At 49.1% G+C, this 70336-nt stretch overlaps 3 protein-coding genes across 3 annotated transcripts; all 3 read right to left on the bottom strand.

Moving 5' to 3' along the window:
- Positions 1 to 1646: 1646 nt before the first annotated feature.
- On the bottom strand, positions 1647 to 9682 carry LOC101674813 (uteroferrin-associated basic protein 2-like). The gene is made up of 5 exons (XM_004754757.1): positions 9646 to 9682; positions 6818 to 7489; positions 5681 to 5948; positions 4037 to 4184; positions 1647 to 1911 (listed from the first exon to the last, which is right to left on the bottom strand). Exons 2-5 carry the CDS (start codon positions 7461 to 7463, stop codon positions 1714 to 1716), a joined length of 1260 nt encoding a protein of 419 aa, XP_004754814.1. The 5' UTR covers positions 7464 to 7489; positions 9646 to 9682; the 3' UTR covers positions 1647 to 1713.
- An 8368-nt stretch (positions 9683 to 18050) lies between these two features.
- LOC101673481 (serpin A9) lies at positions 18051 to 27974 on the bottom strand. The gene is made up of 4 exons (XM_004754752.2): positions 27208 to 27974; positions 21719 to 21992; positions 19690 to 19837; positions 18051 to 18318 (listed from the first exon to the last, which is right to left on the bottom strand). The coding sequence occupies exons 1-4, from the start codon at positions 27875 to 27877 to the stop codon at positions 18115 to 18117; spliced, it is 1296 nt and encodes a 431-aa protein (XP_004754809.2). The 5' UTR covers positions 27878 to 27974; the 3' UTR covers positions 18051 to 18114.
- A 12694-nt stretch (positions 27975 to 40668) lies between these two features.
- SERPINA12 (serpin family A member 12) lies at positions 40669 to 53906 on the bottom strand. The gene is made up of 5 exons (XM_004754750.3): positions 53699 to 53906; positions 47624 to 48274; positions 45706 to 45976; positions 42673 to 42820; positions 40669 to 41190 (listed from the first exon to the last, which is right to left on the bottom strand). The coding sequence occupies exons 2-5, from the start codon at positions 48255 to 48257 to the stop codon at positions 40999 to 41001; spliced, it is 1245 nt and encodes a 414-aa protein (XP_004754807.1). The 5' UTR covers positions 48258 to 48274; positions 53699 to 53906; the 3' UTR covers positions 40669 to 40998.
- Positions 53907 to 70336: the final 16430 nt, after the last annotated feature.

Genomic DNA, 70336 nt, shown 5'->3' on the forward strand with positions numbered 1-70336 from the left:
CAGGTTGGCACAGTGGCTCCAATCAGGAGGCACTTCTCAGACATGAAGGCCCCCCAAGGAGGCTGAGTCTGCTTCTCCAGGTGCCCTTGGCCTGTCCGGTATGTGAGGCAGGAGCTTCTCCACCAGCCCCAGGTGGAGAGCTCCAGGTGGGACTCAATCAATGTGGGCTGGAAAGGTGAAGGCCAAGGACGTTTGGACCAGGCACTGATGGGGTCTGCTACTCCCACCAACATTTGAGACCTTACCCCTGGATCTAAAACGTGTTGAGAACCTTCTGCGTGTTTTGTAAGGACACATTTGCGCTACAAATAAGCAAGACCATTGAAGTAGATGGTCAGAGTTTTTGTTTTTGTTTTCCCTCATCTAATAGGAACCCAGTTCTCTCTAGCTTGCACATAAATCACTTGGCTCTTTTTAGTCACTTATCACATGCTAGGGGAAGAAGAATCAACTCTAGGATCTCCCATTTTGGATTCTATGCTAGACCCTGGCACAAGACGCTCCCCTGAAAGAAGAGCAATAAGGTAGATTGTTCTAGAAAATGTGGAGGAAGTGGTGTCCACAGAATAATCAGATGGTGGAAGGCCTGGAGATCCCCACCTGTGTGGGTTTCAGGTCTTAGCAGATCTATGGCAAAAACAGAGAGGGTGCACTGAGGGCCTCATGTCCCATGGAGTAGATGGCATCCAACAGAGGACAGCGAGAGCGTAGTGTCCCTTGTGCTGAAGGGTGCTCATGGGTATTATTCAGTCCTAATATCCCATATGCCGAAGTGTGAGCATGGACAATGGTAGGGAGCTGGTGTCCCGTATGCTAAAGGAGAGTGGGCAGTGATCCACAGAAGTGCTGTAGACTGAGCAAAGTCGGCTGCTCAAGTGTCCTGGGGAGCTGAGCCACCTCACAGACCTCAGTGCCCCAGTGTGTGGTACCTGCGAGCGGGAGGCCAGGTTAGACTTTATCCTGATAGGTTCATCCTGGTGATGAGCTGGTGTAATTCCAAGGTGGAGTCCCAGTTTCTCCTACATGCACGTATGCACACGCGCACACACACTCACTCACACACGCTCACTCACGCCCCATTCTGTGTATGCCCATCCTCCTGGCTCTTCCTATCTTATCCATGTTCCTTCTTATCCCACAGGGCCAATAGAAACTTTCTCATAAGGGGTCTGCATAGAGCAGATGCATCCAAAATATTTGGGGGTCTCTGCCTTTCTAGGTAGCCTATCTCCCCTTGGAGCTGGGGAGACACACAGAGGCCCACTGAGGTGTTCGTGGGTGCCTCTCTCTGTAGTGGGACCCTGCCTCTGCCCACCCAGCTTCCTGACAGGGGCTGCCTGGTGGAGTTATATGGCTCCTGTTGCGTAGATAAGCGAACAGGCTCTGACTGCCACGTGGGCAGGAAGCGGGGCCAGTTAGACAGCTCCGCGCTAAAGAGACTCTCACATCCTGCTCGCGCCCCTCAGAATTGCTTCCCTGCATATATCTATCCTTTTTCAGGACAGAAGGTGCACCTGCCAAGTGTCCCCAGCAGGCCCCCCACCTCTTCTTATACTGTCCTGTTCCGAGGACAGACGACCAGCAAGAACCCGCCCCACCTCCATTCTCAGCCCACACGTCTCCGACTCAGCTTCTTTTGACTCAATCGTGTGTATTTTATTCCCTTTATTCAGGAGCAGCTGAATTCCAGCTCTGCAGAGCCCAGCCCCATCTCTACTCAGCTATGGGGTTGAAGACCTTGCCCATGAGGATTGCTCGTTGAGTCATCCAATCCTCCACAAACAGGAAGAAGGGTCTGTTGAACTTCACGACAAAGGGAGCTGCGGTATGTGTGTGATAGGGGATGGCGTTGCTGGAGACCATGTCCATCTTGCCTTCCTCGCTCACCTCCATTGTGGCTGCATGTATCGCCTGGGGGGAAACAGGTCGTGCCTCAGCTCCAGGCAAGGTGCGGGGAACGCTGGCTCCCACTGCTGCAGAACCACCCGAGGCTCTCAGCAGTTGGATCCAGATGCCTCGGGGGAGGGGTTCACACTAACTGCTGAGATCCGTCTCCCCCAGTGCATGCAGAAAGTTCAAGGAGTTTAGGAGTTCAAATGAGAGGAAGGAGGAATAGAGCTCAGAGGGAAGCTGGGTGGTCTGAAGGCTTAGGAAAAGGTCCCATAGCATCCCTGAGTGTGGGCCTCTCAAATGCTTTCAAGAAGGATGTGGTAGAGAGAAGACAAGGGAGGGAAGGGGCCGGTGTTTCCTGTCTCCATCCCAGCATGGACCATTTTCTGTCCGTGTGGAAGTGCTTGAGCCAGAACACCGGTGTCTGCTCCTCTGATCTGCAGGAGGCCCTGCCCGGCATTGGTGACCTTGCTCCTGCCCTCCTGGACCATCGTGAGGGGTGTGGCATCCCTGAGCCCCAGACCCCCTACCCCCAACCCCCCCACACCACACTCAGTGTGAGCTTGACCCAGGGATTCTGTGAGGAGGGAGAACTGTGACTCCAGAAGAGCTGTATCCCAGCGCGGACCTGGCCCTGGAAACTGCTTCAGGTGTCCTCTGTGGGACAGCTCGCTCCTCCCTCAGTTAGAGAGCAGACACTGCCCTCTCCCCAAGGTCATTGGGAGACTCAGATGAAAGAACTCTGAAAAACTGCTTTATAATCTATCAAGTGTTGTACCGTGATGAGGAATTCTGATCCCTAGGCATGTGTCACAGGGCAGCCGCCAAGCAGCTAGCCGGTCTGTGACCTTGGTGGAGTAATCAGAGGCAGCCCCCTGTGCCCACAAATACTCCATGGCATCTGGATGTCTTGCAGGCATCTCCAGTTGTCAGAGCCAGTCCTGGCTTGCTCATCCACACCCCCCACCCCTGCCCCGTCCCGCTGCTCCTCCATCTTTCCTACCTCGGGCAGTCTCCATTGTGGACGAGGCTCCAGCAACAGAGCTGGCCTCTCTCACGCTTCCTTCCCTGCTCTCCAGTTCTGTCCTCAAAAGTCACGTTGGTTCTCCTCACCACTGCTAACACTCCCACCAATGCCCCGTCAACCTGTGTTTACCTTTTACCTGGGTTATCGGCCACACTTCCTCCACACCACAGAGCACGGATTTATAAGACACATGTCAGTGTATGTCAGCCTTGGTGGTTTCCCGTGTCAGTTAGAATAGCCCCCGGGGCCAGTGAAGGTCAGAAAACAGGACATCACCGGCCCCCTCTCTCAGTCTCAAACACGATGCTAGCTGTGTGAGCCTCCTTGGGGTTCCTCAAAGATTTCAAGCCCATGTCCCCCTCAGGATGCCCTTGAACATGGGTCTCCTTGATGTGCTCCCTTGTTCTCTTCTTTTCTTCTTCAGGCCTCTGCATGAAGGCCAACCCAGTCTCTGCATGAAGGCCAACCCAGCCCGACAACTTTCCTGGCCAGCCCACCCCAAGCCAGCCCACTGTACCCCAGCATGCAGTTCAGTTTCTTCACTTTCCTGCCTTCACAGAATGTGTCCCTGGCTGACACGGGTCACACCCATTTATTGGCACATTCACTGTCTGACCCCGTCAGGAGAATGGAACATCCATGAGGCTAAGACTTTGGCTTGTTCATGACTACCCCGAGAGCCTCCAAAAGAGCTTGATGCCATTGTTTATGAATGTCTGAATGACCAAAGAACCTCAAAAGCCAAGGGACCCAAGATTTATAACTACTTTTTTTTTTTAGACTTTAATTTTTTTTTATAAACATATATTTTTATCCCCAGGGGTACAGGTCTGTGAATCACCAGGCTTACACACTTCACAGCACTCACCAAATCACATACCCTCCCCAATGTCCATAATCCCACCCCCTTCTCCCAAACCCCCTCCCCCCGGCAACCCTCAGTTTGTTTTGTGAGATTAAGAGTCACTTATGGTTTGTCTCCCTCCCAATCCCATCTTGTTTCATTTATTCTTCTTCTACCCACTTAAGCCTCCATGTTGTATAACTACTTTTTAAAATTGGTTTTTCATTCAGAGCTGTTGTGGATAAAACAGAAACTCTGTAAGTTGCTCTACTCACCTCAAATATAGCTGGGAAATTCTCTTCTGTGATGCCTGAGAAGTTTGCTGCTGTAGCAAACACATTGCTGATGCCCATCTTGGGAAGCATTTTTTTCAAGTTTATCTTGGAGGAGATCTTGAACTTGGGCATAATTATGTGCACCCATCTGTTAGGAGTGAAAACGCCAAGGAAGCTGAACACGTCTCTCTCTCCTATGTCCAGGGGGAGGGACTTTGCTTTTGCTTTCAGGCCTCTTCCAAGGGAGAGTTAAGTGAGGCACGGGTGCTTGTGTGGGGAGAGGTTAATGGTGCTGGGGCACAAGCCGCCGCCGTGCATTTCCAGACTAAGCACTTGGCTAAAATACACAATACTATTCAAGCTATGCCCTTCACAGTCTCCCTAACCAAGAGAAGATGAGGGTCCAGCCAGGGATCCAGCCCTGAGTCCTTCCAACCCTCCAGCTGTAAGCAGGGATTTAATTGGGCAGTGGCCCCAAATATGGTGCAGACCTAGTGCCTAGTGCCCACCCCTTCCCAGCACTTCATGTTGTTTATAAACCAATACATGTGATGCTGAGCTTCTGAATGGATCGTAACTCACTCAGCTGGGTTCCTCTATTGAGGTGCCCCCTGTCTCAAACATGACATTGTGTTAAGTACGGCTGTGGCAAATGATGGAAGACACACTCCGCTGTGGCCCTCAACCACATCAGAAGCTGCCCAGACAGTAGCTTGTGCTCCTACGTGGCACAGTGAGAACACTATTTGGAAATTTTTTTTTCCCGGTCTACACATTTACTGCCTGAAGACTGGAGTCCTTGCCAAGATCAGTGGGCTGTTGGGAATCATGCTTTCATTATATAATTTGTCCACAATTGATTGGACCATGATGGATACCATACCTAAGCTGGATCAATCCAATTCTCCCTTCCAGGAATCTGTCAGTGGAACAGAAATACGTTGGTTTCACTCTGGAGTGGAGCATTTGCTTGAGTAGAAGAGAGCCAAGTCTGTCCACCATGGACTCAGCTTGAAATTTACCTCTTAGGATCCTTCCCTGATCATCATATCTAATTAGGATCCTCAATTAATACTCTACTTCTGATCCTCTATTCTATCACCTACTTACTTTTTCCATAGTTTTACTGCAATTTGAATTTATTAGTTGACTTACTGCCTCTCCCACTAGACTGGAAATCCCGCAATGGCAGAGACTTGTGTGGTTAGCCACTGTATTCCCAGCCCTGAGCAGTGTCTGGCATGGAATCGACAGCTGGTTTGCTGAGCCAGAGAGGACAAATGACATCAGAGAGGTGGAGTTCCCAGAAATGTTGCTGTCCCCCGTCCAATCCCTAGTGACTCCTGGTTGTGTTTATCCCCTTAGGTACATCTTTCCAATACATTCTTTTCTTTACCCCCTTAAGTTTTTGTGGGGTGGGTTTTCAATACATGTAAGAAGAACCATAATTTAGACAGTTGAAGGGGCATGAGCTGATAATGGAAGCCAGGCCATAATTTTTCCTGCTTGGCTTATTTCATGTTCCACAAATATGCCAGGAAATAAACAAATACTTAATTCCCCTGAAATAAGACTTGCACAGAGGAAGCAAGATCTGAGCAAAATTTCAATGTGAATCTAGACTGTCCCTCCAGAGTAGCATACCTCATGCCACTGGATTTCAGAAGTGTAGCTCTTTGAACAACCATTTCTTCTACAGAAGAGTCGGGCTGTCCTACATCTGGGAGCATAAGGACTATGGACATGTTTCCAATGAAAGGCATTTTAACCATTGTAGTAAACAACTTCTCTGATCTGCTATAAATCATGCGTTCCTTCTTCCACATCATGTCCACCCGCACTGTGGTGCACTCATCCACAAAGAAGTCCTCCTTGTGCATGAAGTTGGTATGAAAAGCCATTTCCCAAATGCCTAGGAGAATCAGGAAGGAAAAAGTCAGAGTGACCTGTTGGAGAAGGCATCGGCACCTCCATGTCTGGGGATGCCAGGGGTAAGGGGCTTCAGAAGGGAGCAGCCTCCTCCCAGTGATACCTGGACTTCAGTGAACAGAATATTTAAAATTCTAGGTGGATGCAAGGGAAAGAAAGACAAACGCATGAATTTTGACCATATTCATCATAGGATTTCTTTAAATCTGTATTCCTCAAAAGGTATTTCCCAAAATACTGCTTGCTTCTGGAGCTATAACATCAAGAAAGGATTTCATTGTGAAATAATTTAGGAAACAATGACCACAACATCCCTTCTTTGAAAATTCCCACCACATTTTAATGGACTAAGAGTTCTGACAGGCAACCGATGAATAAACTGAACTCTGTAACAGCAATTAATGATCTGCTGTATGTCAGTTAATTAGATTTAAGTAAGATAATGGAAAAAAGGAGTTCTGAGAAGTCTGATGACAAAGAAATCTGCCTTAAATTGTTTAACTTATTCAAGGAGGGAGACTTTTCATCAGAAGAACATACACCTGCGTGCACACGGGTGCACACACACTCCTGCTCAGAATCCTCTTCAGCCATCAAGAGTTACTCCATTTTACTCCAAAATATCTTCAATTTGGCCAATGATATGACCAAAATGGTTGGGAACAGAAGCACTTAGAAATGCTAGATAGATAGCACAAGGAGATAAAAGCAAAAGAAAAGTTTTTAATCTATTGGTCTATGGGACATGGGATAGAATCACAGAAAATATTTCTTTTTTCTGACTGGAATCTTCCAGGAAACCCAAGGGCTAAGGTTACCCAAACAGGAATTCATGGACTTGAAATGCCTTACCTTTGAAGAAAACGTAGTTTATAAGAAACAGGAAGGTATGAGGGTTCAGAGAGGTGATGAATCCCTTGGTTCTCTTGTGCATTTTTGCAGCCACAAAGTGCTTGATTTGCTTCTTGGTCTTTCTTACGTCTCTAAAGTCAATCATCTGGGCCTTCACATCATATATCCGCTCTGTGTCCCACAGAAACGGGGTGTTGATCTTCCTGTTGCTATCGATAAAGAGCATGTTCCTGTACTTCAGGTGTCCCTCTCTGTTCAATTGCTTCAGCATCTGGACGATACTCTGGAAACCGTGGTGCATGTCCCACACCCTCATGACTTTGAGGTCAAATCCAAGGCCCTTGAGGAGGTTGGTGAGTGTTGTGGATCTGGTCCCCAGGGAAAGCATGGCCAAGGAGGTGGAGATACTCAGAGGGGAGAAGATGATATTCTTTCTGGGATGCTCCATTAGCAGAGTTTCAAACAGTTTGTGGGCAAAAGCCTTATTGCCTGCTTCTATGTTGTGGTGGACAGGTGACATTTTCCATGATGAGACTGGGTAAATATTCCATTTAGATTTCCTTTTAGTTTCACAGCAGGTGCTATTAAAGAGGCCACAGAGGATGAGGACCAGAGAGAGAGCCAGGGGCATTTTCCTGTGGGACATTGCTGCAGAAATCCAGGGAGCTCTAACTGGAAGGAAGAGGTGGGTGGATGAACATGCCATGGAATGTGTTCTTGATGTTAACAGGCTTGAGAAAGGGCCCGTTATTACCTGAGTGCTGGGGTTACTTTTAGTCCTCAACTGGGGGATGGTAACTAAGGCTAATGAGGAAAGGCTAAAGCATTCTGGAACTTTAGACAAATTAAAGATAAATGACCTGATGACAAGGGATCTAATTCTACTCTGACCTGTGCTGCAGGTGGATCCTAATGCAAGTAGCTTCCCAGCCTGGTCTTGGAAAGTCTTGTCACTATGATATTCTATGATTTTGAGCAGCACTCTACACTCTTTCTGTCTCTTTCTTTCTGTTCATTTTTTTTTCTTTCTTCATACAAAGCTCATGACAAAGTCCTGAAAAGTGTGGAAAGGGAAGGACCAGGGAGAAAGATAAAGCAGGGAGTGCAGATTCAGTTGCTACAGAGATCTGGCCAGAAATACACCCAGACAAGGCCAGCAAGTGTCATGTAGTAAGGAGTGCTGGGGACTGTGGCAAAGGGAGGGACAGGTCCAGGCCAGAGGCAGGCAGGTGCCACTCAGTTCCAGCAGTGTTCCCATGTGGAAGTGCTGGTGTTGGTGCCAGATTTTTTTTTTTAATGTTTCTGAAGAAGCTGGAAACCTAGATTTTTGCCTGAAAACTCAGTCCTGTCAAAAGCACTTGCTAACACCATGTAACCCAGATGGAGGCCAGATCTGGCTTCAGGGCTGACAGGTGTGAATTCTGAAAGAAAGCCTGGGTGGTGCTCAGGTGACTGGGTCATGAGCTGAACAGAGGGCCTGACAAGGTCATCTCAGGAGATCCTGGCCGTCTCCCGTGGGCCCTCTCAGTTCTTACAGCTACTGCTCCGTCCCACCGTTGGGGTAAAAACCTCTCTGTGTCCCCAGATGTGCCCCCCATGACTGACTGGGACCAGAAATCAGTCCTGGAATCTGACAGGTGCTCTAATGGTGGGATTTCTGGCACCCCAAAGGGAAGGGAAAAGATGTGAACCACGCTCTGAGTTTGTGTTCATTTCAACCTCTTTAGAGCAGGGCCCTGTCTTCCTCCCTGGTTTTCCTACAGTTCCTGACATAGTTCTGGGCACAGGGTCCATTCCTCTGCATGTTGTCTGGTGATCCAGCACCATGGCGTCTCTTGTCATGGCTACAGAAATAGCATTTGCTCAAAATTTGTGTTTCTCAAAATTCCTATGTTGATATCCTACTCCCAAATGTAATGGTATCTAGAGGGAGGGCCTGTGGGAAGGAATCAGAGTCAGACAAGGTCACGAGGGTCCCTTTTATATGGTCATAGGTTAGTGCCCATGTAATAAGAGGCACCAGAGTACTGGCTCTTCCCTGCCTATGACCCTGTGCATGTATCTGCAAAGATGAAGTCACATGAGGATATTGCCAGAAAACAGTCATCTGCAAACCAGAGAGAGCACTCTTACCAGAACCCAACCCTGCTGGCACCCCAGCCTCAGTCTTCCAGCTTCCAGAGCTGTGAGAAAATAAATATCTGTTGTCTAAGCCCCACAGTCTGTGGTATTTTGTTATGGCAGACCAAGCTGACTGAAATAGTATCTCTCAGTTCTCAGTCTTGCCCCCCACTGACCCTTCCAACTACTTTGCAGTCAAGGTGGGTTCCCCAAAGTATAATTCGTCGTTTCCTCTTCCTTGCTCCCCATGAGCTTTGAGGGGATCAAGTACAATTTCTTCAGGTGACAGAGAACCTCCATAAGCCCTGATTCCTTTCAACCAGACTCTTGGCCCTGAGAAGCCTTCCCATGCCCTTATTGTCTCCTCCAACCCCCCAACAATGGCTCCTGCCCCCAGCTGCCCCATCCCTATCATTCCCCCAGTAGCTACCCCCCTTCCCAGCCCCTTCCGTCCACTTGGTCCGCATGGGGGAAGGGGCAGTAAGGGATGGAAGGCACGGTGGTTGAGAGGGGCTATGGGGGAGAGGGGTTCATGGGGTGGGGAAAAGAGCATATGGAGGAGGTTCTAGGAAATACACACACACTTATCACACTGGATTTTTCATCATCTTCCCTAAGGCAAGTACTACCTGAAACATGGCAAAAAGGAGCAATGAAACACACACTCAGGTGGAACCATCTCTGTCTCTCAGAGAAAGGTCACTTACCTTCCAGAGGAGCTGCTGTTGTTGAGAGCTCTTTGTATCTGCCTGTGCCTTATTTATACTGCTGCAGGAGTAGTGATATGGATAAACCTGAGTTAATATTAACGACCAACAGATCATGTTCAAATACTGTCCAAAGCAAACAACAACTGAATCATTTATGTTATTGTTCTTTGTACATCAGTCCCCAATGAGACAATGAGCAAAGTAATGGTTATGGCACCATTTGTGTTACTGGTCATGAATTTGCTCAGGCAGAGTTTTGGCACACATCCACTTAACCCCTCCCAAGAACCATGCTTTGGCCTCGCTACTGAGCTAACAAAATGCTCAAAGCCTGCCTCCACCTTGAAGAGAAATCCTGACTCCAAGGAACTCTTGGTTTAGAGAGAGAAACATACATGTAAAAAGATGGTGGGGCCCATGTGATTGGTCAGGAAGAGTATACATTCCCAGGAAGGAGCTGTGCTAGGGAAGAGAAGGACCCAGTGAATGACCTGGGACCATCAGGAGAGGGTGGATACCTTTCATCTAGGTCTTAAAAAGATAGGCAGGAATCTACACATCTTCCTGAATGTCTGAAATCTGAAGAGGGAATTATAGATTGTGGGGTGGGATGGAGTTGCCTGGAAATTGCAGGGAGGGTCAAGGCTCTATGTATAGGGTTATTCCAAATTTAGAAGGAATTGACTTCTGGCATGATGGAGAGAAACCACCAACAAATTTCTCCTTAGCAGCAACTAAAATGCTAGACACAATTGTCAAAAACAACCATTTCTGTGCTCTAATACTCTAGTAATCTACCATAGGTCTATGACAAACATAGAAGCATTCATTCATGAAAAGTTCTAAACTTTGAGGAGGTGCAGAGTGAGCCTGTGACATTTTTGTCTGGGGCTTCCTCCTGATCCAGCTCTGCTGGTGGGTGGTCAAACCAGAGCAGAGCCAACTCCCCTGATTTGGAGTCTTGCCTATTAAAGTGATGATCTCAGTGGTAAGCAGTGTGTGTGTGTGCAGGGGGGGTGGGGTTTTTTGGGGAGGGGACAGTGGTTTCGATGGTTTATGGTTGGGTTTGGGGCAATAAATAGGCCAGTGAAGTAACAGGAGGTTAAACAGGGAGGCCCAAGAGGTGTGGTAGGCCTAGGTGTCTGATGAGTCCTCTGCACATCCCAGGTGGAGGGGAGACTCTGCATGTGTACAGCAGAGACTGGAGCGGGTACAAGCTACACATATCTCTGGTCCATGGAGAAGCAAGAAAGAAGAGTGGAGAGACAAATCTGGGTGGTACTTGAGAACTACCTGAGCTTTGAATGGGCTCATCAGCCCACATACAAATCCATTAGTGGCAAGTGGAAGCTTTATTGGCTCAAGGTGTTTGAACACAATTTCTGATCAATATGGGGTTGAACAATAAGAAATAGAGTCAATTATCACATGGTTTCACTTATTTGTGGAGCATAACAAATAACATGGAGGACATGGGGAGATGGAGAGGAGAAGGGAGTTGAGGCAAATTGGAAGGGGAGGTGAACCATGAGAGACCATGGACTCTGAAAAACAACCTGAGGGTCTTGAAGGGGTGGGGGTTGGGGGGTTGGGGGACCAAGGTGATAGGTATTAGGGAGGGCACATACTGCATGGAGCACTGGGTGTAGTACAAAAACAATGAATACTGTTATGCTGAAAAGAAATTAAAAAAATAATAAAATACTTCTGCCAAAAAAAAAAAAAAAAAAGAAAAGAAAAAAAAGAAATATAATCACAAGGGTGACCTCTAGGAGGCAGGCTTAGACATAAAATAGTAAAAACAAGAAACTCCAGTGGCCAGAAGTTGCAGGGGAAACATGTTTTATAGATTTAATCCGGGCAAATTACTACATAAACACAGAAAACCAAAAACGCCCAGGAGGGAAGATTCAGAATCCAGCGTTACTACAACTTGTTTTCTAAAATGTCCAGCACTCAAGAAAAAATCACAAGACATGCAAAGAAACCAGAAAGTGTGACCCCTACTCAGGAGAAAAGAAGTCAATAGAAATAGCCTTTGAGTATCCCCAGATACTGAATTTAGCTGCCAAAGACTCCACAGCAGATCAATAATAATAATGACAAAAAAAATCAATTTAAAAATGAGCAAAAGACTCTAACTGGCATTTCACTAAAGAGGACATATATGAATGGCCAGTAAACACAGGGAAATGCAAATTAAAACTACAGTGACATAACATTACACACCCGTTAGAAAGGTGGTAATAAACAAGACAGAAAATATTAAGTGTTGGCAAGGACATGGAGAAACCGGAATCCTCTTTCTTTGCAGGTTGGAGTGCAGAACACTGAAACCTTTAATGCATATATGGACTCTGATGGCTTTCTAGTGAGAGAGAGGAGCCACTCAGAAGACTGCACTGTTGGATTCTATTTCTAGGAAAGTTCCGGAAAGGTAAATTTTTAGAGAGAAGGCAGATCAGCAGTTGCCTAGGGTTGAAAGAAGTTGCTGGGACAGACTGAAAATGGGCTTGAGGACAGGTTTTGGTATTGGAAGTGTTCTAAAACTGAGTGGGAGTGAGGCTGAATTTACTAAAAAATGGAATTATACACTGACAATGGGTGGATTTTATGGCATGCAAATTATTCTCTTGATAAAGCTGTTAAAAAAAAAAAAGATGAGCAGAGGCAGCAAGATTTATTGGAAAGAGAGTGGGCCTGGGGTCATGTGGACCAGTAATGGTGCCATGTTTTGGGCTCTGTGTGGCACCCCTGATTGGCAGGGTCTCACTTAACCTTCTCACGACAATCCCACTGGGATGGTACTATTATTGCTGACTCCATTTTAGAGGTGTGGATCCAGGCTCAGAGAGGTTCAGTAACATAGCCACAGTCACACAGCTGGCAGGGAGCAGAGCTGGGACTCACACTCACATATATGACACCACAGCTGTGCTCCTAACCCAGAGCCCCCTGACCAGAGATCTCTTTTTGGTAATAGACTCTAAAATAGATGGGCAGTGGACAAACTTTTATAGGTAAGATGCTAAAACTTCTTTAAATGCTGCCTCTTGACTTTATAAGTGTGTTATGCTGTATGGTAATTTTATTAGTTATCAAGAGTCACAATGTCGGCATCCTATTTTAAGCGCCCTGGTGCAGGGAGAATTTACTTTTTGACAGTTAAGAATAAACAGACACTGTGGTGTGTCATTTTATTTTTTTAAGATTTTATTTATTTATTTGACAGAGAGAGAGATCACAAGTGGACAGAGAGGCAGGCAGAGAGAGAGAGCGGGGGAAGGAGACTCCCCTCTGAGCAGAAAATACGAGGCGGGGCTCGATCCCAGGACCCTGAGATCATGACCTGAGCTGAAGGCAGAGGCTTAACCCACTGAGCGACCCAGGTGCTCCGTGGTGTATCATTGTAAAGCTGGGCCTCTGAACATGTTTTGCGTGGGATTGGTGGGCTGATGGGCAGGGAGCATGTTGGTACCAGAGATCAGATACACCCCAGGGAACAAAATGGGGGCCTCCCTTTGCAGATGGTTCTGAGATGCGTGGGACAGAGGATGCTGGCCACACCATGTGAGAGATGCTTCAGGGGGCAGGGTGGGTGGCAGGGAGCATTCTGCCCCAAATGCCTGCATTTTCTTCCCAGCTAAGAGTGGGGAAATGGGCTAGAAAGGAACACCTCTTTTTGGAAAGGTTTCCAATCTGAATAACAAGAAACACAATGACATTAGGGTTAGCATTTCCTGGGCAAGAACAATGCACAGGGCATTGTCCTAAGCACCTTTCTGTGTTTACTCCCAGGACAACCCATGACACAGGAGCTGTGAGGTTTTTCTGAGGAGGAGAGAGCAGCACAAAGGGTTTCCCTGAGACCCTGAAGGTCACGTGGTTACGCGATGGCAGAGCTGGGCTTCTAGACCGGGAAGATTTGTGAAATCCTCTTTCCTGAGCTCTGTCCCTTGTGCCCTCTGTCTCCGAGCCCTGTGACTATCCTGCGAGTGGGGTCCCCAATGTCGCATCCCCCCCCCCCGAACATCTTCTGCCTGCCTTGGCATGGGAGTGGCCACCATTCCCCCCAGGGACAATGACACCAGCTGGGGTGACTTCCCTACACTCGGGGGACCAAGTGAGTACTTTTGACCACATCAAGAGCTTCATTTGCTAGTCCTGACATTTGGTGAAGGGCCCTACTGAAGGGTCACGCTGGCTATATCTTCCTCTTTTCTTCTCTGGACTGTAAACACCACGAAGCAGGTAGTCCCTGAAGCCTCAGACTCAGCTCAGTTCACCTGAAAGGCTGCACATGGGTTCACCGGCAGGAGACTGGGCAGGTGAAGAGATGCCTACTTGGAAAACTGAGATGCCTGGTGGGGGGTGGGGTGGGTGGAGTAGGTGGGGGCTGGGAGGTCTGCCAACATTCTGACTCTGAAGCACTTTCAAATTCTCCAGCACAGACGTGAAGGAAGGGGCGATTACTTCCTTTGACAAGGAAGGGACAGTGAGTTAAGAAGCTGACAGATCAGGAATTCATGTGGGGTCGGCGTGGGGGGTACTTAGTATTTGAAAGACTCTACTCAGAAACCCATACTGCAAAGGGGGCCACCACAAGCTCTGGCTAACTAGAGTCAACACGAGTTGATCTAGAATACAAGATTAGGAGTCAACACTCACAAGCCTAACAGAAGATTCTTTAAAAAGTGATTTTCCAGCAATGAAATGACCGGTGTGTTAGATGTATGGGTTGGCTGTGAACTCGTATGGGTGCCCCTGTCCTTGAGTGAATGGTCCCTAGACTCAGGATTTGTTTGTTTCATTAGATGCTTTCAGGGGGTTTTGTCACCTGGTTCTAAAGAAGTTCTTCGAATCTGGAGATAGAAGTTCTCTATCTGCCTGTAGAACACGGTCACTTCTGCCCTGAGGGAAACCTTGCTGCAATTCTGTAAACATCATTCCTGAGTATTCTGAAGCTCCTGATTTGGAGTCTTTAAATCACAGGTCAGATGAAAGCCTGAAGATTTTGGCATCTACAGAATGGCTGTGTTTCCCCCGTCATGCAAAAAAAATCCTATCACCAATCTCCCAACAGTGACCTCAACATCTGCGTCCCCCCTCCAGCTCAAGGGGGTGCTGTCCCCACCTAACCCACCCCCCACAGTAAGAAAGGCTCTCGTTCATGCTTTCCTTTTGCTCCTGCCTCCTGGTGCAGCCTCATGAGGCCCTGCACAGCGGGTGTGCCTTCTCTTCTTGGGAATCAGAAGTCACACCATTCTTTTAAAAGTGGTTGTCTCTGTGTGTCCACCTGACCATCTCCGATTTGCAAATGACAGTACAGGCAAAAGGTTGATATCCAGGATCTATAATGAACTCCTCAAACTCAACACACACGAAACAGGCAAACATATCAAAAAATGGGCAGAAGATATGAACAGACACTTCTCCAATCAAGACATACAAATGGCTATCAGACACATGAAAAAATGTTCATCATCATCAGCTCTCAGGGAGATTCAAATTAAAACCACATTGAGATATCACCTTACACCAGTTAGAATGGCCAAAATTAACAAAACAGGAAACAACATGTGTTGGAGAGGATGTGGAGAAAGGGGAACCCTCTTACACTGTTGGTGGGAATGCAAGTTGGTGCAGCCTCTTTGGAGAACAGTGTGGAGATTCCTCAAGAAATTAAAAATAGAGCTTCCCTATGACCCTGCCATTGCACTCCTGGGTATTTACCCTAAGGATACAGATGTCGTGAAAAGAAGGGCCATCTGTACCCCAATGTTTATAGCAGCAATGGCCACAGTCGCCAAACTATGGAAAGAACCAAGATGCCCTTCAACGGACGAATGGATAAAGAAGATGTGGTCCATAGACACTACGGAGTATTATGCCTCCATCAGAAAGGATGAATACCCAACTTTTGTAGCAACATGGACGGGACTGGAAGAGATTATGCTGAGTGAAATAAGTCAAGCAGAGAGAGTCAATTATCATATGGTTTCACTTATTTGTGGAGCATAACAAATAGCATGGAGGATATGGGGAGTTAGAGAGGAGAAGGGAATTGGGGTAAATTGGAAGTGGAGGTGAATCAGGAGAGACTATGGACTCTGAAAAACAATCTGAGGGGTTTGAAGTGGTGGGGGTGTGGGAGGTCGGGGTACCAGGTGTTGGGTATTTTAGAGGGCACGGATTGCATGGAGCACTGGGTGTGGTGAAAAAATAATGAATACTGTTTTTCTGAAAATAAAAACATTGAAAAAATTTAAAACAAAACAAAACAAAACAAAACAAAAAACAATTCCTACACGTGTCTCAAAACAAAGACCAGGGTTAGGGATCTGGAAAAAACCAGAGAGCTGCGAGCTCACCAAGTTGGCAAAATCTGTTTCAGGACCATTCTCGTGTCTTCTTGCTAATGCAAGTCTGAACGGGCTCTGCAAAACGCAGAGCCTGACTTTCACTGCCGTGGTCCCATGTGGGGCAAGGCTGAGGAGGGGGGAGGAGGCTGGCGGCCCTCAGTCACCCCTGACTGGTGGGGGTTCCTGATGGCCACAGAGCTAATAGTCCTGCCCAGCAGAAGTGTCTTTTCCCAGTCCCTCACACCTGTGCTGTGGTAGGGCACCCATGCTGTGCAGGCCCTACCCAGGGTTGTCTCTGCACAGTGCTTTCCTGGCATGCCCATGGGCAGAGCACAGTGTATTTGGCAAGCATGGTGAATGTCAGCATTGGCGACCCCAATACCTGGGCTCCAGTCCTGGTTCTGATTCTTCCCGGGGAGCCCCTGTGGCCTGGGCTAGTTGCTTCTGCTCTCTGTTCTCCTGTTTGTAAAAGAAGGTGGGAGCGTGGGTGGGGAGGATCGGGGGTCCCATGAAGCTCCTCTCCAGCTATCCAGCATAACCCCCTTCTGTTTGCTTTATTCCTGGGTAGAAGGGCTCAGGAAAGCCAGTGCAAGGGCCCTGGCATGTTAAGGTGATATAGGGCACCAGTGCCCTCCCCCGCAAAAGAATCTCTGGATCTGATGGCCTGGGGGCCTCCAGCAGAGGCTGCAGGAGAGGCCCTTGGTAATGAAAGGGGAAGCAGAAAGAGCCAAGACAGCTTGTGTGGCAGAGAGCAGGGAGGGATGGTGGGGTTGTCTTTGCCCGGTCCCACTGTTTTCTGTTGCACCACATGGGGGCTTTTGGGATTCAGAGTCAGGGAGCCGGGCTGTGGTCCCCAGGAGTCAGCAGGGAGGAAGCTGGGCACCCAGAGGGCTGTGTGTGTATGCGTGACAGCATCAGAGCCAGGATGGCAGCCAGCTCTGATGAAGCCTGGCCGGAGAGCCATGGCACCCCCCGCCCCAGAGAGGTCGTCACGACCCAGACGCTAGCCCTTCCGTCTTCCAGTCTGAGGCACTCACCCGGTTTTGGGGAGCCCCTACCAAACCCACCAATGATGCTGACCTCCATGGACTTCTCTGGCCTTCGTTATACCATGCCAGCCTCCCGGACCTCTTTCTGTCCCTGCCTGACTGCTCGTTGCTAACTCAGGCTTTGCGCTCTCAGGGCCCCTCTTCTGTCTCACCCACTACTCGTAAGCACCCTCCTCTATGTCTTCACAGCTTTCGTCATTAATTTACTTATAAGTCCGTGTGGTTGTCAAGGGGTCCATCATCCCCATTTAGGCCCGGGGTGGGGCAGGGACCTTGTCTGTCTGACTCACTCACTCTAGGCACAAAGGAGGTGCTCAGTGAGTTCTTGTTGAAATGGATGAATGAGGGGCGCCTGGGTGGCTCAGTCGGCTAAGCACCTGCCTTCGGCTCAGGTCATGGTCCCAGGGTCCTGGGATGGAACCCAGCGTTGGGTTCCCTGCTCAGTGGGGACCCTGCTTCTCCCTTTCCCTCCACTGACCCCCTTTTTTTTCTCTCTCTCTCGGCAAATAAATGAATAAAATCTTCAAAAGAGAAAAGGAAAGGAAAGGATGAATGAATTCAGTCAGCTCCTGAGATGTCATATCGTGACAGCTGGGCCACTGGGAGTTAGCCCATTACCACAATCAGATTTGGGCCTTCAAGTCATGTGGGAACATTGTTGTTGGCCAAATCCTCATTTTAGGTTTATTGACTTCTTTCCTATAACTCTGCCATGCTGTGACTGCCCTGCAAATTACTGTTCCTGGGGGCTTCGAGGAACAGGAATATGCCCACCAGAAACGTCCATGAGGCTAGTTACTCAGGAGGATTTGTAGAGAAGAGAAGCAATGGGGGGATGCATGGGCTTTGTGACTGGGGGTTGTGACCCATATCTCTGCTGACTTTCACTGAGTGAGCCCTCAGAGGGGCGTCCCAGGAGCAGATGCAGCTCTGCTGGGGTCAGGCAGACCCTCAGAGCAGAAGGAGACACATCTTCAAGTCATACTGAGATCATCACAACACGGTTTATTTCCTGGGAGTTTTCAATGTGGACTCCGTCAGCAGGAGGTTTCCACCTAGAATTTCGTGGGATTTTCAACTTTCCCAAGGAAGAGAATGGCCTCTGTGGCTCTGTTGATCAGCAGCAGCAGGAAGGGCCGATCGAAGCGGATGACGGTGTGAGAGGGGCCGTCCTTCGAGCGGACTATGAGCTTGGTGGCCGTGGCCGCGGCGGCTTCTGTGCCCTCCTCGCTGACGTCCAGCACAGCCTTGTGGGCGGCCTGCCAAGGGAAAAACAGATGTCAGCGGCCCCCTCAGAGGCAGAGCTACTTCACTGAGCCTCGGGCTTCTGCCTCGGGGATGGTGATGCCCCCTCCAGAGACCTCCAGCTCACTGCTCTCGATGCCGGGCATGGGGTGTGCACCTGTCGCTGAGATGGTGAACTGGATCTCTACGAGTCCAGTGGTTGCAAGTGCACACCAGAAAACTTAGGGCTGTGTCCCAGTTCTGCCACTTTATTGGCGTGGAGGTTACTTAGGGGCTGCTGATGTCATTTTCCAAATCTCTGAAAGGGTCATCGTCCTGGTGTATTTCCCACAAGGTCATGGGTGAATTAAAGAAGATCAGGCAAAGTACGGGTGCCACTGTATTGCTACAAGGTTGCCCAGGAGGTGCAGGGTGGTGTCATTACATAGTGGGCCCCTTCTGGGTCTTCTAGGGAAGAGACTTCACCAGGGGCTCATGCCCTCCCAAGCCTCAGGGGACCTGAGAACTTCAGGCAATTATAGCTGCTGCCGTTCGTATGTGCACATAAGTACATGGATGGGAAAATGATCATTACACTCAACATATGCCATTGGGACCTTTGTATTCTTTCCCTGGACACCAATGACAAAGCCCCCTTCAGTGACCCAGAACCAGTTCTGACCATTATAGTCTATCATCAAGATACATTTTTCGGTCAGGGATCAGAAACTCCTATGCAGACAAGAACCAGACTTTTTGGAAGAGCAGCGGGGACAGGCACAGAGGGCCCCTGGAGGGTTCCCTCTCCCTAAGAGGGGTGCTCACGGCTCAGGTCTGGCTGATGGATTCTACATAGAGGTTTGGGTTCACTGTTGTCATGTGGGAATTGGACTCAGTGATTTCTTTCAAGACAATCAGAAATCTCTCCTTTGAGGTACAGTAGCCTACATGGTAGAAACAGGCTCTGTCTTTTTCTTTTTAACATTGCAAGCCAAATACAGCACTTCTACAGGGTAGAAATGGCCCCCGGGCAGCCGATGTGACTTCAGTGTGAGGCCCCAGGATTCAGGGAGGTAAGGCCAAATGCCAGGTAGGCATTTGCTCATCTGTAGCAGGTCTCGAGGTGGAAGTGTTGCCTTCCTAGGACAGGTCTAATTTTCAAGGAACAGTAGCTGGATCTTAGGAAAGTTAATTGGAAGAGGGATGAAAGTTGCCTGTGTATCAGAAGGATGATGGCCATAAAGCCACAGGCGTGGAAACCTTGAAATTCAGCCCTACTTCTGCCATAGAGAGGTCACTTTGCCTCTCAGGGTCTATGTTTCCTTATCAATGAGATGTGAGGGCTCAATTAACCAGTCACCGTAGTCCTTTCCAGCTCAGGCAAATGTTCTCATGGGTTAACTCACTTTGGAAAGCTGCAGGAAGTCTCTCTTTGTAATTCCGGAAAAATCAGCATTTTTATCAAAGGCATCCCGGATGCCCATCTTTGGGAGAATGGTTTCTAGGTCATAGGAGGCAGAAATGGAGAATTTTGGAATGAACACCTCTATCCACCTGTAGAGATGGGGAGAAGGACAATGTGAGGTCACAAGCACTTTGGTCTCTAGCTCTGCTTCTCAGAGGCATTTTGGGAGACTTTGTTCTTCTTCTAGCTTTTGCTGGTTGCTGTTAAAGTAGTCAGCATATCCCAGACATCCAACCCAGGTTGCTCCGGAGGCAAGCCCCCTGGATGAGCAGGTCTGGCTTCATAGAGAAGTAAGAAGAGTGGGGGGAGAGTAATAAGGTAAAAGACAGATCATAGACAGGGGCCCAGCAAGGGGTCCTGTGGCAATGACCAGTGGGGGGCACCAGGCAGTGATGGACATTGTGTCCACCATCTCCCCTAGCCCTTCCTGAGACAAACCTTGCCAAACACTGAGAGCAGCAGAGTTCAGTAGAACTTTCTGCAAGGTTGGAAAGATTCTGTCTGTGCTGACCAGGATGTCGGCAACTGGCCACACGGGGAAAAACCCGTAGTTTTACCAATTTTTATTCATTTAAATTTAAATAACTGCATGGGGCTAGTAGTTGGACAACACAGCCCTGGAGTGCAGCATAATTTTTTTCCTTCCTCTGCAATGGTCTCCCTGAACCAAGAATGAAAAGCCCACATTTTCTGAGCATTTACTGTGTGTCAGGCACTGTCCCAGGCACTTTCACGAGCTTCATTTCCATTTTAAAGATGTTAAGATTATTTTATTCCTTTTCCCAAGGTCATGTACTTGGTAAGTCACAGAAATGAAAGCACAGAAGTGCTGGGTGGACACTTACATCTTCATTGATGGGCATCTAGCACAATGGACAGCTCTCTCTTCCTGGTTACGGTCCCCTGTGCTGGCCTGGCCATCTCCTCCCTGGTCCATCTGTCGCTCTTCACACACTGCCCCCTGCCCCTGCCTCCATGCTGCCTCCTCTGTCCAGCTGTGGTGGCAGTCAGAGCACAAATCTCTGAAGCATCCTATAATGTTCCTTGGTTCCCAGCTATGCCTCTTTGCCAACACTGTTTCCTTTACTGGGAGTGCCCTTCCCAATCCTATCTGTACCTTCACGTCCTACCTATGCTCCTGACTCACGTCATCATCTCCCTGAAGCCCGCCATGGATCCCAGCTAAAACTATATCTTTTTGCTCAGAAGCTCCTCAGCATACTGCCTGGGCTTCCCCTGGGGCACTGAACTTAGTCTTCTTGAGCTACGGTTAACCCTGTCCTGTCTTGTCTCCCCCTGGATCTTGGGCACCCGGGAATGGTGCCAACGAGGCCAAGAAAATATCGCTAAGAGACTGTACATAAGACTTTGACTTTCCTTTTTATCTTATGCTTAATAGTCTTTTGATGGTCTCCATAATAGATACAGAAATAATAATAATCTTACTATTAGCTAACATTATCGATCACATATGATCTTTCTGGCACTGTTCTAAGCACTTTTTAAATAGTAACTTGTTTTATCTTTTCAACAACTTCTGGGTTGAGTATCAGTATTACCCTCATTTTCTAGGTGACGATTGGTGCTTTTTTTTTTTTTTTTTTTCTGGTTTGTTTTTATGGAATCATTCCTTGGAATTTAATATCATATTGGCTGGTAGAGTGAGTTCTCCTGGGATGGAATCACTACAAGGACATAATAGTGTTGTGGGGTTATATTAGCTACATGGCCTTGGGCAATTCATCTCCCCTCCTAGAGCCTCTACTTCCTTGTCTATGGATGGGGATGATAGCACTCTTCGTCTGTCAGGTGATTGTGAAGTTCAAGTGAGACCACAGCCCCAAGTTCCCTTTCCAACAGGCAGCTGGGGCTCAGTTGGCATTCAAGGGCTGCTATCATGGTCTATCCCCTGTCCTTGGAGGTACCCCACCACTTGCCTCAGCCCCCAGGAGACTGACACAGATTCCCACCTTTTCTGGAGTAAGTGACCCCAATTCCTCAGTGTCCTGGCTGACAAGGCCTGTTCCAGCTGCTTCATCTTGCCCTGGCCAGGGAGGACAAAGAAGGCTGTAGTGTGTCTACCGTAGTCCATCTGCAGCACGGAGCAGTCCACTTTTGGGTCCACTCCAAAGGCAAACTCTTCCACCTGGTGCATCATTGGGACCTTCACAGTGGTCTTCTTGCCCACCAGGAATGGGGAGCTCTTCCTTGTAGAGCCAGGGTTAAAGGGCTTTTCCCACTTGGCTAGCATGGAGGGAGAAGAGAGGTCTTTACATCTAAGTACAGATAGTAAGTGGAGGACAACAAAAATGATGAAGTAAGGATCTCTGAAAACTCTCTCCTTCGTAAAAGCCATGAAAAAACTGCCCACAATGGTCAGAATAAACTTCTTTAGAATTCTGGAAATTAAACAAACTCTTTAAGCAGATTATGGGACAGTTTATTAAATGGAAGCAGCTAAATCTTGGTAAGAAATTGAGCTTTGTGGTGTTTTAACTTGCCCTAGTTCCATTCCTCTTGTACTAGCTCTTCAATAATAGCATTGAAAAATAATAGCCTGCATTTGTGGTGAAATCCAGCAGGCTGGCAGCCACTGAAGGGGAAAAAATAGGGCTGGAACCCATTCAAAGACTCATTCCCAGAGAACTGTTATTTGACCCATCTTGTGCTTCCCTGGAAGGCAACACTTGCAAAATTGCCTGTGTTTGATCTGATTTGGAGTTCAACCAAGGCAAAAAAGATTATTCCATGGAGGAAATTAGTCAAAAACAGTCACAGGTGATGATAAATTTTGCAGCTTCTGGAGGCAGTAAATAAAGTTGGGACAAACAACAGATTAATCAAGAAGGTTAACAGGATGGGTTGGGAGCAGGGTGGCATCTGCAAATATGACAGAGTAAGGACCTCTGTATATTTCCCCTTCCATTAGGACAATAATAAAAATTGGCAAAGATATTCAGAATCAGCTTTTTTGGAACTCTGGAAATTAACCAAAGGCTTATGGCTACCTGGGGAGAGTTAATTCAAGAAAAATGGCTGAATCTCAAGAACAGTCAACTTTATGGTTATTTTAACCTGTGCCAGTTCCACCCTCTGCTCTCCAGCTCAGCAGTAGCCTTGAAAAATAGCAGCCTATATTCCCCAAATCATTGACAGAATAACTTTCAAAGACTCATTTTTATCGCTTGACCTCTGTAGTTATCTGGAAGACCCCCATTTCCAAGGTTGACTGCTGCTCACTCAGTGCTAAAGCCTTCTTCTCAGGGGGTTGGAAATTTTTGTTAGAAACAATTACAGGCAAGTGTTTTAGTTTCATTGTTGTCCTGGTGAGGATAACAGATGGGACGAACCACAGAGTGATCAAAAGTTCTGAAAGGAGACGCTGAAGACAAAGATGTCCTTAGGACATTTGGATAGTTCCACAATATCCTGGGCATTTTGAGGCTGCATGCATGTATATACCTGGATGTATATTTGAGAAAAAATGTGAGAAGGCTCTAAGTTCCTACTTATGGCTGACTTTGAGGATTTGCATAAACAGAAAGTGAAGACTGAGTCAGATTTATAAACTGGCTGGGTGAGTGTTGATGGCACATTCCGCTATGTACACAAAAGCTCTCAGCAAAGACTAAGAGATTTATTTGTTTTAGACACATATGGAATCTCTGCCCAAACATAGTTAACCACTTAACTAAACAAGAAGACCCTTTGGTGGCCACACATCACAAAGTATAAACTTCAATTATTTCAGAAAAATCACTAAACAAACAACTATTGAAACAAGAAAAAACAATCAGTCCTTGAAAGGGTGAGAATCTGATTCTCAGAGTTGTTGCACTACATAATTTTAAAAATCTAGCTCTTACAAAAAAAAAATGGAGACATAAAAAAGAAAGTATAGACCATACAATCTACTAATATCAAAAATAAGAGAAGAAACAATGCCATAGATCTTGTGGACATTAAAAGGAAAAGAAAGGAATACTACAAACAACTCTATGCCCACCAACTTGATAACCTAGATGAGATACTCCAATTTGTTAATGCATAAGAAGAAATAGACATATGAATAGGCCTATATCTATTAAAGAAATTGACAATAATTAATAACTTTCCAAAACAGGATTCCAAAACAGATGGATTCACTGGTGAAGTCTACCAAACATTTAAGGAAGAAATTATATCAATTCTTACAATGTTTTTCAGAGGATAGAAACAGAGAAAATACTTCCTAACTTGTTCCATGAAGCCCGCATTATTTTAATACCCAAATCAGACAAAGACATAGCAAGAAAGGAAAACTACAGACCCATATCTGTCATGAACATAGAAGCAAAAATGCTCCACAAAAATATTAGCAATCAAATTTGATAATGTATAAAAATAATTATACACCACAATCAAATGGGGTTTATCCCAGGTTTGTAAGGCTGGTTCGACATTTGAAAATAAATTAATGTAATCCATCATCAAGAAGCTAAGCAAGAAAAAGTAATCATTATCAATAAATGAAGCAAAAGCATTTGACAAAATCTAACACCCATCATAGTAAAAATTCTCAGTAAACTAGAAGTAAAAGAGAACCTCCTCAATTTGTTTTAAAATATCTACAAAAAGCCTATAGCTAACGTCAGACTTAATGGTGAGAAATGCAAAGCTTTTCCACTAAGTTCAGATATAATACAAGGATGTCCCCTCTTGCCACTCCTTTTCGGTATTTTACTGGAAGTTCTAGCTAATGCAATAAGATAAAAAAAAAGAAACAAAAAGTATACAGATTGGGAAGGCAGACATAAAACTGTCTTTGTTCACAGATGATATGATCGTCTATGTAGAAAATCCAAGAGCTGACAAACAAAAGAACTCCTGGAACTCGTAAGTGATTAAAGCAAGGTTGTAAGATATAAGGTTAATATGCAAAAGTTGATGCTTTTCCATATGCCATCAATGAACGAATGGAATTTGACATTAAAAACACAATACCATTTACATTTGCATCCAAAAACAACTTAGACATTTAGCAAAATATGTATAAGATCTATTGGAGAAAATTATAAAACTCTGATGAATAAAATCAAAGCACTAAATGAATGGAAAGATATTCCAGACTCAATATTGTTACAATGTCAGTTCTTCCCAATTTGATCTATAGATTCAATGCAATCTCAATCAAAACCTTAGCAGATTGTATTATAGATATTAATAAACTAATACTAAAGTTTATATAAAAAAACAAAAGACCCAGAATAGTCAACACAGTATTGAAGGAGAAGAACAATGTTGGAGGACTGACAATAACCAACTTCAAGATTTACTCTAAAGTTATGGTGCTCAAGATAGTCTGGTATTGGTGAACAACAGACGGACAGATCAATGGAACAGAGAGCTTACAAATAGACCCATGTAAATACAGTCAACTGATCTTTGACAAAAGAGTAAAGGCACAAAGGAGTGGAGTGAAAAGAGCTTTTTCCACAAATGGTGTTGAGACAGCAGCATTTATATGCAAAGAAAAACAAAGGAATCTAGACACACACTTTTTATCTTTCACTGAAACTAACTCAAAATGGATCACAGACCTAAAGGTAAAACACAGAACTGTAAAACACCTAGAAGATAATATAGGAGAAAAACTAGATGACTTTGGGTATGGCAACAATTTTTAGAACACCAAAGGCATGATCCCTGAGAGGAATCAGTGATAAGCTGAACTTCATTAAAATTTAAAACTTCTACTCTGTGAAAGACAATGTCAACAGAATGAAAAGCCAGACGACCTCCTAGGAGAAAATATGCACCTGATAAGACTGTTATCCAAAAATGTACAAAGAACTCTTAAAACTTAGATAAGAAAACAAGTAACAGGATTTTAAAAAGTGGGCCAAAACCCTGAACAAATAGATCACCAAAGAAGATAGGCAGATGGCAGATAAACATGAAAAGAAGCTCCATATCCTATGTCATCAGGGATATGCAAATTGAAACAACCACAACGCACCCGTTTACACGGCCCGCATCTGGAGCACCCGTTTACACGGCCCGCGTCTGGAACACTGACAGCACCAAATGCAGGAGAGGATGGGAAACCACAGGGCCTCCCCCACTGCTGGTGGGAATGCAAGATGGTAGAGGCACTTTGAAGGACAGTCTGGTGGTTTCTTCCCAAACCAGCACTCTTGCCGTACAATCCTGCAAGCAAGCTCCTTGGTAGAAGGAATTGAAAACTACGTCCACACAAAACCCTCCATGTATTATATGATTCTATTTATAGAAAATGTCCAGGAAAGGTAAATCTACGAAGACAGAAAGTAGATTGCTTGTTTCTGGTGAAGGAAGAGCAGAAATGAAGCGAGTCTCAGGGATAGAGAGTCTCTTTTGGAGGTGATGAGAATGTTCTGGAATTACGTAGTGGAGGTATTTGTACAACCTTGTGGATGTACCAAAACCCAAACCCACTGAATTGTGCAATTTAACTTGGCAGATTTTGTGGTAGGTGGATTATATTTCAATAAAAAAAATACGATTAAATTAAATGGAACAGCATATATAAAGCACAGGAAAATTAGAAGGGGCTCACGGCATGTTAATTCCTTTTCCTTCCCTGACCTCCTTACACAATGGATGGATACATGGGTGGGAAGCTGAAGAGGCAGATAGAGGGAAAGAGAAGTGGGGGAGGGTTGAATGGCAGGGGGAGAAAGGAAGGGAAGGAGAGAGAAAGGGAGGAGGGGGGGATGGTACAGTAGTGTCCCTGACGATTCTGCCGAAGTTGGCTCTGTCATCATCCATCCCGGTCGCACAGAGGCTCGCACACATCAGGCTCTCAATACAGGAGAGATCTTTAAAGTAAGGCAGCCAGAATCATGAAGCAAGTAAGGGGAACATGGAGCATTCAGACCCAGGGCTGTCTGACTTCAAAGCCCATGTCCGCTCCGCTGCAGCAGTGTGTTTGTAAACTGCAACGTTCTAGACTGACGCGCTGAGGGGGGTGTCTGTCAATGGCAATCATCCAGGCCTGTCTGCCCTTGCGCACCTCTAGAAGTGCTCTGGCCTGTGGATTTCCCTCTGAAGCGGGGTTGTCAGAGAACTCTGCACCCCTCCTCGAAACCTTCTGGAGGTACCAAGGACGCTGGTGGGAGCAAGAGACGAGGTCCTTACAAGCTCATTTCCAGAAGATTTTCCCCGTGGGCTGCCCACTGAGCCCAATGTCAGCCCCTCGGGACACATAACCAGACTATCCAAGGTCAGAGCTGAACGAGGCCCCGTCATCAATCCACTGAAGCGGAGAGCGGGACTAGGATGTGGCCACAGTCACGCAGCCAGCTTGTTACAAGACTGGTCCGAATCCAGACTTCCCACTCCCTGACTGTGCTGTCTAGGGTTTGTTTAGCTTGCTTATTCAACTGGAGAGTGAAGGGGAACCAAGATTAAAATAAAAATCAAGCCCTCGGAGCCTTACCTTTAAAGAAAATGTGGTTCACCAGGACCATGACCGTCAGAGGTTCAAGGCCTTGGATTAAGTCCACCACCTTCCCTTTGGTCTCCTTCTCCACATAGCTGTTGATCTTCTCCCGGGCAGTGGAGGTGCTTGAGAAATCGATAGAAAAGGTTTTGGACTCATACAGCCTCTTGATGTTGTCCAAGAAATTTGCCTGCAGCTTCAGCTCCTTTTTGAGGAAGAGGACACTCCCCATCCTCAGGTCCAGGTCTGCGCTGGGGACTCTGAGCAACTGGAGCAGGTGCTGGAAGGCCTGGTGCATGGCGGGCTCTGGCACGTGCGTGAGGTTGAACCCCAGGCTCTGGAGGATCTGGGTCTTGGTGGCTGAGCGGGCCCCAAGGGATAGCATGGCCAGGGAAGCGGAGACACTCAGTGGGGAGAAGAAGACGTTCTGGTCCGGAGTCTTCAAAACCAGCCTCCGGTACAGGCGGAAGGCAAAGTTGGTGTTGCTGGAGGACAGCCAGGAGGCAGCCGTGCTCCTTGAGGAGGACGGGCAGAGGGATCCCTTGCCCGGGGTCCCGGGTGGGGGCACACAGCGGATTACAGCGCAGATGCTGACAACAAGGAAAACTCCATAAAAGGCCGATGCCATTTTGAAACGAGCTAAGTCTGCAAGAGAAGAAAGAACCATCGAGGGAAGGTGAGCGGAGCGTCTGGCCACCGAATCCGAGACCTGGCAACACCCCTCCCCTTTCAAGACAGAATGGGGACAGGCTGGACGGTGAACAGGGCAGTTCACTCTGTAATCTCATTGGCTCTCATGAACGAGAGGCAGGTAGTATCGTTGTCTTTAGCTTACAAACAAGCAAACAGGCCTCAGAGACATTGTGTCACTGACCTCAGGCCACCCAACTAGTTTGCGTTCTGTCTGGGATTCAAAGTCAGGTCTTAAATCCCGAATCTCAGCTCCCACGCTCTTTGCTGTTTCTGTTTGGTAGGCTTCCCGTTCAGAAAGGAAGACAGTAGAACCAGGCTGCAAAGTCCCAATCTTAGCAGCCACCGAAAGGCATCCTCTTATCCCTCAGAGATCCCTCGAGATATTCTTGGTCCCTTTTGTGTTGAACTGATCATTTCCTTGCCGTGGCTGCCCACTCCCAGCCACAGGCATTTGCTGGCAGTGTCACTGTCCTTCAGCAGGCTGGCCTGGGACCATCGTCCTCAGGGGCCTTGAGGACAGGTGTCTCGTTGCTGGTGGGCTGCTAGCTCTAGCTGTGAATGCCTGGCCCCTGCACGCCCCGTCCAGCTAGACTGATGCACCAGGATCATTTTGGACTAGGCGAGCTGGAGGCAGGTGGAAATGCTGGTCGTTCTGGAACGGAGCAGGGTTGGACTACATCTCACTCTGAGGCTCACAATGGGCAAGTTTTAGCTTCTCTGGACTTCGGTTTTCTTTTTGGCTCTGGGGGGGGATGGTCTGTACCGTATCTAGGTATTCAGAGGATCAAGCGTGATGAGGTCACTGGTCCCTGTAGGGACAGTCCTAAGGACCTAGCCATGCTCCCAATAACCTTTTGGTCGAAATGCAATTTATGTAAATCGAGTAATACTTGATCACACCAGATGTGATGAAGAGCAGAAGGAACTATACAAAGAATCTTTTTGCCAAGTGAGTAATTCCTTGGCGAAACTGCAAAACCATCCCCATGGCCGTTTATCTAATTGGGCGATTTTTGTCTTATAGGCAGGGGCACGTGAGGCAGGCTGCAGAGACGGGGCCGCTGGGAGGAGGTACAGACTTGATTCTGCCCACAAGACCCACAGAGAGAATGCTGAGGAGTGCTTCTGTCCAAAAGGAATGTCCAAGGACTGTTCTGGGAGCCACACGAGTCCTTCCCTGCTCCGCCTCGGGCACACGGCCCCATGTAGGGGCGGCAGAAGACGCTTTGTGCCCTGGCCTGTGTGGAAGGGTGTTCAACCAGGGTGGAAGGGACTGAAAGAAGGAACTTGGGACGAAAACCCCGAGTTCCTCCTGTTTGATGAATTCTGTGACAGGCTGCGGGTGCTCGGGATGCCGTGTGAGAACACGGGGTCTGTGGGACGGCTCTGGTGGGCAGGGGGCCTGCTGTGTTAGCGTGGGTCGTGTGAAAGAGGAAACCACGGGCCCACCCTGCTGCCACTCCCGCCGAGTTCCAACCAGGCTGAAAACCTCATCCAGCCGCAGGTTCTGCCTCCCCCAGAAATGTGGTCTTAACCAGTCAGTTAGGAATCTTTCCATCAGGCCAGGGAGTCGGCCACATGGGGCCTGTCCCCCCAAGGGAGATGAGGTCATCCTCGTGGGAAGACCCCCTGCCTTTCCCTCTAGGGCAAAACCCCTGGCCTGGAAAAGTCTCTTTAGTTGGCCAATAATGACCTTGCCCAACCCTCCTTCTGTGAAAACTCGCCACTTCGTGCACCTCCTTGGAGTGCCCTCTGTTTGCTGCCCAAGTCACGGATCGCTCAGTAAAGCCAATCAGACCTTTAAATTTTTCTCGGTGGGAAAATTAGCAGGAGGCCTGAGCTCAACGGGCAGTTAGGAATCAGAGCCTCAGCAAGACCCCTGCTCTCCTACACAACCAGGATCCTGGTAAAGAATGGCAGCCTCGTGTGACCACCTCTGCATTGTGTCCTCCCCGCCCCCACACCCCGCTCCATCTGTGAAAGGGGTGGCTCCGAGGAAGAAGGGACACAGTTTGTGTGACACCCAGCACGGTGCCAGGCCCGCAGATGGCATGAAGTCAAAGCTGCTTCTTCTCCCTCATGGCTGTTGTGATCTTTCGTTCCTCTCTTGGAAGCAGAGGGAAGGGACAGGCTCGTCCCGCGGTATTCCTGACTGCGGGAAGGGTGGAGTTGGGGAAGCGAACACCAGCCGTTCTGGAGGGGAAGGGAGCCACCGCCGGGCCCCGCGATGAGATACCATGGAGAGGCGGGGGCCTGTATCCCTCTCGGGGCCGGTGGGGGTAGGAGTGGGGCTGTGGGGGCACCTGCTAACACCAGCTGTGCCTCCCAGAGGAGCCACACCCCACCAGCAGACATGGCCTTGCCAGAGGACATCCGACTCCATGCCCCACGTCCTGGGCTGAGCAAGGCAGACCAGCCTGGACCAGTAGCCCCTCAGTACATTAGTGAGTATCCAGGCGCCTCGCGGCCGTGGCCTTCATGTGACCTTAGGCGAGCTGCAGCTTCTCTCTGGGCCTTGGGGACGTGGCCTCGGAGGGCTCTACGGCCATGGGCCTCAAGGGGCAGATGCTTGTGCTCTTCAGGAAAAGCTCTGATGAAAGCTTTCTCGCTCGGCTCTTAAAATCCAACCGCCTTCCGCACTTGTCATCTTCCCACCCCCAACTCCTCTCATGGCCGCCCTCTCTCTCCCACGGAGGCCCCCCACTGCCTCTGTGCTGTGACAAGACTGCGCTGGGGTAGGGGGTGAGTCCTGCCAGTGGGCTTTGCCCTTCTTGATAAGAGGGACACTCTGTCCTCTCTGCACCTGCCCCTGTCTGGGCCCCTCTGGACCGGGGGTGCCGCTGCCCCCCCCCCCACATTTCATCCTGCCTCCCCTGCTCTGTCCCACACTGGGCTCCTGGCTGGGACACTCATCTGTACCACAGACAGGGGGAACTTTCTAGATGCAAAGCTCACTGTCACTCACCTACTCAGCTTCCTCAGTGGCTCCTGACTGACCTCCGGAGGAACGGCCAAGCACCTGTCCTTCGAGGTCCTTCTCGGCTGGGCTCTGACTTACCTTCCCGGCTTCATCCTCAGGCACGCAGCTGTTTCGGGTTCCTGGAAAGGTTGCGTGGCCCTCCTCCCACCCACCCTGCCGTGTCTTCATTTGCATCCTTGTCTAGCGCGAGCGCCAAAGGGCTTCATTCCATTCAAAAACCCTACGCGCCTAGTGACGCACAATTCTGGCAAAGCCCCAAACCTAGAGTAACCCACCTGTCTGCTCCTTCTCTGCCAAGTGCTGGAGGGAAGGTGGCTCAGGAAGGCAGTCTAGTCTGCGGTGACTTCCCAGTCACCGGTCTTGATGTGCCCGGCAGCAGAGCACCAACGACCTCACTCTCCCATTCACTGCAGGGAATAGCTCAGTCTTCCATTTCCCGAAGTCGGACTCCTCAGCCTGCCACCAGGTCATCTGTGCGTGCACACACACCTCAGACCGCCTTGCCCCCCACCTCCCACGAAAGACCATCAGAGAAGGAGCGTATCCCCCTCTCCCCAGCACTCCTCCCAGAACTTGGGAGAGCATCTCTTATGCCCACCCAGGACTCTCACATCTGTCTCTTCTGTTTTCATCTTTTGATGAAAGATGAAAGATTTTCAGCTTCATCTTTTGTTTTTTTTTTTTTAAAGATTTTTATTTATTTATTTGACAGAGATCACAAATAGGCAGAGTGAGAGAGAGAGAATGAGAGAGAGAGAGAAGCAGGCTCCCCGCTGAGCAGAGGGCCTGATGCGGGGCTCGATCCCAGGACCCTGAGATCATGACCTGAGCCGAAGGCAGAGGCTTAACCCACTGAGCCACCCAGGCACCCACCAGCTTCATCTTTGCCATTGGCTTTTAAACATGGTCAAGGCTTGCCCGCTAGGACAAACAAATCACTCCCAACAACACAATGGAAAACCCCCGTGGCCCCCTGTCTCCATCCTCTGCCTCCGGGCTCACATCTTTACCAGCTGTGTATTCACAGTCCTCACGGTCCTCAGGGTCTCACTTCTGCTTACCCCTGGCCCACTGCAGTCTGGCTTTCAGGTCCACAGAGGAGGGCCAGCCTGTGACTGTGGCCAGGTTCATCTTCACTGCCTCCCCAGAAGCAGCTGACCCTGGACACCACACTGGGCTTCTCCAGTCCCTCCCTGTGGCTCTGTGACGCTGTGATCTCCTGCCTTTCTCCTCTCCCTCCATCCCTCCTCCTTAGTACCTCTGTGCGTCCTCTCCTGTGCCGGGTCCTGGTGCGTCCCCTCCAGCCTGAGCCTTGGCGCCCTCTGCTTGGTGCTCTCCTCGCCTCCAGCAGATCTTATCATGCCCTGGGCTTCATTATCAAGATACCCATCGCTTATTATTTCTAATTCCCAGGCCAGGCCTTTCCTCCGAACTCCATATGTCTAACCACGTCTTTGATATTTCCTCCCAATGTCACAAATGAGCCGAAGCTCAGCAACATCCAGACTGAACTCAGACTCTTGCCCAAGCACCGTCTTCCCATCAAAATCATGGCGGAGACCTTCTTTCCACATCTCCCTCCGCGGCACAGCCCTCATTTAGGTATTGGAGCCCAGGACTCACTCTTGTACCTCCTTCTTCCTCATTCCCCACACCAACACATCACTTACCTATTTTCAACTCTTCCAGTAGCCTCCCATTTCCCAGAGAGGGTTCTGGCATCTCATCCAACCAGCCCTGGCAGGGCTCCGCCAGCCCTTCTAACTTCGTTACAGACCTCAAAGCCATGCTCTGGACTGCTGTGTGCAGCTATTTTGCCCGTTTTTTACGAGGCTCCTGGGTGACCTTTGTTGTGCCCCACTCCCCTCCCCCACCAGACTTCCCCCCCCCCGAATTAATTCCTTTCCACTGCTTAGGTCCTCTGCCATGTCACGCCCTTAAGGAAGCTCTCTTTGAGTGCTCAGATCAGGAAAAATCCCCCCTTTAAATGTTTTTATAGTACCATTAACCTCTTAGCGAAATACTTATCAAGGTCATAATTTCACAGTTATTTGCTTGACGGAAAATGAAATGAATCAGGGAACTCGCCTCTCTGTTCTCCCCGTGCACCTCTGTTTGGCCAGTACAAAGGGCTCCCTTGAAGTGTTTGATGAAGGAGTGAATTGAAGTCAATTAAATGGGCAATTTACCTCTGAGGGGTGATACTGGCGGGAAATGAGCAAGAAAGACCTTTCTGGGTCTTCATTCTGGTGCTAGTTACACAGGCGTGTGTATACACATAACATGTGAGTTGACTTACACTTTTGGCCGTTAGACTTATGGACAGTTGTAAACAGAAAACTGGACAAAATACATGAAACAATTGAGACCCTGAAAAAAAAATTATGTGAAATAATTCAGGCATTGAATGGTAGGCAGAGAAGGCAGACAGATCAGGGGAACCCTGTGATTGTCCTGCTGTTCAGTCCAAAGACACTTTCTGGCTCCAGGCTGGGAAACCCAAGCCAAGGCTGGCGTGCTGGCTGAGCCCAGGGGACAGAGATCAGAGTTTGGGAAAGCTCAGGCAGGAAAGTGAGGGTTCGCTTTGGTGCAAAAGCTAAGTGCTCGGCTCTGCATGCATAATGAGACATTCCACAAGGATGGTCCTGATGCAACAGGAAAACCCCGAACGGCCATAAAGATGTAGACGGAACGCCCAGAGTTCACGTAGCTGGGAGGGAGGGAGGCTTTGACCAGGCTGAGCTAGGGGAACTCCAGGAACATCTAAGGTATTCAGGAGAGACCCTACAAGAGGCACATCTTGACATTAAGGCTACACTGTTCTAGACACCTTAACAACATTGTATCTGAAATAGGACACTTTGTCAGGAAGAAGGGATAAAATCCTTGACAGGATTAAAAAAAATGTTCTGTGAATATGTTAGGTGCCACCACAGTAGAATTCAGTGTCACCACAGTAGAATCCAGACCAGAACAACTGTGAGGGTAAATTCATTAAATTTACGTGATAGAAGGAAAGATCGGGAAGCTTAAAAAGACAGCAACAGGACAGCTGTGCCCAAACGTAAGCGAACAGATGGGAGAAATGACAGAGGCCCAGGGATCCGCGAACCGAAAGCAGGTGGTCTCGCAGACGGGTAGCTGGAGTCCTGGGCACGGAACGGTGGGAGAGACAAAGTCGGGAAGAAGTAATGGCCAGAAATACTTACTCTATGGAAACTACGATACAATAAAGTGATTCAGCCCTGACATTTCTTCCCCCCGGGCTGTACCCTGAGACCTTAATTCTCAGTCTGTGTAGACGGCTCTCCCTCCCTCCCCTCCTGACCAGCAGCTGCTTTCCACCCTGCCCACTCCAGCTCCAGGCCTCCCACGCCGCAGAGTCTTCCAGATCCCACGGAAGGTCGGGCCCTCCCTTCGCAATCACCTGGAGCAAACCACAAGGATCTACCTCGTCACGCGTCCGTCTCCCCCAGTGCCCAGGCTGCACCTTGTGTGGTTTCCTCCGGGGCAGGGACTCTCCTCCGTGAGAGATGGGGACCGAGGAACAATAAAGGGAAGGCAGTGGGAGGCAGGCAGGGAGCCCCAAGGGCCCAGCTCAGCTCGACTGGCCCACACCCGGCATTTTTGTAAAAAGGCCTCCGGTCGGTGAAACAGGTTGGCCTCCTGAAGTGCGGAGTTTCCCAAGCGTGGCTAATTATCAGGAGAACCTGTGTTCTCATTAAAATGCACATTCCCAGGCCCCACCTAGAGCCACTGAGTCAGACTTTCCGGAGAACAGCAAGCCGACTTAACAACGAGGGGAGCTGGGGGTTCCTTCTTTGCACAACTTCTGCCCGGGGCCCCAGAGAGCAGCTCCCCGAGATGATTCCCCAGCTCCGAGTGCCTCAGGCCATGGCGAAAGCAAAGACCTGTTTCTTTCCAATTCCGAAGACCGACCCTGCCACCGCAGCAACCAGAAGTGGGTCCTCTGGGTGCATCCAAGGTCCCATCAAGATGGAAGTCTTTCAAGCTCACGTCTCCACCCTCCACCACAGACCTTCTCCCGCCGTGCCTGGGCTCCTCGGGACTCTTCTCTTCCTGGCTGCAAGTTCTGCCTGCCTAACGCATCTCTATGCTTCTGCCCCATTTCTGGATTATACAGATCTTCACGCCGCTCTTTAAATCTGGCTACATCTTTATACTTTGCTCTTTTAATATATATAAATATTATTATGTATTAATATATTAATATATAATCAACATAATTATATATTAATATGATATACGATTGATATAATATATTAATTAATGTGTTAATTAATATAGAATATTGTTATTGATATTAATTAAATATATTAATATAATTAACCAATATTATATACTAGCTAATATAATCAATATATAACATTTATTATCATATATAATACATAATTGCATATTATATATAATTAATTAATATTAATAAATATGCTATAAGATAATTATATGGTTAATACACTATATTATTATGACTGATTAATAAACAATAATGTAATTGATATATAATATATATATTATATAAAATATTTAATATTTAATTAATATATTTAATATACATTTTTTCAATTTCACCTATTCTTGCTCTAATTGTGGAGCACATTGGATACATCCCGGCTGGACTTGCCACATCGTCTTAACCAGAAGCTGTCGTCCAGAAGCTCCCCGAGAGAGACCCCACAATGCCTAGTGTGGATGTGAGCACCTGTCTCGGGGAGGGGGGGAGGGCACCCTGCATTGTTTTGCTGCAACACTGCTCATTCCTTAGCCTGCCCACAGGGGCCACGTGACTTCTAGGATCTGAGCCAAGCTGAGGGTGGAGATGGGGAAGCGGGTAGATCCAGACAGACCCTCCGGCCCTGAGGAATTTTGTCTGGGTGATCCTTTGTTTTCTGTTGGTTTTGGCAAAGAGGTCACTATTTCAACATTATGGGACGTGGGCTTCCTGCTCCAGAATGGATCTTCATCCTGGAGGGACCTTTTCCCAGCCCAGTCTTGGAATCTGAGATTCCTTTGTTCACATCGCACCGAGAGAAACCACAGACCAAAGGTTACCTGTGCTGGGAGGGCACGCAGTTTTCAGAGAAGCCCCCTCAGGTGCCTTCCTCCCCGCTCTGGATGCCTTTACACCGGGCACCACTGATGTGCTCTGGTGCCCAGCAAGTGCTCTGCAGGTTCACACGCATCATGTCATGTAGTCCTCTGTGAGTAGTCGATGAGATGAACAGGATGATCCCTGATTCACAGAGAGGACAACTCAGGATTGGGCACAACGAAGAGGCTTGCCTCATATCGCAAACCCAACACATGGCGGAGCTCAGATTTGAACTTGAACCTGTCTGGACCCCAGGGCCTCCTGCCAGCCTCCCACCACTTGAGGCTCCCAACAAAGACCCTGGAATGAAAGATGACCACCCCAGACTTCATGGCATCCTGAGTTTGAGCCTTGAGCCAACAAAGGTCTTGATGGCCACTGTCTGGCCTGCCTTCTTCCCTCTTTAACCAAACGGCTCAGGTCTGGGTGGAGCTGAATCACCAGGTCATTTGTGTTGTGTGTATTAGTTATTTCCTACCCATGGCCTGTTTTCTGGTTTTCTATTGATGGTTGTGATATTAACTTTTTTGTTTGAACAAATTATTTCAATATAAATTGATTTAAAGATCCCTCTTGAGTGCCTAACGGCACAAAAGCCACAATATCAACAGTGGTTTGGGAATGAAAGAAATTTGGGGAATTGCAGACATAGAATGCGTGTTTCCCACCGAGAAGGGAGCCCTGGCCTCACACTCCTACTGTCATGTCTGAGCACTGCCCTGACCCACCTGGGCCTGAACGGGGGGAAGCCGGCCATGGGTCCCTAAACTCTCACCTGGCCCCCTGCCGGGTGCACAGGAGATGCTTAATAAGTCTTTGTTGGCCAAATGAATGCATGGAAAAGGAACAGGTAGATGAAACTTTGCAGCAGATACTATCATTTTCAAGACAAACATCAAAGTGTGGTCTAAGATCAAGGGCTTTTGGAGATCAACCAGGGCAATCCCATCACCGCACAGGTGGGCAGCGAAGGCCCTGGAAGAAGGTGTTTGCCCAAATCACATAGTCAGCATCTGGGCAAAGCAGGGTCAGGAACTAGGGCTTCCTGTCATTATCCTCATCAGCGCACCAGCTTGTCGCCTCCAGAGTGTGCTCACATGAATGACTTTAGTCTGGGCCAATGGGAAACCAGCTTCCTGACATCCCGCATGCGTTTGGAAAGCTGCCTGCTCGGGAGCTGCACCAAGGCTTCCTGCATTATGTGGAAGGTCAAGCTGGATCATATCCAAGGGATTCTGCCCTGGGGTTCTGATGCTGGCTGCAGCTAATCCTCCTATCATTAAGTACACTCGGGTGGGCATCTCCGGGGCCAGAAGGCTCCAGAAACTGATCACACAACAGAGGCGGTGGAGAGCAGAATCACAAAATCTACTGTCTCAGCAGTGAGTGTCACCTTCTCAACGAGGCCAATCTGACTGCCACCAATACCTCCAGCCACCCTTACCTGCACTGCTTAATGTCCTTTTGCATTTGTTAACGCTGTGCTGAATTGGATGCCTCTGTCTACTGGCTGGGAACTTCTGCAAAGAGCAAGGAGCTTTGTGGGTTTCAACCCCACAGTGACCCAGAGCAGACACTCAGCCAGTATTTGCTAGATGCGTGGATGGACAAATGAAAGCTAAAATGCTCAGAGCACTTGCATTTAGTCTCAGATCTGCGGCTCTCCAGCCATGGGAACTTGGGCAAATGATGTGGTCTTTCCTGAGCCTCAGTTTTCTCATCAGTAGAGGGGAATGGCCCCACCAATTGGCAGGTGGGAAAACCTATGCAGTGCGAGTCCTGTGGGAGGTCGATAGGAAGGCTTGCTTATTTCAAAGGCAAAATCCATGTACTCATTTACTCTTTGGTGAGGTCAGTCAGTCCACAACAGGGGGCCTGTGAAGGCTTCTTAGAAGACTGTAGCGGGACTACCATTCCGAAAGAAGCCGGCGAGCATGGCAGAGAATGGGGAGCAGGGAGAGCAGCTGGGCAGGGTCGGGTGGGAGTGATGTGAGCAGGTACAGGGAGGTGGCGATGCAGAGCCTGTGCTTGGCAGAACCCCGGGAGGGGGCTGGCCATGTCTGGAGCCAGGGTGACCTCTGTGGTAGTTTTTCTTTTCAGCAAACACACTGAGCATGCTCTCTGCAGCCCGGCCTGGGAACTGGGTCTGGGGGACCCCCTGTCTGCAGCAAGAGGGACACTTACAATGCACAAGTGTGTCTGAGTCATCCTCCAATGAAATACCAGTGGCAGCTCACCATAGTTCTTTGGTTCAAGGCCAGCACTCTCCCCGTGGCCCCCGACACCCCAGCCCACCTCTCCAACCTCCCTGCCCACCTCCTCCTGAACTTTTTTGTTCTGCTGTTCACATTGATCTCATTTTAGTTTCTCATCCCTGCCAATTTCCCACCCCAGGACCTTTGCACATGTTGGAGTCTCTCTCTGCTACTACTCCAAGTTCTTCCCCTCTTTTGTTTTTTTTCCTCTCCTAGGCTAGAATTTATATCTGAAGTGCAGAATGAATATATGGCTGTAAAGGTAGGAAATCACATACAAAATATTTAAAATTGTGCAGTGGTCATTTTTAGAATAAAGTCAGTTAAAGGGAAGATCAGTCAAGCACTAGAGCTTGTGAAAGACCAGCCAGCATGTTTTAGATTGTGAGATATGCTGGGACAAACATACCGGCGTGCAGGTTTAATTCGTAGTGCCAGTTCAAGAGCATATAAGCTCCCAGCAGTCAGAGCTCTCTCAGCCTTACTGAAGCCCCCAGCATGGGTCAGACCCCCATTCCGTACCCTCAAAGGCCCCCAGGGCTATCTCTCATCATGCTCCCTGGAGCTTGTGAACAGAAATGCCAGATTGATCCAAACAGACCTCGCTTCTGCCTTCATAGACATTAAAATCTTTAATATCTAGTGGGAGAAACAGCTGTGAGTGCCGATGTGACTCAGAGCTATTTCTCCCACTAGATATTAAAGATTTTAATGTCATGAAGGCAGAAGCAAGGTCTGTTTGAAACAGCAACCAGTGCACGATTGCTGCCCCATAAATGATTGTTTAACGCAGAATCGATCGCAGCCGACTTAGGGGTGGGAGGGAAATTCAGACCCAGGAACCATGGAGGTGAGTGCTTTATTAAAGGGCTGCTTGGAAGATGCCGGAAAGGTAGGGGAGATCTCACAAAGATGTCATAGTTGATGGGGCATTAAAGGATGAGCAGGAGCTCATCAGGCAGGATGAGGGCATCCCCAGTCGGGCGGACAGCACAGGCAAGTGCCCGGATCACCGTCTTTTAGAAAAGAGCTGGTCATCTTCGAGATGTGAGTGAGGATGGCAGAAGACCGTAGCAGCAGCTCTCCGTGGATCGCCTGCTGCATGCCAGGCGTGGCATCTATGCAACACTGTGGAGCCCTTAGGTTCCTTAGCCCCATGACGTAGGTATGACTACCCCCTTTCAATAAATGTGGTTCAGAGGAGTCGAATGACATGTCCAAGTCCCCCAGCTACTCGGTGGCTGACTGGACTGTCCCATGTCACCCATGGATAATGCTACACACCTGAGCTGACCACTGAACATTTCTGTGTGTCAGGTGTCTGCCCACCCCCATCCCGGCTCCCCAAGGCTGGTGCAGTGTCCCACCCCCCCCCTCAAAGAGGGGTGCTTACTCTTGTGCTCCCCCTTCTGAGTCTTTATCGCACTGTAGCTAGCCTTCTCTGCCAGCCTCCGTGGGGGGCTGGGTCTCCAGGACCAGCCATATGCCCAAGACACACATGCCAAAAGGGCCTGGGGGGCCTCTCGTCTCTGGGAGAGGAGCTCAGAAGGACCAGCTGGGCCTCCGAGTCCATGTGGAACCTTCCCTGCCTGAACCCAGCAGAGGAGTGTTTGCAGCGTGTGTCTAACTGTGAGGCCCTAGGACAGTCACCTCATCGCCCTGCGTGTAGATCGGTCATATGGATGTCCATTCTGGCCACACACCGGGGAGCTGTGACCGGAGCACAAAAGGCACAGTGAGCTGTGAGTTACTAGGCACACCCAGGGTGACAGCTGGTGCTGACTCAGGCTTAGTAGTGCCACGCCAGTCAGGACCCCTCCTCTCAAACACGGGGACAGCAGGAATTCACAGCGGGAAGCAAAGGATTCCACCTCTGGAAACGAGGGCTCCCGCCGTCATTATCTAGGTGCCCCCTAGTGGTCATGGGTGGACCCTGCAGGGACTCGCTTTCCAGGGCAGGGGCAAGGGACCCGGTTCACTCTTCAGCTGAGCTTGCTAAGAGGTCCGAACCCCAGATTCGTCCTGGGGAGGCTCTGGATTCAGGCAATGATCCTAGCTACTGCTACTTCAGGCTCCATCCCTCTAATGGCAGTCCAGCCCCACCGCTGCTTTGCCCTCCAACTGGATGCCTCGCTGAACCCTGAACTCCCAGGGGACCCTGTGGGGGACATGACTTTGTAGCTCACATACTAAAGACCCAAGGCTAAGGGCTCACCAAGCGGAACTAGCAGTGTTCGATTTTGCAGAGCCCCAGAGGGGGAGTATCCCTGTCCTCATGACAGGAAACAGGCTCGGAGGAGCTCCGTGTCTTTCCCAAAGACACTTTGTTACTAAGATTTGAACCTAGGTCTCTCTCACTCTAAAGCCCAGGTACTTGCCCTGTCTCACAGCTTCCCCAAATTATCCACCAACAGCCAGCAGAACTGAGGGAGTGTTTATTAAATCACAAAATCCCCTTTCCTCCTCCCCGGGGAGAGAAGATCACAGCCAGCCAAGTGGGTGGGGCTGGGGCATCTAAGCCCATCGAAACTGGACCAGGCAGGGAGGGGGCTGAGGGAGGACAGGGGTGGGGGCTGGGGCGCACAGGAACCCAAAGAACCAGGAGCACTGCCTGTTCAGATGGTGGTCTTGGGAGTTCATGAAGGTGTGGGGTGAGATTAGGAGGTCCTGGGATCCCGATTTCAGGCAGATGAAACATTTTCAGCCCCAGGCTGCCTCTGGGGCCTGCAGCGAGCTGAAACACCCCCTTATTGCCCAGTGGGGTTAACAATCTTTCCCAAGAAGATGATGGTGGACACGACGCTATCCCTAATACACACCAGAAAGGGCCTGTTCATCTTGATGGAGACCGGCGTCTCCATGGGCAGCGTCTGGGCTCCAGAGCCGGCCGCCCCCTCTGTGCCCTTCTCGTCCATCTTCAACACCGCCTTGTGCACCGCCTGCGGAAATCAGGATCGAGGTCAGGGTTGCCAAGCCACTCTGGGCCACGCACAGTGAGAGACCCCGAGAGGGAGAGGCCTCAGCCAGGGTGGTCCAGCAGAGTGGTAACCCGGCTGGTGCTGGCCGTCCCAGGCTCCTGGATCTTCTGCTGCATTGCCGGAAGGATGCAGGACGAGCAGAGGCAGGGTGAGGGGAGCCATGAGGCTGGGGGAGCCTCGTCTGCAGCAGGGGGGATGGAGTGGGGGCCGCTATCCTTCTGTGAATGACAGGGAAGTGCTGAGAGGTATAATGGCAGAAAGGGTCTACAGAAAGTTAGCTAGATGGAAGGGACAGGGTGATGTCCCCACCAGGAAGCCCCCAGTCCTGCGCACAGTCCTCTTAGCTTCCTGGGGGATGACAAGGAAGGGACCAAGGTTGGGGGGGCGGTGGACATCAGGGATGACTGAGACCCCACATCCACCCCAGGGCACCCACATCTGGGACGTGGAGATCCACCCTGCTTTTCTGCCCATCCTGACACATTTCATTCCATTCTACAAAATCCTAGCAATTTTACTAGTGGGCAGCCAGCCGCCGTCAACACACGGAATCACAGCCATGCGCTCACCTAATTGCGGAAACGAGATGAGCCATGGGACTGAGCCAAGGCCCGCGGGAAAGGGGGAGTTGGCTCTGGCGACCTAGGGAAGGTCTAAGTGAAAAGGAGGAAAATTCTGTCTTTCTTCCTCTTGCCTCTTCCCTCCGGCTGTGCTGCTCGCCCGGCTGGAAGATACTCCCCACACCTGTCTCTGCTCCTTGCAATCTCCCCACCGGCAATGCCCTTTTAACCTACAAGTAGGGCTGCCAGATGAAGTGGGGATGGACCGTCAAATTTCAGTTTCAGATAAACGATGAGTATCTTCAGTGTAAGTCTCTTCGAGGCAATATTTTGGACTAAAGAAATTGGTCACTTACCTGAAATGTGAAGTTAACGGGGTGTCTTGTATTATATCTGCTCAGACTGGGGACCCTACCCTACCCCCCACGGTCCTCTCTGCCTGTAGCAGGCAGGTGCTCTGCCTTGCTTGGAACCACAGGGCCCATGGCTTGTTCATCTCTTGGCCATGCACATGTTTTCAGCTTACTCCCAACCAGGCCGTGAGGCCTTTTGGAGGCCCTGGGTCAGACCTACACCGGCTCTTGACCTGAAAAATGTGCCAGGCCTTGATTACTGGTTTGTTGCCCAGAACTGACCTCTAAAATAGAACTAGGAACTTGATATTTCCAACTTTAAAGACTGGAAACACGAGGCTTGGGGAAGCAACATGATTGTCCCAGGATGACAAGGTTGGTTAGGGACAGAGCTGGATCAGTGCCTGGCCTGACCGGGGGTACGAGACCCGGCTGGTTCAGCTGCTGGGACAGTGGCTCCGGCCCAGGCTTGTGCAAAGGCTCCGTGTGTGTGTGTCGGGAGGGGGGGCATCCAGGCCGGGCAGGCTTACCTCACCCACTTTCAGGCTCCGATGAGGGGCGATCCGGGTGAGCTCCCCATGCTCCTCAAAGATTTTGGTGATACCCAGGTGGGAGAGCGTCCTCTTCAGGTCATAGTTACCCGTGATGGAGAACCTGGGCAGGGACACGTCTACAACCCTGGGGAAATGGGAAGGACAGGTGAGAGGCCGGGCCTCCTTGGTCTCCCGGTCAGGCTGCAGGGGAGGTGATGAATGGGACATTGGTCTTCCCAGCCCTGGAGGTCTCAGACCCTCTCTTTGTCCCCACAACAAGGAGGGACTCTGTCCCTGAAACTCTGGCTTGAGAGCACCTATGCTCTCTGAACTGTGTCCCTTATTCCTAGCATCCGCGTCCCAAAGACATCACCCACAGAAACGCCCTCAAGTCCCCACTGTTTCGGGGCCCCTGTGGCTGCAGACATGGAGATGTCATCCCTCGACAGTCCTGGCCTTGGCTGAGCCCTGAGCCTGCCCTGACCCGGCAGGCTGGATGCTGGAGACACCAAGGGCCTGGGAGCTGAAGCCAAGAAAACTGAGCTCAAATTCATTCTGACTCTCATGAACTCTGTGACCTGGAGCAAAAGATCTCATCTCCCCCAACCACTTGGGCACTCAGGAGTCCCTGACCATCCTTGAGTTAGTGGCTCCGTATCTTCTGTGGTTGAGACCCGATGGGCCTCCCTGCCTGGGGGCTGGGATCAGCAGTCCTGGGACACCTGTGGGCCCTACGTTCCTGTCCCCCAGCCCTGAGCCCTGTTTCTTCTTGCCTACCCAGGACCTCGCCCCTGCCTGCATTCCTTTCTGTTCGGCACCATCCATCACAAACGGTGTCTGCCTGATCACTTTCAGGAACAGACCAGGTTCTCTGTTAACTGATGCCCTACAAAACAGGAGCAAACACATCTCCCCAGGCCCCGAGCCAACTCTCCAGCTTCCAGCCCATTCCTCTTCTTCCTTTCATAGCAGAAAGGAGTTGTCTCTGCCAGCGATCTCCACTTCCTCCCACGCCTGCCAAAGCCCACCCCACTTGGGTCTTTGCCCTCAACCTTCCACTTTCCAGGGTCACGGCTGAGCTCTGCTCACTTGACCCAAGAGACAGCTCTCAGAGAAAGGATCCCCCTTTTTCCACCTTGAAGCATTCCAACCCAAGTCCGGCCTCCCCTCCTTCACCGGCCACGCCTTTGCTCGCCCTTTTCAGAACCATCTCCTCGTGTACCTGTACTGTCTGTGATGGTCCAAGCCTCACCCTTCTGTCCTCTTCTCTTCTGTCTTTCCTCCCACCAGAGGAAACTCGTGCAGTGTCGTCGCTTTAAATAACGGCCATGGGCCCAATGACTCCCAGACTTACCTTTCCACTCATTCATTCGTTCAACAAATTAAGTGCCTCCTCTGTACAAATCAGATGCTTAGATGCATGTGTGAACAGAAGAGGCGAAACCTGTGCCCTTGGGTGCGTGCTCTAGCAGGGAAGACAGACAAGAAGGTCCGTACGATGAAAAGCATCCCATAATCATTGGTGCATAAACTGGGCATCTGTGTATAAGCAGGCAGTGCGACCAGTGGCGGAAAGCACAGATCAGCTTTGGGAATCAGCAATGCTGGAGCACAGGGAAGATTTGATAAGCTCTGAAGGAGGCAAAGGCATCAGGCAAGCTGGGTCATTTCTTCTCCGTGAAACGAGCTGCCAAGGAGACTGGCGGTTTCCAGCCTTTGCCCTACAGTTTCCGAGTTCACAGAAATATCTTGGGGAATGAGGGTTATGGGAGGTGAAGGAAGAGCCTCCACTCCCAGTTTACCCAGAAGTCCTGGCTTCATGTCATGTGGGCTCCATAAGGCCATATTTCCTTTAATATTCAAATTATGATGACTTGAGGTCCTAGAGTTGGATCGGGGGACTCAGCATCCTCATGTCCAAGTTATTCTTGCCAATTTCCCATGGGGTGCAGCTCTGGGACTAGCAAGTGGGGCTTCACGTTGCCTGTGCCAAGCCCCTCTGCAGCCCTTGGGGCCGAGCTACCAGACTGGGTTTGTAGCGGGGAGCATCAGGGGATGATGACCTCCCACTTAGCCTGCTGCTTCTCCCCATTCCCCCAGCACAGCAACTTTATCTGAAGCATTCAGAAATGGAATTTCTCTTTTATGGAGCTTTTGGGTCAGTTGAGATATCCGAGATGTGTTCTGCTGTTCCTCTGAGGGTGTGTTTTGTATGGCAGAGTACCCATGGCAGCCAGTTCCATCCTAGCATCCGATCTACCTCCCCTATAACCCTCCCGGCTCCCGACAGTGTGTCAGCCAGGGTGGAGGCTCTCAGTAAAGACTTGTTGGGTGGAGAACAAGGGTGAGGGCGAGGTGGAAGAGAGAGAGTGCAGAGGAGGGAGGAGGTCACCCTGACACTGCTCCTACCCAAGCTGACACTGCCAAGTCCCCAGCCCTGACCCTTCTCAAGACAATCGACTGGTAAGCAAGTGCCTGAAAAGAATTTTGTTGGCTCATCTTAAATCTGTTTCACTTAAAATATTGATTCACTTTCGTTCTTCAACTATTATTTGTATAACTTATTTGGGACACGCTTTGCTGGTTTTGTTTTGACATTAGAGTTGAAACATGATTCTGTGTACAATAAACAACTCCCTCTGACAGCCCGTGTTTATCCTTGTGGTTTCTCTCTGTCTGGGATCCCATCACTCCTCTTCCATCAACACACACCACTGTTCAACCCTGAAGACTGAGCTCTGATGCCACCTGCTCCTGGAGCTCCCTCTGCCACCACCACTGAGCTCCGTGGTTCTGGTCTGTCCACTCCACTTTCATGACACATGTGTCTCCCTCTAACAACAAGGGCTTCACTATATGCCTGTGACTTGTTTTCTGGTCTACCTCCTACCAAAATGCAAGTTCATTACGGAGCCCAGAAGAGGACATGGTGATGGGGTCAGAGCTCAATAAATCCGGGCCAGAAGAAGCAAAGAGTATAAGGGAAGGCAGGAAGAAGGAAGAAGTTGCCTATGCCAGACACCCTCGTACCTCCGTGTGACTAATTTCTTCCATCTGTCAAGAGTGTCCCTCTTCAAGGCCGCCTCCACATTCTTCATTTTGCCCTCATCAGGAAGGATGAAGGTGGCAGTAATGGTGCCCTGGTAGGGCATTTCCAGGATGGTGCAGGACAGCTGTCTATCGTAGCCTGTCTCATACATGCCCCCATGAAACATCATGGGCACTTTCACTCGCTCATTTCCATCCAGAATGAAGTCTTCCTCTTTAGTTGCTTTTGGATCAAATTCCTGCTGCCACCTGGCTTAGGAGTGAAGAAGGACAAAGTGGCATAAGTGTCCTGAAAGGGAAGAGCTGACTGGGCCCAGCTAACCACTGGTCTCTGTCCACATGGATTCAAGGAGGGCATTTGGATACTCTGGAATGTGAGGGCAGGTCTCCAGGAATCCTTGCTCTTTGTACCGTGCCCTGGAAACTCCTGGTAAGATGGCTATGGGTTTGGTTGTCAGCTCCCAAAGAACACACAACCAAGATTGCTAAACTGAGAGGGGACCCATGGACTGCCTGAAGCCCAGCTGCTCCTGAGGCTGAGTGAGCCTGTGGACTGGGTTCCAGCAGAAGGGGCTGGGTAATACTTAGTGGGATTTATTTGGTTCTGGTGTGAGTGAAAAACACTCTATTCTAAAGTTAGTCCTGGAGTAGCTGCTCTCGTGTAAGAATGAGAAAACCAAAGGAATAGGCTGCCCTTGGGAACCTGCTAAAGAACAGCAAACACTCAAAGCTGGGTGTTTAGACTCTTCTTTTTTGACCCTGAGAACTCTATGATGCCATTGGACATAAACTCTGACCTGGGTCTTTTCACACCTGCCAACCTCAGAGACCCTAGTAGGGGGACTTGAGAGCCAAGTCCCTGAACTCAACTCTGGTTTCACTGTTCTAGAAGGATGACTTTAGATGGATGTCTTAACCTCTCTAGTCTTCAGTGCCCTTGTCTGAAGAAAGAAGATTTTGATGGGTACTTCATATGCTTTGTGGCTGAGTGGGAAAGGCAGCACAGCTCAGTGATCTTGTACAGTGAGTGTTGAGTGGATGCCAGTCATCAACAGCACCACTGTTGCCATTGCTTTTACAATCTAGGTGATGCAGTGACTTTGGAAATTTCCAGGTTCTCCTCCCTCTGCTCTTTTCCTCTATGTCATCAGTCTCGCTGGATTTGGGGAAAACTGGACTTCCATATTCAGGACCATGTCCCTGACAGCCCAGCAGTGATCTTGCCTGACCTGAGGGCTGTTGGCCTCTGATTCTAACCCATGCTGGCCAACCTTTTTGTGTGCATGGGGCAGGAGAGTGGGTGTGTGTGGTCGGGCAAGGGGGTGGGGGGAGGGATAAAGCTTGGATTTGGGAATATTTTTCCATTTCCTTTTTTAGTCTCACACCCTCAGACTTGGGGAATCTATGGAATGTGACAAGACCAATGCATCTACCAAAGTGAACAACATCCTCATCATCTACACCATCACCATCCTAAGTATCTACTTGGAGTAACATAAAGTGCACAGCCTATGGGTCAAGAGAAGCGAGTTCTAGTCCTGGTTTTGTTACTCTAAGTTTCTCCATGTTACAATTTCCTCATTTAAGAAATGGGAAAAGAATGTCACTCCAACCTCTACAACCAGTGCTGTGTTAGGATAATCAGTAATATGAAAATGCACATATGAAGAATAATGGAGACTTCCCCAAATTCATTTCTCATGCATTTTTACTTTGATTACCAACAACTGTCCTATGAGTTATATATAAATGCACTCATTTTACATGGGACAGGTAGGGTTCTGAAAGATTGATTACATATGAATTCAAGGTCACAGAACAAGCCTATGGCCAACCAGATCTTTAATCCAAGTCTACTAGAAATTCTTCCCTTTCCATACCAATATGCCCCAAGCCTTACCTCGAAAGAAAATACAATTTGTAAGAAGCATCACAGTGCCAGGGGCTATATTCTTGATCAGGTTATTGATTTTCCCCTGGGTTTTCTGACTGACATAATCATTGATCTGCTTCCGAGTGTCTCCCAAGTTCTGGAAGTTGGTGGGGACAGTGTCTGCATTGTACAGGTTCTTGACCTCTGTCAAAAACTGCTTCTGTGGCTGCAGCTTCTGGTCAATGAACAAGGTGTTTTTAAGGTCCAGTTCGAGGTCCTTGCTCCCCTGGTTCATCCTGTGGATGAGGTAATGAAAGCCCTCATGAAGTTCTCTCTCTGGCATATTCCTGAAGCTGAAGCCCCTCTTGATCTCATCCAGGGTGGAGTCCTGGGCACCCAAAGACAGCATGGAAAAGGCTGCAGAGATGCTCAAGGGGGAGAAGAAGATGTTCTTGTTGGGGCTATTGGAGGCCAGCTTCCTATAAAGGTTGCAACTGAAGTCTGTGTTTCGCTTTGTGAGCTCCTGGGCTGCCCTCCTTCCCTTCCATGACTGGATCTGGCTTGCAGGTCCACGATACTTAGGAGTGAAGTCAGAATTCAGAAGACCTTCCACAGTGAGAAGGCCAGCCAAAAGTAGGCCCGGGCCCAGCATGGGGTTCATTTTCCTTAGAGATTGTCCTGTTGAGTAGTAGACTTGAGGTTAGCAAAGAAAAGAAAAAAACAACCCCACTGCCCCATATTACCTACAAGGAAGACCAGATGAAGGCAGCAATACAGTGACAAGCATGTGATATACATAGCAATTTCTAGATTCTTTGGCACCCATCTTAGCATTTATGCTTTGTAGTCACCATGGCAATTAGAAATGGCTGTCCCCCTTTTATCGAGAGGGCTGAGTGTAGAAGATAGCTCTTGATTTTGTACTCTTCTCCCCTGGCTTATGGTAATAGCATCTCAATTCCTTTGACCAACTGCTCCCTCCACCCCATTGGATCATAGTAAGAATACCCCATAGCATGGGCATGTGACTGGAGCTAGGCCACCAGAATACTCCATCCACTGCCACACTGATTGGTTAAGGAATGAGAATGACCAGAATCAGATCAGAGTCTTTCCCTGCGAATGCACAGGACTCTTAACTCTGGAGTGTATGGCTTAATGATATAGTCCTAGAACCAAATGTGGTTATGGCTCCCATATACAGAAGGACAGAAGAGAGAGAAAGATAGAAAGAGAGAAACAGGGAGACAAACTTAGTGACTTCTTTGGAATTCCTGGATCAAACTTTACCTGAAGCTCACACATTTCTGTTTCTCCAAGTCATAAGAATCAATACATTTGCCTTTTGGGGTTGGCTGGTTTGAGTTGGATTATTTCCTTACAACTAAAAGAATCCTGACTAATTTGTAGAAATAAAGCCCTTTGTACAGAGAGAAACCAGGTCTCTAATAAACCTCTTTCCCTACACATTTTCCAAGAAAGAGAGGCAGTGTTATAGAGAGGAAAAGCCAAATCTTCTGGCTCTAGGATTGCTGCTCCTTTCGCCACTTCTCAGCTCAGCCTCTCCCAACAAGACTGAGTTTTTTTTTGGGGGGGGGGGAAGAGACAAAAGTTTCATTTTTTGTTTTCCCTTCATTTCTAGCCCTAAAGGTATAGAGAGCTGCCAAAATTATGATATTCTAAAAAACCTGTTCATTTCTCTAGTTGGACATGGCACAGTCAATGATTTTTACACCAATTTCTGTGTCAAATGAAAGCAGATTTCTTTGCTTGATCCTTTGCAATCTTATGTATTCTCCTGTACGTTACATCTCTGTTTACCTACAATCCATGGGAAACGGTGCAGTCTCAACAGTAAAGGCTATTTGTGATTGCCTCAGATTGGGGTCCTGAGAAACAGAGCTCGCAATGAGGATTCTAGCATTGCCTTTATGGGACAAGCTCCTCAGGAAGTGAGGGAAGCAGAACAGAAAGGGAAGGAACTGAGCAAGGTTGTGGCTCCATATAATATGGAGACTTGGCCTGATCTGCAGGAGAGGGCCCTGGAGCATCAGCCACAGAGCAGCATTGACCCTGTGAGACCAGGGCGCAGGCCTGTTGGACAGCGCTCAGGTGCTATGGTCAGCGGCCCAGGAGACCAGGGCTGGGGTAGAACTTCTGGGGTCCATTAGCTCCTACCCAGCAAAAGCAACTTTCTGGATTTGGGAGGGAAGCTGTGAGCTTTTAGCAACTAACCCTCACATCCCCGCCAGCCTGGGGGAAATGGGCCCACCACGAACAGGGTCCGTGCAGCTAAATCCCTGGGGCCTGACATGGAGGAGGCTCTTTCCAGTTGACTGAATGAGAGAATGAATGAATGCCGGCACGGGACCCATGCCTGGCTTGCCCCAAATCCCCAAGTTCTTTGTGCCCTCAAACCCTTTATGCCAGGTCCTGTGGACACAGCCCTCAGCACAGCGGACAGGGTCTGCCGAGACTCTGACCCAGGGTCTGAGAATTCTCATGGATCCTACCTGTTGCTTCCATCTTCTTAATGGACCTTTATTTCTCTAGGGGCCTCGATCTCCTCAAACGGCCCATATGGCTCAGGGCCAGGGCCCCCCCCCCAGCTCCCAGGAGGTGGTCCAAGAGCTGGGCCCAGTCCTACTAGGTCATAGTGAGGTTCAGCCCTGAGAGCGGTTCAGCACATGACTTCAGTGTTCCAAGGAAGGTGAATTTTGGGGCTCTTTGCTGGCCTATTGGGGTGCTGCCCTCTCTCTTTCTCTGGATGTCCCGGGCAGAAAGGTATGGAAGCAGGCAGGGTTTTGCAGAGAAACTGGATCTGGGGCCACAGAGTAGGTGAACCCAGAGCACACCCAGCCCCTAGACTTCCGGCGGTGCTAGTGTGAATTACACAGTCAGCTACTGGAGGCCAAAATCATCCTAACAAATACACGTGCATATAAAAAAAAATCTCAGGACTACCAGGCAGGGAGGACTCTGGGCTCTGATCCCACACACCTCACTGCTGTGTGACACCGGAAAAGGACACCCCCTCTTTGAGCTCAGGTGATCTCTCAGCACCTTCCACTGCTAATGACATAGATTCTAGTAAAAACTATAGCTGGGGATGGACAAGAGCTCTGGGGACTGTGTGAAGATAGGTTATAGAAGACAAGGTTTGTGAAGTCCCTGAGGATATTTCAGATAAAGGAAGAAAATTAAAAATGGAAAGGATTCGCTCTCACAGGTTACCGGGCTGGACTGTTTACAGAGTCGGCCTGGTTTAAAAATAGAAACTCCACTTGTTGGGATGAGCCCTGGGTGTTGTACAGAAGTGATGAATCACTGAATCTTACTCCTGAAACCAATACAACGCTCTATGATAACTAACTAGACTTTAAATAAAAATTTGGGAAAAAAAAAGAAAGAAAAGTAGAAGCTTCTTGTATTCAGAGTAGATTGCTGCCTGCACGGGAGCTAATTCCTAACACTGGGGAGTGGAGAAGTTAGCTACCTCTGTCGAGGAGCAGAGAGAACATTCCCAGCAGTAGGTTCCCCACCAGTTAGGTGAGACGCAAAGCCTGTGGACAACCTTCTGGGAGCGCTGTGTGGGTCTGGGCACAGGGCCTGAACTTGGAGCAGAGGAGGGAAGCTGCTGGAAGCTTTTGGTGTGCGTACACACACACACACACGCACACACATTTTATAGTGATGCCCCATCAGTGGCCCCTAAAAGTGTTTTCCACTTCTCCAAGTTTTTGGAATAAGCACTGATTATGGAATTAAAAGTCTGGATGTTGGTCCTCTCCAGCTTGTGTGTCTGTGAGGTGGCCCAGAAGAAGTCTATTAAGCCTTTCCAGCCTCAGTGTCTTCATCTGCCCCACGGAGTTCCAATGGTCTAGCCTTTCTTCCCCCAAGCAGCCCACACTGGCCCCGTTTCTGGACCTCTCCACCCATCATCACAGGCTCTAAACTCAATGCAAACTTGTCAGATGTGTACCAGCCCCAGATACCTGAGGAGGCTAACTTTTATTCTGTTCATTAAAATAGCAGAGCAACTGGTTATTTCCCAATAAATTGATAGGCTGCCCACGTTGAGCAATTCTTTGTTGGTTTTTAGTTTGGAGGGCGCACGCGCACATGTGTGTGTGGTTGTGTGTGTGTGTGTGTGTGTGTGTGTGTATGTGTGTGGTTGTGACCTTCATAAGATAAATAAACACAATCAGGAAGAAAAAGGGCAAGATAGAACCTGAGCCTGGTGGGGGCCACATGGGGCGGTAAAGCTACCACCTGCCTTGCCAGTCCTCTCTGACTCTCCTGCTCCCACATTCCCTTTCCATTTGGGGTATCAATTCCTTCCTCTTACAAACATAAGAAGTAGCATGGTCCTCCTGAAGACAGATCCAAGCCGGGCGAGGAGCCCTCTGAGCGAGCAGCCCAGGTGCCCTGCGTCTGCCCTCGGAAGGGTCCCCAGGAAGGAGTTCTGCTTTCGCCTCCCATGCCGTCCCAGTGGGCTTTGTAATGGGAGAGCAAAGAGACTGAGGCATGGGGAGAGGGGTAGGATAGCGCTTTCAACACGAATGCCAGGAGTCCGTTCGTCCTTACTCTCCCTGGTAGTTTGGAGCAATAAGAGCAGCAAATGGGGCACACACAGAAATCAGAATCACTCCGTGCATGGTGTTTGGGGCTCCATGCTCCTGCCAGGCAGGGAAAAACTTATGCAGTGTCCGCCCTCAGGTCAGTAAGACTAAAAAGCTTAGGGTGCCCTGGACAAGCCCCCTTCCCTAGTGGCTGGTTCCCTAATGAGTGACTGCCAGACACAGTGCCCCCCACTCAGTGAGGGGTCTCTCCCTGCACAGGCTGGACAGTGGTTCCCTGCCCTGAGAAGTCCCAGGCCCTCTGAGACCCCGGTTTCCCTCCAGTCCTTTCCAGAGCTCTCCACGGAGGGCACAGCCCTTGCATAAACTCAGTGCCCACCCTTGGACTGCAGGGTCCGAGGGCCCCTTCCTAAAGATGTACCTTGGCACCCCCAAAAGACCAGCACCGAAGCCCTGGGCTTGTGGACCTATCCCAGCTATGCACTGGGGTCCACCTACTTTAAGGGATGGATATTGTTTTAAGGGGAGATCGCACTAGATATATTAGACGTTATTTTCTGGAAACAGGTTTAGAATGAAGTGGTGGTAAGACAGATCCTCCCTCCCCTGCAGGACAGGAGAGGAGAAGACCTGGGAACAAACGCCATTGGGGATTGCAATAGGCTTCGTCCTCCTTTCTCGGAAACTAAGAGGGTGGGGCACGAGTCCATCGTCTTATCCCTACATTTGCCCTGGAGATTTCTGCCTTCATTCTTTTAAAAAATATTTGAAGCCTTCACGAGGGGCCCGCCCACAGTCTAACCTGGAGCCCACATCTGGAGCTCTCTTTCCTGAGAGGCAGTGTCCCCAGCCAGACCCACAGACTTCTCCAAATCCTCGAGCACTTTCCACGTCTTTATATGGCCCATTCCTCCTGCCTTCAGTGACCTCATTCCAGGATGAGGGAGTGCATGGTTGGGAAGGCTGAGCCATTGTCAAGTTTGGGGCCACTCGTGCCCTAAAGGAGAAAGGGAGACCCAGCAGACAAGGGAGCTCTCTGAGGTCACACTGCACATTTTGATGCATCAGAGCGGAAATCAGCTCAATTAGGGCAATTCTACAACAGCATGTGGGGCTGGCTCCTCCGCCTTCCTTTCTTCCCCCAAATCAAGAGTTGGTAAGGATAGCTTCTGTTCTTGGTGAGAGATAAAGACAAACAAACAGCTCATGCAGAGCACAGCCTGAGCCCCAGGGCAGGGGCAGACCTGAATGGGAAGGACCTCCTTTTTCTCCTGGGACAACCCCCACTCCACTCCCACCAAGGATTTTCCTTTAGAAAAGCACTAGGGGGGCAACATCCGTGAAAATGAATCAGGATTCACCAAAATGCCCAGCACACTCTTCAAGAGAGGGGTTTCCCTGATTTGGAGAGCCTCCAGAATTTCCTGCAAGACACCCACCCTGGGACTGCAGGCTGTCACCCCAGCTTTGCATGGGTTAGACAAGAAAACCAACCAACCAACCGACAAGACCGGATACTCACAGCACATTCAGGAGAAATCCACTGAGGCAGCCAAATGGATCTGTTTTTCTTGCTTTATTATTTATACGTCCATAGCCTCTCGGTAAAGTAGACCAAAGGCCAATAAAATTAGCCGGCCTGAGTGGGCAGGTGATGGGGACTCTGGGAGAAATGGCCACACCGCTTCCTCGGGGGCTTCTCCTCATCCCCGGAGGCAGCCCCGTGATATTTAGACCACGCCTGCTGGGCTGTGGCTTTTCTAATGAAGTCTATTTACAACTTTTGCAACGAGTGCATTTCCCAATCACTGTGGGTCTGGAACCTGGACTGTTCCACAGGTAGATTACTATGAAATAGCCAACCCAAACACCGCCGCTGTCATTGATGGGAAGAGGTTGACAGCTGGGTTTCTTGGGGGGTCATTCCCATTCTCCCCCATTTCTTTCTTTTGCTATTTTTCCATCTTCTACGACAGTCAGTTCCTTTACTTCAGCTGGCATAGAGTGCTTTGGGGATGAAGAGAAACAATGAAATAGTTTCTGTTGGGGATAAGCAAGAATCCAACACTCACATCAAAGTTTGCGATCCTTCAAGAAAATAACAAATTGCTTTCTGCCTGCTTGTTGCACTGGAGTAATGAGAAGATGGTTGGTTTTCCCCTCCTGACTCTTCCGTGTTTTCCAATTTGGCTTTAAGGAACAGGTATTCCCTAAGAATGAACTTTTAAAAGTTTTAAAATAAACTAGAATTCTTATCCTTCAAACCCTCTGATCCCAGGAGGGAAGAGTGATGAGCCCAATGCACCTGCTTATTTTTTTTTTAAGGATTTTATTTTATTTTATTTTTTTATTTTAAGAGAGAGGAAGAGAGAGAGAGAGATTGAGATCACGCAAGCAGGGGCAGAGGGCGAGGAAGAATCTCTTCACACTGAGCATGGAGCCCAACACAGGGCTCGTTCTCACAACACTGAGATCACAACTTGAACTGAAATCAAGAGTCAGACGCTCAGCCGACCAAGCTGCCCAGGTGCCCCCACACCTGCTTGCAGTTCGGCATTCTTTAATTCTAATGAGCAGAAAAATCATGCAAATATTCCTTCCCCGCTTGGTGACATTCCCTAACAGGTCCCACGTGACCACAGTACCAGGAGGGGTGGACAGTGTTTCTCCTTCTTCGGGATGCGACTTTTAGAAGAGACATGACTCGCATCCCCAAAGCCATACAGTGAAGTTGGCCCAGCGAAGCCTTCTGGAAAAGAGGGGACCCTGGCTCTGCCCTAGGCCTGGGTCAGCCACATCCTGATCCACTCACAGAGCAGAGCCCCCCAGGACGTGGAGACATGGGGGTCCTGAATTGCCAAGATTAGGAAGAGCCCCTGCGGGAGGCCAGGAGCCCCTACTGGGCTCCTCGCCCCCTAGTAGCAGACCCAAGAGCCCCTGCAGGAGGCCACCTTCCCTCTGCCAGGGAGGCCTGCATCTGGGCCAGATCCCCTGAGTGATTGGCCAAGGTGGGAGGGCTCACTGTCGGGCTCTGTTCACTGAGGGGTACGGGGTGGGGAATGTGGCCGTGGCGGCAGGAGGGGCGGAGGCGAGGGCCGTGGTCTCATCGCGATGGAGGCTGAGATGCAGCCGGGCAGACGCTGACCTAGAATCTGGGGCTGTGCCCTGGTTTGGGAGGGAAGAACCCTTCTCGGTAATGACAGGGCGACACCCGTGTGAGTCTGTGGCTCACACCCACTGGCCTGCCACAGACCCACTCTGCTCCGGGCCAGACTCCCATGGGAGACGCACGGGTGAGGCCAGGGAGGGGCCATGGGTGGGGCCAGGCAGGTTGGTTGCTGAACAATATGGGGCTATGCTGGGAAGGCCTCAGCTCAGACCAGGAGGCCACAGTGGAGGGGAACCCCCAAGGGAGGCCAGGCCCTGAATCTTAGTGACCAGCTGCCCATGCCAGCCAGGGGTCCTGATCAGCTGCCGGAGAGCCGCATGGAGGTGGGTGCTGGTGGAGAGCACAGCCCCTTCTCAGCACCCATCAAGGGGCCACAGCCTAGACTCGGGGCTGTCCTGACCACCCTTAGCTGGGGACACTCATGGATTTGGGCCTGGCGTCCATGGAGGGCTAGGAGGGTAAAGGTGATTGTCGAGTCTGGGGACACTGCAGCGAGCAGACAGATGAGAGACAGTGGCGTGCGGCTGGAACATGGCCCGAGAGTGTTTTTGTGCAACAGCCGTGTGTCTGGAGGAGGGGGGAGCAGGGAGCTTCCAGATGCCCCCTTGCTATCCGGCTGTCCCAGACGCCAGGCCTGTGAGGGACCTAGGAACAAGCAGTGACCATGACAGGCAGTGACACCCGCATCACAGGTCTGCTGGAACATGGGCGAGCACAGAGATAGAGCCAAGCTCAGTGAAGGCTTCCAGAATGCATTATTACAAAATACATTTGCTGATACGTATTTTTCACGTCAACTTTGTAAGTTGGGTGCTGTTAGACCCATTCCCCATGTGAGAAAACTGAGGTTCACTTAGCCAGATTAGTAGCAGACCCAAGACTAAACACTCAGACCTTCTGGTTCCTAATCCCTTGTTCTAGCCATAGGTCTGGAAGAACATAAATGAGATCAGTGGCCACAGTATCTGCACACCTAGCCCAGACAGGTGTTCCAGGCCGTGAGGCCAGGCACAGAGGAGGGAACAGAACATCTGTCTATTTGAATGGTAACCTCTGCCCTTGGCTCTTTCCCCTAAGACACACAGGTGCACGCACACGCACGTGCACCTACATGCACACACACATGCACACACAAGCACACACACATTTCTTGCTCCTCCCAGGCTGCAAGCCCTCTTTGTGTCCTGGTCCTACAGTCCCAGGTTTTCAAGCAGGCTCTTCTAGACTCCCTGTTCCCACAGCCTCATCTGCAACCTGGGTGGGCTTCGGCTCAGGACCTGCCACACCTGCGTCTGTCCCCTCCTCCCTCCCCCACCCACCGGCCCAGCCTGGCCAGGAGGCCCCTCTTGGGTCCACATCCCAAGAGCAAACTGCCCGGGAGTTCCCTTCCTCCCTGCCTAGAAGAGCCCAGGCCTGCTTTTCTGTCACCATCCCACACAGCACCTAGCACTTTGCGAGCTCTATTGTGGGAGCTCTGTAGGTCCACCAAGAGAGGCCCAGCTAGCTAGGACCTGAGTGTTTGGCACCCAGGTGAACTCACAGAGCATGGCGAGGGCACGCTGCTCAGAAATCAGGATGATACACTCCATTCCACGCCCTGGTTCCACGGCCCTGATCTCTGTAAGGTCTCTGAACAGAGCCATCCTGCCCAGATTCCTTCCCTGGGACAGGAGGGGCCTGGTACAGCTGTGGATCACCAGCTGCCCCGTGCACACACTTACTTGGTCGCTGCCTCACTTCCCAGATGGAGGCTGGGTTCAATTCCCGCACCCTGGCCTCCCTCAAGCTCTAGGAGGTCTGGAACCCACAGGCCTGAGTCTGTGCTCCAGGGTCCAGACATTGCTGACCTGTCTTGCACAGGTGACTGGGGAAGCCATACCTGGCTATGGATCTCAGTTTACCTACCTGTCCAGTGGGGGAGCAGGGGGAACGCTGGATCTCTGGTTGCCTGAGGCCAATCTCTTAGCAGTTACCCTTGAGTCAGTTGCATTTAAACAAACTGTTGGGTCCATTATTAAACGAAACGAGACTGAGACAAAATGAAAGTTATTTAAAGCTTTATTTTATGCCAAGTATTAGAAGTTAGACTGATTGGTCAGGGGAATGAGACTGAAACAAGGTGAAAGTTCTGCAAAGCTCTATTCTATGCCAAGCATTAGAAGTCAGACTGACCGGCCAGGGCCGTCTCTGAAGAGAGCGACCCCTCCCAGTCTCACAGACTAACTTTTATAGAGCAAAAGTCTGGCCACACATGGGTGGCTAATGAGATTGTAGTCATGTTAGGTCACACGCGGGTGGCCAATTGAATTATAATATACCCTATAGTAGCTGTTTGACCTAACCTATTACTGTGGTCAGAATTGGTGCTCAAGGTTGGCGCCCAAAAGGCAGGGTTTACATTCTTTGGTGGTTAGGGAAAAAGTATGTGTGTTTCTTACTGATTGGATGTCTCCACCTGGCCGGACTCGTCCTTGTATCCTGGGCTCTGTTATCAAGAACTGGCTGACCTGGCCTTGTATTCTGGGCTCTGTTATTAGGAACTGGCTGACCATATTTTACTGGTTCCCCAGACTTGCTTTTAAGTAAGTTCCTCTTGGGGGGAGGGGGGCAGAGTCAGTTTAAGTTTTACTTGCACAAACAACAAAATGGCTTTTAACTAAGATGGAGTCGCTCTGGCTAAATAGGTCCTTACACAAACCTTAAGTCTGTGCTTAATGATGTCCTAGGGGCGCCGGGGTGGCTCAGTGGGTTAGACATACCACTCTTGGTTTGAACTCAGGTCATGATGTCAAGGCCATGGGATTGAGCCCTACCTCGGGCTCCATGCTCAGCTGGGGAGTCCGTTTGAGATTCTCTCTCTCCCTCTCCTTCTGCCCCTCCCCCCCATGACGTGTACTCTAAATAAATAAGTAAATAAATAAAATCTTTAAAAAGAAATGACATTCGGGCGCCTGGGTGGCTCAGTGGGTTAAGCCGCTGCCTTCGGCTCAGGTCATGATCTCAGGGTCCTGGGATCGAGTCCCGCATCGGGCTCTCTGCTCAGCAGGGAGCCTGTTTCCCTCTCTCTCTCTGCCTGCCTCTCCATCTACTTGTGATTTCTCTCTGTCAAATAAATAAATAAAATCTTTAAAATAAATAAATAAATAAATAAAAAGAAATAAAAAGAAATGACATTCTAGCCAGGACTAGAGTCTGGTGTAACAGCAGAACAACAGAAGGTGTAGAAACAGAATGTTTCAGAAACATCTTTTGGAAGGATAATTGCAAATTGCAAGGAAAAAAAGAGAAAAAAGAAAAAGAGGTCCCTAGTTCAATGCTCCACTGCACACACATATGCACACACACACACTTAATTCTTACTAGTTTATGACTGTCGGAATGCCCATAATGCAGATTTAAAAATTGAGGTTAGAGATCATGCGTGTGTTGAGTATCACATTGTTATTAAGTAGATGGACGACCTCATCAGAGTATCTTAATATAAAAGAAAAAGATAACTGTGGATACCGTTCGTGGAGCGAGTCTGGGAGAGACTGAGAAAAAGCAGGGGTGGTCTGCAGCCGCGTGTAAAACCATCGCTTAAACGTTTGCAGAATTTGCCCTAGTGGTTCTTCTGCTTCCACGTGACCCTGCAGCCACAGGACACCTCACTGCCCCCCCACCCCGTTCTCCAATTCTGAACCAGTCATTTGGCTCCACCTCTCACCCCTTTCCTGCCGTCTTCCAAAGCAGTCTCCTGTCTGAGGCTGACTGCCCGAGTTTGGGTCGAAACACCGATCAAGTGTCTACAAGGTGTCAGGTGCCGTGCAGGGTCAAAGAACGTTTGACCCACATCCTCCCTTGGGAGCTCACAGGCCATGAGGGGGATGGCCCCCCAAGGGAGCTCTGTGACCGAGGCCTGAGCAGACCCTTGCTAATACCCAGTGGAGAGAAACTTCTTAGCCAGCAGGGAGAGGAAGGAAGTCTTGCTGGAGTCGGTGATGCCTGTCTTTCTAAAAGGAGGTCAGAGCCTTTGCTCCAGCAACCCTGGCACAGTGGCAGCTGGAGAAAGTGTGGCCATAACAAAGCCCCAGGAACGTATGGAAGGTGCCCAGGTGAAGGCTGGCCTCAGGGGGTGCTCCCTCTCCCAGGTCCCCCAGAGCGAGCTGAGGGAAAATTTCAGCATATGCGTACCAGGCACGTAGCTGAATCCTATCTACTTCTTCCCACAGAGCTTCTGCGGGCTTTTCTGTAAAATGCTTTTATTCATTTTGCACCTGCCTAGAAACCGGGCCCAGGAGTAAGGCGGAGCCTTTCCAAGTTCCAGATGCTTCCTCGGTGGTGGAGCAGCGAGCAAGAGGGAAAAGCAGAGTGATCTCACCTGACCTGACCATCCCCCTCTCCTGCATTCTTGCCACACTCTTATCACACCGGGCTTGGGGACAGCAGGAGGGGAGAGGGCAGGGACTTGCCCCAGCCTAGGACAAGGGAAGGAGGGTAGATGGAACAGCCCAGAACGCAGGCGAGGGACAGGCTCACCATTCCCTTTCACCATCAGAGATGCACATCGAGTCAAGGCAAAGCCTCCAAAGAAAAAGCAACACTCTACTGTCAAGGAGGCATGATGTCGACATAGAGCACAGGTCCTGGAGTCAGAGAGGCCTGGGTTCTAGTCCTGGTCAATCACGCGGGAGCTGGGCCACCGACTCAGCCCACTTCACCTCTCTGGGCCCCTGTTTCTATCTGTTCGATGAGGTCATAGAACCCCCTGCTTTGCCCACTTTGAGTGGGTGGCCATCCTCTGAAATTCAGTAATCAATGTGAGGGTGGTTCATGAATAATAATTAATAGTAAAAGCATAATAAATAATAGTAATAGTAATAGAGAGCATGAGGAACACCTGATTCCGCTTACCCATGTCACACAGGGCTCATCGCGTCCGTCCTCTGGCATCTGGAGAGGGAGCGTTGGGTGTTCAATGCCACAGGAGGACCAGTGGCTGGTAATTCTTCCCACTCCAGGGAAAATGTGCCGTAAATAACAGAGCAGACAGCAACAGCAGAATCTGAAGGAAGGCGGAGCTCTGTAAATAGTTGAGCTATTTACCAGTGTAAAGACAGGGAAAGATGTCTCTTTTTGGGAAAATACTCGATGATTTATGTGCTACGGTGCAGTTAGGGATGAGAAACACCCATTTCTGGGCATTTAGACGTTTGGGGAAACAGAAAGGCTGTCAACCTAAGATCCCGAGCCACGGGACTGGGGGACCTGAGCCCTGTGGGTGTGGAAGTGGTGAGAAAACAGTCAAGTCATGGTCCATGCCATCCCCCAGATCTCCACCGAGGACTGGCTGCAAGGCACCGGCGCAGGAATGAGGACAGATAACAGCTCTGGATCCCGGCTGCACGGGGCTCACCCTGCAGGTGGCCAGAGGCGCGAGGCAGCTCAGAAATGGGGAAGGGGGGCTCCCTTGTTCATCCACGTTTCCAGCACTCCTCCCTGAACGAGAGAAAGCAGGCTGGGGAAAAGCACGTGTCGGGGCGCCTGAATGGCTCCGTCGGTGAAGCGTCTGCCTTCAGCTTAGGTCATGATGTCTGGGTCCTGGGATCGAGCCCCACGTCGGGGTCCCCAGTCAGTGAGGAGTCTGCTTGTCCCTCTCTCCCTCTGCTGCTCCCCCTGCTTGCACTTTCTCCCTCTCTTAAATAAATAAGTGAATAATCTTCAACAACAACAACAACAACAAAATCACGTGTGGGTTGGTAAGCAGAGACCCCTTTAGCCCCAAAAGGGCATAATCTGGGTTGTTGGATACCAGACAAACCTTTTACAGAGGGCTGTCTCTACCATCCGAGACAAAATGAAGGACAATTACTCTGGGAGAGAGAATATATTGACTGAAAGTCACTCGTGCTAAGGTGTGAACGACTGATCCCCGATGCGTTTAACTGGGGCAAGGAAAGAATCAGTAGTCTCCCCTCCCAGGGGTCTGAAGCAGGGAAGACAGTCCTCAGAGTGGCAGGCAGCTTACAGAACAGGGACCCGGCACGGTGGGGACCAGAGCATTCGATCCAAAGTCAGCAAGTCTGGGTCCAGGCTCCCCAGCGACCCCCTCCGGCTGGACTACCCTGTTCAAGTTATACTTCACCTGAAGGATATTCGTTTCCTCACCCTAACAGCAGGGAATGCTAGAGGAACCCATGGGGAGGACCCATGACCCTGGACAGGAAGAGGTGCCTGAGGGCTTTCATAGAATTCCCTTCTGGTGTAAACTTAAAGCAAATTCGGAGTGCTGTGCTTGAGATCCATGTGGTGCCAGGATTCACACCCCACACCACCCAACCACCAACGTCCTGCAGTCAAGCTTCCCAAGGCCAGTGGCTCCCAACCGGCGCGGGCTCGCCAGCACCTCTGTGTCTCTTCCCCAGGTCAGAAAGGATGTCTCCTCCCCCAGATGAGCAGCCACGCCGTTCTGGTGGCTTCTCAGAGGACTCAGAGCCCGAGCAAGGAAGTGCGCCTGAGCAGGGCCAGGCTCCCAGTGCCACCTCAAATCTCGTCATGTCTCTGTGCTTCAGCTTGTTCACCTGGAAGATGGGCACGCTCGTGCCCTCCACGTCCGCATGCAAAGCCCCCGCATGGTGCCAGGTGCCCAGAGGCGCTCCATGGGAGCTGGTCTTATTGTTTTGTTATTAGCATTGTCATTATGATACGCAATTGTGACTGTTTCATGATGACACCAGTAATGGAGATGAGCCACAGAGGGTGCAGCATTGCCACAGACGTGTCCACACCACCACGCCGCACCCACCCCACCCCCCAGTCACAGCTGCGTCCTACCTGGCACACTCCGGCAGCCTTGGGCATGCCGGGCTGGGCGGGAGGCGTAAGGCATGTGGGGAGAGCCGGATGCCAGAGCCACTGGGCAGGCACACAGAGCCAGCCCGTGGCTGCTGTGAGTCACCTGTCAGTTTACCGTTGGCGGAGGTGGGAGGACAATGTTCAGCACTCCAGGCAGGGTGGGGCGAGGCGAACGCCGGGCAGGACTGGGGGAGTAGGGGATTGGGTGCGAGCCTGAAGCTGGCTCTAAAGATTCAGTGTGGGCGTGGTGGCTAACCATGGGGCTGGGGTCCATGTGAGTGACCAGGCAGGGGTTGCTGGTGGGCCCGGGTGTTCTCTGGGCCACTGTAGGCATCAAGGGGGCCTTTGGGGAGTGCAGAGCTTGCGGGCTTCTGAGGTGGTGGCTGCTGGTGGCTGGAGACAGATAGGTGGTGGAGCTTTGAGTCATTTAAGTCAAGGCCTCAGGGGCTCCTGGGCACGGGGGCTGAGCAGGTGGACAAGAGTGAGGCTGGGTGTCGGGACAGAGGAAGAATCAATGCATCAAGACCTCAAGGACCGCTCTGGCTGCCAACGTGCCACCCCGTAGCCCATCTCCTGCCACAAAGACTTCCATTCCAAGCTCTTCCATTCTCACTCTGGCCCATGGGCTTCTGTTCTTGTCATTCTCTCTGTCCTGGGGTTCTCTGCTCCTTCGTCACCTGGGGTTCCCTTCTCAGCTAAATGGACACACTTGTTGGACCCACCATGCCGAATATCTTCCAAGCTTTGCATCTTATCTTCTGCCACCAAGACTCACTGTCTTACGAGGCCCGCATCAGGCTCTCTGCTCAGCAGGGAGCCTGCTTCCCCTCTCTCTCTCTGCCTGCCTCTCTGCCTACTTGTGATCTCTGTCTGTCAAATAAATAAATAAATAATCTTAAAAAAAAAAAAAAGACTCACTGCCTTAATGTTCCTGGGTCCCTCTCACTGATCCCAGGGCCCAGTCCCTCCCTGCCTGGATGATGGGCCCCGTCGAGGCAGGCCAGAGGACAAAATGACCGCTCCTACTGTCAGCCAGAGAGGGGTAGTGTCCATAAAAAGGACAGGGAAGGTGGAGCTATAGGTGGCACCTCTGTTATTGTCCATACTCACAAGCATGCACGCACACTTACACACATTTACACACGCAAACACATAGGCCCACATGCATGCAAACCCACTTGCATGTGCACACACACACAAGCATGCACACACACACGCCCACCTACATGCACACACACATGCAACACATAAGCATGCATGCATACCCACCTGCACATGCACATACGCACACACACACACCCACATGCATGTACACCCACCAGCATGTTCACATACACATAAGAATGCACACATGCACGCATGTACCCCGTTCATGCACATACACACACCCACACATAAGCAAGCATGCACACACACACATGCGCACGCACACATGCACACACGCGTGCCCCCAAACATGCAAACACACGCACACACACGCACACACACATGCACGCACACACACACTCCCCCGTGCATGCACTCACACAAGCATGCATGTGCACATACATACCTGCACACACACACATACAAGTTAAAGTAACACAATAGAACAGTGTTGAGGAAGAAACAGCATTAAGAGGTGGGCAGCCAATGTGCTGGCCACATGTCAGTGAACTTGCCCTTTGGGGTCTAACAGGCTATCTGGGTCCCGGGGCCAAGGACCCAGTGAGGAAAGACCTGTGGTCAGCTGTAGCTCCACAAGTCTCCATGCAAATGTCCTGGTGAGGCTCAGCCCCTCACTGGGCTGGGGCATCAGGGCCAGGGGCAGTCTGGAACACAGCCGGTGCCACAGGCAGCACCTGTCATAGAAGGAAGCACAGCAGAGGATTTCAGTGCATCTTTGGGAGGCTTGTGTCTCAAAACTCAGCATCTGCCTCCTCAAAGCCAACAAGACAGCTTTCCTGGGTCCCTTTCCTCCAGGAGGGCATTTCCTGCTCTCTGGGTTAATCCTTCTTCACTTAATCCTCCATCCATTCACAAATGTGTATTTAACACTGACTATATACCAGACCCTGGGGCACAGCAGCAAGCAAGGCCACCATGAGCCCCATCCTTGTGGGGTCAGGGAGAGATGTGAAGACTGCCACCTCAGTGCCTCTGTGTGTTTGGATTCCCAGCATGAGTGTGTGAGTTGATTGTCTTCTTTTTCGGCAAGTCAGATTGACATGTTTTTCCTCAGGCCCTTCCCCATCCCAGTATTGGAAGCATTGTTTGTTTTCTCCTGGGGATGAGTGATTTCCCAGACTTAAGAAAAATGCCTGAGAGACTGGGCCCATGGGATACAGTGCTCTCAGACGTCAGCATGCCACCAGCCGGGAGGAGGTAAGGACTGTCTTCCCAGGTGCCTGGGGCCTCCCTAATTTTCAAGGGCCCCTCCCAGCTTGTGATGCACCACATCTCCCAAGATAGTTCCAGCACTGGACTGGGAGGGAATAAAAGCCCATGAGTAGGTTCTGAGCCTCAGTGGCTCTGCCCAGAGCCTCTTGTGCTCTCCAGGGAAATAGGAACATACTGGCAAGAATTAACACTGCCATTGCATTAAGCAGGGGAAAAAGAAGGAGCCTAAAAGAATTGTTCACACAGCAAGTACATCCAAGTTAATGTTAAAAATATCCTAATGGTCTCAACCTAAATGGGGAAAACTAAGGAACACGACAGGGATGTCCACTCTCTCTACTTTTATTGAACGTAGTACTGGAAGTCCTAGCCACAACAATCAGACAACAAGTAGAAATAAAAGGGATCCAAATCAGCAAGGAAGAAGTAAAAATTTCACTATTTACCCATGACATGATACTCTATGTAGAAAACCCAAAAGACTCCACCAAAAACTATTAGAATGAATAAACGAATTCAGTAAAGTTGCAGGATTACAAAATCCATGTACAGAAACCTGTTGCATTTCTATACACTGATAACAAAGAAGCAGAAAGAGAAATTAAGGAATCAATCCTATTTACAATTCTACCATAACATACCTTGGAATACACCCAACCAAGGAAGCAAATGACCTGTACTCTGAAAACTAAAACTATAAAACATAAAACAAATAAGAAATTAAAGATCACACAAACTCAACACACACAAAACAGACAATCATATTAAAAAATGGGCAGATGATATGAACAGACACTTCTCCAATGAAGACATACAAATGGCTATCAGACACATGAAAAAATGTTCATCATCACTAGCCATCAAGAAGATTCAAATTAAAACCATATTGAGATACCACCTTACACCAGTTAGAATGGCCAAAATTAGCAAGACAGGAAATAACATGAGTTGGAGAGGACGTGGAGAAAGGGGAATCCTCTTACACTGTTGGTGGGAATGCAAGTTGGTGCAGCCACTTTGGAGAACAGTGTGGAGATTCCTCAAGAAATTAAAAATAGAGCTTCCCTATGACCCTGCCATTGCACTACTGGGTATTTACCCCAAAGATACAGATGTAGTGAAAAGAAGGGCCATCTATACCCCAATGTTTATAGCAGCAATGGCCATGGTCACCAAACTGTGGAAAGAACCAAGATGTCCTTCAACGGATGAATGGATAAGGAAGATATGGTCCATATACACTATGGAGTATTATGCCTCCATCAGAAAGGATGAATACCCAACATTTGTAGCAACATGGACGGGACTGGAAGAGATTATGCTGAGTGAAATAAGTCAAGCAGAGAGAGTCAATTATCATATGGTTTCACTTGTTTGTGGAGCATAACAAATGGCATGGAGAACAAGGGGAGATGGATAGGAGAAGGGAGTTGAGGGAAATTGGAAGGGGAGGTGAACCATGAGAGACTATGGACTCTGAAAAACAATCTGAGAGGTTTGAAGGGGCGGGGGGTGGGAGGTTGGGGGAACCAGGTGCTGGGTATTAGAGAGGGCACGGATTGCATGCACCCCTGGGTGTGTTGCAAAAACAATGAATGCTGTTATGCTGAAAAGAAATTAAAAAAAAAAGTTAAAAGGCAACAACAACAACAAAGATGACACAAAGAAATGGAAAGACATTCCATGTTCATAGATTGGAATATCGAATATTGCTAAAATGTCTATTCTACCCAAACCAATCTAGACATTTAATGCAATCCTTATCAAAATACTATCAGCATTTCTTCACAGAACTAGAACAAGCAGTCCTAAAATCTGTGTGGAACCAGAAAAGATCCTGAATAGCCAAAGAAATCTTGAAAAAGAAAAGCAATGATAGAGGCACCACAATTCCAGACTTCAAGTTATAATACAAAGCTGTAATCATCGAAACAGTCTGGTACTGGCACAAAAATAGACACATAGATCAACAGAAAACATCAGAAAACCCAGAAATGAACCTACAGTTATATAGCCAATTAATCTTCCACAAAGCAGGAAAGAATATGCAATGTGAAAAAGACAGTCTTTTCAACAAGTGGTGTTGGGAAAACTAGACAGCCCCATGCAAAAGAATGAAACTGGACCATTCTCTTTTACCATACACAAAAATAGACTCAAAATGGATTAAATATCTAAATGTGAGACCTAAAACCATAAAAGTCCTTGAAGAAAACACAGTCAGTAGTTTCTCTGACATCAGCCCTAGAACTTTTTTCTAGATACAACTCCTGAAGCAAGGGGAATAAAAGCAAAATAAACTAGTGGGACTACATCAAAATGAAAACTTCTACATAGTGAAGGAAACCATTAACAAATCCAAAAGGTAACCTACTGAACAGGAGAAGATATTTGCAAATGACATATTTGGTAAAGGGTTAGTATTCAACATATATAAAGAACTTCTAAAACTCACCACCCACAAAATGAATAATCCAATTAAAAGTGAGCAGAAGCACGAATAGATATTTTTCCAAAGAAGACATCCAGACGGCTAACAGACACATAAAAAGATGTTCAACATTACTGGTCATCAGGGAAATGCAAATCAAAACTACAATGAGATATCATCTCACACCTGTCAGAATGGCTAAAATCATAAAACAACAGGTGTCGGTGAGGATGTGGAGAAAGGAGAACCCTCTTGCACTTTTGGTGGGAGTGCAAACCCGTGCACCTACTCAGGAGAACAGTATGGAGGTTCCTCAAAAAGTTAAAAATATCAGAGAGGGAGACAAACCATGAGAGACTCTGGACTCTGGGAAATAAACTGAGGGTCACAGAGGGGGAGGTGGGTGTGAGGATGGGGTAACTGGGTGATGGGCATTAAGGAGGGGATGTGCTGTGATGAGCACTGGGAGTTATATGCAACTGATGAATCAATGAACATTACATCTGAAACTAATGATGTATTATATGTTGGCTAATTGAATGTAAGTTAAAAAAAAAAAAAAGAACTACCCTGTGATCCAGCAATCACACTGTTAAGTATTTACCCAAAGAATACACAAATATTAATTTAAAGGGATACGTGCATCCATCTACAATAGTCAAATAATGGACACAACCCAAGTGTCCATCGACTGATGACTGGCTAAAGAAGATGGGGTGTATATATACAATGGAATAATGGTATATAGACAATGGATTATTACCCAACCGTAGAAAAGAATGAAATTTTAACATCTGCATTGCTATGAATGGAGATAGAGAGTATTATGTTATGCAGAAATACCATAGGTTTTCTCTCATATATGAAATTTAAGAAATAAAACAAAAGAGCTAAAAAGGAGAAAAAGAGAGAGAGGCAAAGCAAGAAACAGACTCAACTCTGGAGACCAAACTGATGATTAGGAGAGAGGGGGAGAGGAGGCTGGGCGAGTGAAGTGATGGAGACTAAGGAGGACATTTGTTGTAAGGAGCCCGGGATATTGTATGGGACTGTTGAATCACTATTGGTACCCCTGAAGCTAATATTACACTGGATGTTAACTAACTGGAATTTAAATAAAAACTTTAAGAAACTTTAAAAATCACACACAAAAATTTTTGATGCTCTTAACCCATCTAATGGCTGAGATGTCAAAAGCATCAGCATTATAGCTCATCTGTCTGTTGCAGAGACACTTTGAAAGGGAAAGATCGTGTTTTGATGGCAGATCAGCTCAGCTTCGAATTCTGGCTACAGTCTTTATTAGCTGAAAATGGACTATATGCTCCCCACATAAAGTGTCTCATGAAGAAAAATGATGGAAATACTGACTCTAGGGCTTGGAAGCTATTTTTATCCACAATAACCAAGGGCATAAACAGTCAGGACCTGCTGGGCTTATGGTGAGACTCAATGAGATCATTTAAATAGGTTCTGTGGCTTTATTCCTTGTTATAAGCCCTTGGACCTTGTACATAAAAGGCACCCAATAAATAACCACTGGATAAATTAATGAATAAAACAGTGAATGAGCAAATGTCCTTTTTTTCATCAAAACCCATTTGCCTATGAAAGAAAATCCAAGTTTTTAAAAATAGCAATAGTTATGAAGTGTTGCTGTAATGTCAGCACCTACCACTCTCCATGCCCTCCAACCACCCCACTAGCTCAGCCTCTTCTGTCTTTATACTCTGGGACTGTCTTTATACTCTGCCAGGGCCCAGAGTATAAGGCTCCTCCCTTCTCACAAGCCCTTCCTGTCTTTATACTCTGGACCCTGGGCTTGCCATACTTGCTTCTTGTCCATCTGGAAATGCTGATTCATCTTCACCATTCAGTTTAGATATGACCTTCTCCAGGATTTTCTGAACTTCCTTCCTCAAACAGAGCTCATCATTCCTGGCACTGAGCTTCCCTGAGCTGGTCTATGGCCCTGGGGCTTGCTCTTAACACTGCGCTTCTCTCTGCATTGAAAAGTTACTGATATCCAGGTCTGTATCCACATTGAGGCTGTGAGACATCACTTGTTCTCTGTTTCTGCCTCCCTTTCTCCCTCCTCTTTTCTTTTTTTCATCCTTCCTCCTTCCCTTTCTTCCTTCATCCTTCCCTTCCTCATTCTCTCATTTCCACTCAGTGACTATGATCCAAGCTTTTAATCCCTACTTGGCATTAAGAATACAATAGTTCACAAGAACACCAGAGTCCTGACCTTCACATAGGTTGTGACTTAGTAGTGGTGGAGATGGTGATCGTGGTGATGATGGTGGTAGTGACGATGATGGTGGTGGAGGTGGTGGAGGTGGTGATGGTGATGATGATGGCGGCAGTGATGATGGTGGAGATGGTGATGGTGGTGGTGATGGTGATGGTGGTGGTGATGGTGGTGTTGATTGGTGGAGATGGTGATGATGGTAGAGATGGTGATGGTGGTGGTGATGATGTTAACGGTGGTGATGGTGATGATGATGGCGGCAGTGATGATGGTGGAGATGGTGATGGTGGTGTTGATGATTGGTGGAGATGGTGATGATGGTAGAGATGGTGATGGTGGTGGTGATAATGTTAAAGGTGGTGATGGTGATGATGATGGTGGCAGTGATGATGGTAGAGATGGTGATGGTGGTGTTGATGACAGTGGAGATGGTGATGGTGGTGGTGATGATGATGATGGCAGTGATGGTAGAGGAGGCAGTGGTGATGATAATAATTATTTAAGGACAATTGTCATGTGAATAAAAAGAACAACTTGTTATTTTTCCCTTCCCCATCTTTTTTTTAAAAAAACATTTATTTATTTGAGAGGGGTGGGGCAGACGTGGAGAGGGGGAGAGAGAGAATCTCCAGCAGACTCCACACTGAGTGCAGAGCCCAATGGGGGACTCTTTCTCATGACCCTGAGATAACAACCTGAACTGAAACCAAGAGTCAGACGCTCAGCTGACTGCCACACAGGTGCCCCTTTCCTTTCTTCATCTTAACATTAAAACACACTTAGATCTTCAGGGTCTTCTGCTCAACCTGTTCTGGTCACCCATTCCTGGGTAGGAATAAGGCCCTAGAGGTAGCTAGGTGGCTTTGAGGATAGGCGGGGTCAATAGCAGAGGGTCCCTGGAGTGGGACAAGGGCAGAAAACGGGGCTCTGGGTGTGAAGATGAAATTCCCTCCCTTGGTCTGCCCTCCACTACATTCATTCATTCATTCATTCATTCATCCACTTGCAAGTTTTTACTGACTGTGTCTGTGTGCCTGGCCCTGCGTTAGGCTCAGAGAATTCCCACAGGTTGCCAGCAATCCGGTTCCCCCTAGGG

The sequence above is a fragment of the Mustela putorius genome, unplaced genomic scaffold, assembly GCF_011764305.1.
Source record: "Mustela putorius furo isolate JIRA1106 unplaced genomic scaffold, ASM1176430v1.1 tig00000129_pilon_pilon_pilon, whole genome shotgun sequence".
NCBI classification, from domain to species: Eukaryota; Metazoa; Chordata; class Mammalia; order Carnivora; family Mustelidae; genus Mustela; species Mustela putorius.

Excerpts from the sequence above, each read along its gene's own strand:
- LOC101674813 (XM_004754757.1), bottom strand. The coding sequence starts at position 7,463 with ATGTCCCACAGGAAAATGCCCCTGGCTCTCTCTCTGGTCCTCATCCTC. Across the intron at positions 5,949-6,817 it reads AAACTACGTTTTCTTCAAAG|GCATTTGGGAAATGGCTTTT; the intron begins GTAAGGCATTTC and ends TGATTCTCCTAG. Across the intron at positions 4,185-5,680 it reads CTGAAATCCAGTGGCATGAG|ATGGGTGCACATAATTATGC; the intron begins GTATGCTACTCT and ends CACTCCTAACAG.
- LOC101673481 (XM_004754752.2), bottom strand. The coding sequence starts at position 27,877 with ATGGTTCTTTCTTCTCTTGCAGACTTAGCTCGTTTCAAAATGGCATCG. Across the intron at positions 21,993-27,207 it reads GAACCACATTTTCTTTAAAG|CCAAGTGGGAAAAGCCCTTT; the intron begins GTAAGGCTCCGA and ends CCTCCATGCTAG. Across the intron at positions 19,838-21,718 it reads GGTCACTTACTCCAGAAAAG|GTGGATAGAGGTGTTCATTC; the intron begins GTGGGAATCTGT and ends CCATCTCTACAG.
- SERPINA12 (XM_004754750.3), bottom strand. The coding sequence starts at position 48,257 with ATGAACCCCATGCTGGGCCCGGGCCTACTTTTGGCTGGCCTTCTCACT. Across the intron at positions 45,977-47,623 it reads AAATTGTATTTTCTTTCGAG|CCAGGTGGCAGCAGGAATTT; the intron begins GTAAGGCTTGGG and ends TTCACTCCTAAG. Across the intron at positions 41,191-42,672 it reads GGAGCCTGAAAGTGGGTGAG|GCGGTGCACAAGGCGGTGTT; the intron begins GTAAGCCTGCCC and ends TGATTTCCGCAG.